Source organism: Leptodactylus fuscus, chromosome 1 (assembly GCF_031893055.1).
Source record: "Leptodactylus fuscus isolate aLepFus1 chromosome 1, aLepFus1.hap2, whole genome shotgun sequence".
Lineage (NCBI taxonomy): Eukaryota > Metazoa > Chordata > Amphibia > Anura > Leptodactylidae > Leptodactylus > Leptodactylus fuscus.
Window position 1 is genome coordinate 47,748,437 of NC_134265.1, and position 63,331 is coordinate 47,811,767.

At 42.7% G+C, this 63,331-nt stretch overlaps 2 protein-coding genes across 2 annotated transcripts; one reads left to right on the forward strand and one right to left on the reverse strand.

Moving 5' to 3' along the window:
• Positions 1–4,603: 4,603 nt before the first annotated feature.
• CENPK (centromere protein K) lies at positions 4,604–37,102 on the reverse strand. The gene is made up of 11 exons (XM_075269936.1): positions 36,945–37,102; positions 35,606–35,632; positions 34,166–34,294; positions 25,786–25,842; positions 22,788–22,860; positions 19,206–19,252; positions 14,515–14,597; positions 12,085–12,183; positions 9,582–9,717; positions 8,106–8,159; positions 4,604–4,820 (listed from the first exon to the last, which is right to left on the reverse strand). Exons 1-11 carry the CDS (start codon positions 36,945–36,947, stop codon positions 4,662–4,664), a joined length of 867 nt encoding a protein of 288 aa, XP_075126037.1. The 5' UTR covers positions 36,948–37,102; the 3' UTR covers positions 4,604–4,661.
• A 7-nt stretch (positions 37,103–37,109) lies between these two features.
• Positions 37,110–55,480, forward strand: PPWD1 (peptidylprolyl isomerase domain and WD repeat containing 1). The gene is made up of 11 exons (XM_075269818.1): positions 37,110–37,333; positions 39,002–39,104; positions 41,570–41,670; positions 43,012–43,132; positions 44,321–44,768; positions 49,277–49,467; positions 50,010–50,199; positions 51,110–51,291; positions 51,459–51,540; positions 52,907–53,089; positions 53,989–55,480. Exons 1-11 carry the CDS (start codon positions 37,120–37,122, stop codon positions 54,130–54,132), a joined length of 1,959 nt encoding a protein of 652 aa, XP_075125919.1. The 5' UTR covers positions 37,110–37,119; the 3' UTR covers positions 54,133–55,480.
• Positions 55,481–63,331: the final 7,851 nt, after the last annotated feature.

Consider the following 63,331-nt stretch of genomic DNA (forward strand, 5'->3'; position numbering starts at 1 on the left):
TCAGAGCTATAAAGACCCTATAATCATGTCCTTGGAGCCTTAGTCCATAGTGGATTCTGCTTCTAAGATCTTCGCTGACAGCACCATAGGAGTGAACAGGAAATCCTTGGCATGTTTTACTAGTGAAAATACAATGGGTAGGGGAAGATATCGTTATCGGAGATCCTTCCTCCCAACCGCGGTCAGGCTGTATAATCAATATCAGGCCAAGTGAAGATCACTCTGCACAGAGAACTAAATGACCCTGAAGTCTTTCTTTTTCTTCTTAGTTGCTATGACTCCTAGTATCTTTTTCTATCTGCTATGAGCTTGTATGTCTTCTTTCTTGTAATATATTATTGTATTGTCCATGCTACTGTAACACACTGAATTTCCCCTTGGCGGGACTATTAAAGGATTATCTTATCTTATCAAGGTGCTTTCTTTAGGGAGGAACTGTTATCAATTGAGGTAACCTTGACCATATTGGTTCAGTTGTTGTACAAGTTCCTTTAACACATGAAAACAATATCTCTCAAGCAGAATGAGTTTTGAGATATTTAGGTTTTTGTTGAATATGGTTGAGGTCATACTTACTCCATCTTGAGATGGTAATGTTTTTTTTCCCCTTGTTCTCACTTTGGAATTAAAGAAATCATTTCTAGTCTTGTCGTAAGGATTCTGAAATCTTTAAGCCTTTAGAAGAGCAACATTCAGGGTCTGAAAAATTTTCTTGATCATGGCAGAATAAGAGCAAGATGATTTCTTAAGATCCGTAAAATCTGTAATGCTTGTGGAAGAAATAAGAGATCAGGTTTATCTTGTCATCCAGAACTGTCGTATATGGTTCTCCGATAAACCCTGGAGTTCAGGTATTTGGCCACTAAGAAGAACCTTTCTCAAGATTGTATCTGGATACCAGATTCCGAGAGCAAAATAGACCCCTTAAGACATTATTAGAACTCCAAGGAGGGAAATAATTGGAAATTTTATGATTTAGATGAGAAGGTGTTTTCATAAAAATATCTAATCCAATGATGATCTGTCAGATGAAAAAAAAAAACTACTGAAATCTGTACTTAAAATAAAGTGTGCCTGGTCTCAGGCTTTTTCCAACTCCAGACTTAAGAAAAAATTAAATCTTTGAAATGTCAAGTTCCAGAGGATCTGTAGAAGAATCTCCACACCAGGAAACAAAAGCTTTCCAATACTTGCAAAAAATAGCAAAGGTCACATTTTTCCTGCAGTTTTGACTTTTTGGTGTTATGTTGGGTTTTTAGACACAGGTTTCTTAAAAGTTAGTGCTATACTTTCATTAGCAAAGCTTTCAGAATCAGTTGTCTACTATTCCATCTTCTGTAGAATTTAGGAAGAGAGAAAGAAAAGAAATACAGAAATTTTGCTGCAAATAGAACATTCAAAGGCTTGTATTGTGGAGTTTGAAAAGAAGTTAAAAATAAAAAAATTTGCGACCTTCTAATTTTGTTGACTTGCAAACTTGTGTGGCTCACCAATGGAGAACAAGGAACTAGAAGACTAATTCTATCCATCCACAGATCTGTGCTTAGTTCTCAAAAATGTTTGGAACAACCTCCCTGCCGAGTTGCTTCGAAAACGGCCTGCAAGTACCGGGAAGCATTAATGGAAGGCAAAGGTCACACCAAATATTGATGGGATTTAGATTTCTAGATGTGTTAATAGTTTATTTTTTTAATTAACAAAATTAAGGGAATGAACAAAAGAAATCCAATTTTCATCAATATTTGGCGAGATCTTTACCCTTTGGACAGTTTTTGGAGGAACTTGGCAGGGAGGTTGTTCCCGCCATCTTTGAGAACTAAGCACAGATCTTCTGTGGATGTAGGCTTTTATTCCAATCCGTCTATCTCTTCATGTAATCTCAGACAGACTATTATTATTATTTATCTATTTATATAGCACCATTAATTCCATGGTGCTATACATTTGGGGGTTACATACAATACACAGAATATACAGGTAGATATAATACTAACAGTGACCGACTGGCACAGTGGGGTAGAGAGCCCTGCCCGCGAGGGCTTACAATCTATGAGGGAAGGGGGATAGAAACAGAAAGAGAGGGGGGAGACTGTACAGATGGCAGTGCGGTGATAGTGTTATTGGAGGTTGTAGGCCTTCCTGAATAGGTGAGTCTTCAGGGCCTTCTTGAAGCCTGTGATTGTGGGGGTCAGTCTTATGTGTCGTGGTAAGGAGTTCCAGAGTATGGGGGATGCACGGCAGAAATCTTGGAGGTGGTTATATGAGGAGCGGATGAGAGCAGAGCAGAGTAGGAGGCCATTGGAGGATCTGAGGTTACGTGTGGGCAGGTAGCGGGAGATGAGGTCAGAGATATATGGAGGGGACAGGTTGTGAATGGCTTTGTATGTTAGCGTTAGTAGCTTGAACTCAATTCGCTGGGCTATAGGTAGCCAGTGGAGGGACTGGCAGAGGGGAGCAGCCGATGAAGATTGGAGGGAGAGGTGAATTAAACAAGCAGCACAGTTTAAGGTGGATTGGAGGGGGCGAGGGTGTTTGCTGGGAGTCCATGGAGACGGGTGTTGCAGTAGTCTAAGCGGGAGATTATGAGGGCCTGGACGAGCATCTTAGTGGTTTCAGGGGTGAGGAAGGAGCAGATTCGATGGATGTTCTTGAGTTGGAGGCGGCAGGAAGTGTTGAGGGTTTGAACGTGTGACTTGAAGGATAGGTTGGAGTCCAGGGTTACCCCAAGGCATCAGGCCCGTGGGACAGGGGTAATTGTGGTTCCATTAACTTTGATAGATGGGTCAGGTGGAGGGGCCATGCGGGGTGGGGTGAAGATGATGAACTCCATTTTCTCCATGTTGAGTTTGAGAAAGTGGGAGGAGAGGAAGGAGGCTACAGCTGCTAAACAATCTGGAACTCTGGCCAGCAGGGAGGTAATGTCTGGTCCAGAGATGTATATTTGGGTGTCATCGGCACAGCAATGGTATTGAAAACCATGAGATTCTATGAGTTGGCCCAGGCCAAGGGTGTAGATGGAGAACAGGAGGGGTCCTAGGACTTGGGGGACTCCTACAGAGAGCGCGGGTGTGGTGAGGAGGTGGTGTGCGAGTGGGAGACGCTGAATGTGCGGTCGGTGAGGTATGAGGAGATCCAGGAAAGGGCCAGGTCTGAGATACCAAGGGATGACAGAGTTTATAACAAGAGGAACTGGTCGACTGTGTCAAAGGCAGAGGAGAGGTCAAGGAGGAGGAGGACAGAGTAATGGCGCTTGGCTTTGGCGGTTATAAGATCATTAGTGACTTATGTTAGGGCAGTTTCAGTGCAGTGACGGGGTCTGAAGCCTGACTGTAGTCTGTCAAAGAGCAGGTTGGACGAGTTAAAGAGATCAGGACTCTGTAGGGACCGTATTATCACGTCCAGGACTCCTCCTTCAAAGGGCAAAGGTCACACAAATCACTGTTTTCATTAAGATTTTATTCATTTTGTTAATTTACAAAAATATACTATCAAAAGTTCTACTTTTAAACATTTATTTCAAAGTTAGTTTTCTATTTATCAAAGGTTAAAGGGATGGTCTAGGATAACCTTTTTCTTTTTTTTGTAAGAGGCTGAGGAAAAAAAAGAAACAAATAAAATCGCCATAATTGCCTGTCCCCGATACTCTGGTATCTTCCAGAGTGGTCCAGTCCTGATGCTCCCGTGTTTTGTGCTGGCAAAGGTCCCCGCCGGACATGCCTCAGGAGAGGACGTGCCTCAGGAAAGGACACGGGATGTCACAAGTAATAACGTCACTTGTCCTTACCTTAGGGTGGCTGTGTCAGAACTGATGAGCGTTCTCCTGATATATGTGAAAAATCAGTCACATCTCCACCCTGAAGAGTGAGAGCGCTATAGAAGCTGCTTTGGTATTGTATAGTTAGCTGGGTAACATCACGATCCATCACTTCAGGAAGGTGTTAAAGAGGTTGTCAAGGCAAAAATGTATTTTTAAAATAGGCAGGGGGAGATGGATAAAAAAAAAAAAGTCTCACAGGCTATGACATCACATGTCCTTTGCTTAGGTCACTGAATGGCCTCGGTGGTCATGAAGACAACAATGGACCAACAGGATTGGACTGCGTTGGGTAGCACCGGAGCACCAAGGAAAGGAGAGTATGATTTTTTTTTTTCACCTTCCTGGACAACCCCTTTAAGGAAATACTGTAAGTGGCACTCCATTGGAGAGGTTCTTTTCCTGTCATGGACACAGGGATCCTGCAGCTATCACTATATTTTGGGGGGTTCCTCTTACCATTACGGTTCTGGTGGTCCTTTGGCAGGTGCTTTATATGGTCATTTTGTATATTTTTGGCATCTTAGCACCCAAAAGAATTTTCCAATTAAGGTACCACAACTTTAGTCACATTGACATGATCTTTTGCCCTGGTATAGCTCTTTAGATACAAAAACAGGTAGTGCAGAAATCCTCATATCACGATTTGGTCGTTGCTATACCTGTCTGTATATTGTGATATATAAACCAAAATTTAAAGGGCTCACATTTATTTTACATTAAAATGTCACAAATACAGGTTAAAATTTCTCGATAAAAATAACTGAAATCTGAAAAACGTTTGGTGTTAAAATAGTTAAAGGAAGTCGCTTGTGCTATAAAAATAAAGTCTGTAAAATATTAAAGTTCATTGGTGAAAAGCCTCCAGGCGTATTCGCTTTGCATCGGCTGGATGCCGCAATGCGATTCCATAACGGAGCAATAACTCGATGTAAGGCGGCCAGTACTCGTCCTTTACTATGATGTAGGGGTCATTGGGGGTGTTCATGAGCTGGTTGATCAAGGTCTAAAAAGTAAAAAGGGGGAAAACAATTATTCAGATATTTTACATTAAAGAGGTTGTCCAGGAAATACACAAATCACTGAGGAGGCCAGAGAAGAATCACCAGTCCCTGGCGCTCTGGCTCTGACGCATGCCATGCCTTCCCTGCAGGTAGTCCTGCGCGGCGCGAGACTGCTGAGGCCGATCAGTAGAATCAGCAGCCACAGGAAAAGACCTGGAGACATTGGTGAGTGACGTCACTGGGTCCTTTCCAGCTACCATTGAGGCCAACAAATGGCATCAGCAGTCACATACAGCATAGGGCATCCTGGACAACCCCTTTAAAGAGGACCTTTCATCAGATTGGGCACAGGCAGTTCCATATACTGCTGGAAAGCCGACAGTGCGCTGAATTCAGCGCACTATTGGCTTTCCCGATCTGTGCCCCGGGTAAAGCGCTATCGGTACCAGTACCGTAGCGCTTTACAGTCAGAAGGGGGTTTCTGACAGTCAGTCAGGAATGTCCTTCTCCACAGCAGCGCCTATCGCTGTCCATAGACGAGTATTATCAGGAGGGGAGGGGGGCGTTACTTTCCGCTCACACAGTACAGCGCTATAGGCGCTGCTGTGGAGAAGGACGTTCCTGACAGACTGTCAGGAACGCCCTTCTGACTGTAAAGCGCTACGGTACTGGGACTGATAGCACTTTACCTGGGGCACAGATGAACTCAGCGCACTGTCAGCTTTCCAGCAGTATATGGAACTGCCTGTGCCCAATCTCATGAAAGGTCCTCTTTAAGCATAAGCCCATTTTCAGAGCAAGTCTATAGACCTGAAGGGAAGGAGGATCTGTATGTGGCCATACATAGACATTAAATGTAGGTCAGCTGGACCTGCCACGTTCAGTCAGGATCGGTCAACAGATTGTGATCTTGTACATGGATTTCAATGCAGAAAATCCACACGGTAAACCATTGGCAATAAAGTCAATCAAAAATTCTATTTCTCATACACTTGATGCTTTTTTTGTCAGTGTGGAAATTGACCAATAATGTGAATTTTAAAATCCACAGCATGAAATTAATTTACCTTTTCAGTACAAGTTTTTTTTAAATATGGCTTCAATATCCACATGTATATGTGTGCATACCTGCACCGAAATCTATGCCAGTGGGTATGTATTTTCGATGCAGATCTCACTCTAGGTTTTCTGCATGTAAATCCTGATCATGTGCATGAACCCTTAACTGTATGATAAAATCTTCTCTTTGTAATCTCTACATTGTCTCAGGTCTGACAAACTACTTGGAGGATATACATCAGGTAAATGGGCCTAATCGGCAGGGACTCCTGAGCGGCGGAATCTGCAGCAAGATCGAGCAAGATGCTGACATATTCCACAATGGAAGGAAGATTCCTATGTGTGAACGTACCCAAATAGTCTATGGTCAGGCATGCAGAGCTAACGGTGACTGTGAATTTTGCCCTTCCCATAGGGAACATGTTTACCAGCAATGAATTGGTTCTGAATTACTGCCTCATAAAATAGCTTTCCCTTGGCGGATGAGAGATTACACATTATTTAAGATCTTTTGTTAATAGACTTGTCAGTCGTATCTCAGTCAGGTCACGGTGACCCACTAGTTAGTATCCATGAAGAAGCAGCCAATGATTCTACACAATACACTAAGACCAAACGGAAATTTTATGGGACTATTATAGGTCATGTGGGCGAGAATGGATAACTGATGGAAACCCTACTACTATAATCTTGTATAGTGTATACTTACTATGCTGTATTTAAAAGACACTATTATGCTAGGTTCACACTAGCGTTCACCTGTCCGCCTTCTGCATGCCAGAAGTCGGAAAGCTCAGACCGCGTCCGGCCGTGAGCGGCGGTGAGCGTTTTATGCTCTCCGCCGCGAAACCGGATTTTTTAATCCGGACACAGAGTACTGCATGTCTGACTCTGTGTCCGGATTATAAAACCCGGTTTTGCAGCGGAGAGCATAAAACGCTCACCGCCGCTCACGGCCGGACAGCTTTCTCACCCATTCAAATGAATGGGTGAGAAAGCCTCCTGCAGGTTTCCGTATCCTGCCTCTGTTTTAGGCAGGAAACGGAAACCTGAACTACGGAGAGGAGAACGCTGATGTGAACGAGCCCTTACATGGAAACCATCAGTAATCTGCCCTATGGGTCTCTACAGCACTTGTAGGACCTGTCACTTCTCCTGACATGTTTTATCTGCTCTGCTCATAATAATGGGATTTTTTGTACGCACCGTAAAATCCTTTTCTCGTTGTGTTCACTTGGAGAACTAGCACCATGGGTATAGACTTGGCCACTAGGAGGCAGTATAAATAGGGCCTAAGGCATCAGTTTACACTACAAAATGGCCTGTTCTTATGAATGTCCTATGTTTTGTACCCTACAATGGATCAGACCCATCAGTCCCAAAACTACAGCCTTCATATCCTTCAATAGACTGACCGCAGCTCAGCTCCCATTCACTTTAAAGAGATTTTATCAAGTTATGCATTTATCCCGTATTGATAGGATAAGGAATAACTTCATGATCAGACCCCATTATTCCTGCAATGGCTCTTTGGGACTGATCAGGACAGGAGTACTGGAGGCCCATTCTCTGGATTGATGGTAGTTTGACAGCTGAGACTCCCACCGATCAGGAATTTATCCCTTAACCTATAAATAGGGATAAGGGCGGGTTCACACCTGCGCCCGCTTTCCGTTTCCTGTCCGAGAAACTGGACAGGAGACGCAAACCGGCAGGCAGTTTTCAAACCTGTTCATTTGAATGGGTTTGCAAAGTGTCCGCCCATGAGCGTCTTGTGTACGGTTGAAAAAAAAAGTTTTGCCGCAGAGATCACAAAACGCTCACAGGCGGACACTGACCGCCTGTCGGCAGAAGATGGAAACCTCAAAACGGAGATTGGGCGCTGGTGTAAACCCACCTTAATTTCATAACTTGCTCCAACCCCTTAAATGGGAGCTGAACAGCAATAGCATACACAGTCACTACTAGCACACAGGGCCTGTCACTTCCAGCTTCATACACCGTGCTTGAACACTTGTGCTAAGGATAGACCTTCAATATCTGTTTTGGAGAACCCCTTAAAGAGGGTAATAAATTAATAAATAAATCAATTAATAAATTCCATGGAAATAACCCCAGTGCACAGCTTATCAGGAATGGCATATGTGATCCCAGTCTTGATGAATTCCCCTTTATGTCTGACTGTAGAAAGTAGAAGTAAGTTTTAGTAATACAATATTTGAATTTACCTCTAAAATAATATGTAGACGTATCCATTGGACAGGAGGCTCTTCAGAGACACCCTAAAAATATTTTAAAAGAGACATGGCATTAAATGTCATAATTTACATATTCCTACTAGGAAGGTAATATTTAGCATAGGTTCTTTTGGTGAATTCACTCTTGTATGTCAGGGAGTGGCATGAAAAGCAATATCCAAACATCAGTACATATCTCCCAACCGTCCCAAATTCAGCAGGACAGACCCGGATTCCCGGTCCTATCCCGCTGCGACAGTTGGCTAGAGGTATGTCCCAGCTTTATCTCATCCTCATCTTCTCCGGATGCAGATGAGTTGCATACAGTGATAATGCGGGGAGCAGTTTGCTCTCTGCTTCACCATTCTTCCAGTTTCTTCTCTGGGAGCTGTAGGCGCCATGTGATGACATCACTCATACTGAGCCTGCAGCTCCCTGAAGGCTGCAGACCAGAGACAGCTGATAAAACAGCAGGGGAGTGAGGAGAGGTGAGTATTAGTGTCCTTTTATTTTTGTTTGTTAGGAGAGGGACATAACACTGTCAGGGGGTAACAGGAGGGGGATTTTAAATTGTGGGGGCAGCTGCAGGTAGACATTACACTGGAGGCAACAGGAGGGGAAAATTATTCTGTGGGAGAGAATGGAGGAAGAAATGATACTGATCATCCCATAGGGTGACTTTAGGAGCATTATACGGTGTGGGGGCACAAACAGAAATTAATGGGAATGGGCAAAGTCAAATAGCGGGTAGGGCTAAATGGCGCACATTCTGTCCCTCTTTCTATCCTTTGAAAGTTGGGAGGTATGTCACTGTCACATTATTGTCATTTTCACATCCATCGAGAGGGCAATTTTAGTAACAGATTAGGCAAGGCTGTGGAGTTGGAGATGATAAAAAAGTTACACTATACAATTATTAATAGTGTATAATTAGATACATAGTTCATTACATATTTAATTTCAATGGAGTTCAATCACTGGCTTTTTAATGAATTAGAAGACCTTTGCTGTCAGCCAATTATGAAGGAGTTGGAGTCAGAGCAGTGGAAAAATAGAGGAGTCGAAGTTGGTGGTTTGGCCTATCGACTCCACAGCCCTGAGATCATGGATACCCAGCTCCTGCAATTTTACAATGTAAAAGCTGTTCCATCAGAAAACCCCTTTCAAAATGGAACCACAACTGAATGATCAGCTGGTCACCCTTAGTCCCACTCTCAGGAAAAATAGTGAATTTTGAGAGAAGACCCCTGCCAGCCATTTCCCATTCAATTGCCTCTAGAGGAGAAATGTAGTATTACATGGCTGACCAGATAATACATGGCCAGAACAGGACATGCTCCTAATGTCCTAATAAGAGGCCCTTCCTTATGGTGCATGGAAAGGGGGTCCTAAGTGTAAGCAGGCAACGTGATGTCTACAGGCTAACTATAGAGGTCAATGCAGAGGCCTAGAGTGTTCCAGAAATACCTTTTTCTTCTTGGCACTCCTTTCATGCTCCTCAGGAAGAGGAAAGTGGTCCTCTAAGAACTCTCCAAACGCCGATAACAGTTCTTGTCTATAGGCTTTCAATTTCTTCAGTTTATTTTTCAGGTCTTGAAATGCACTTTGAGGAAGACAATAAATAACATTGAGAGAATTAGTAATTTTCGTTATTAATATGTAAAAAGAGGATCTCGCAAAGTGAGCAAAGTCTACATTACCGTCATTTCGTGGAGGTCGAGAAGGCTTACACAACTTACACCCACTTCTATGGTTTTATAAACATTACACTGTATTTAAAGGGACCCTAAAGCTAAACGACAGCTTCTCGCCTTTCACTGTGTAGTTAGTTATCAGCCATATGTGACTAATCTGAGATAAAGAGACAGCAGTCAGATGCTTAGGTTTTCTTCTTACTGATGGCAGTGTCTCCAGGAGCAGGGCGGGTTTCCAGCAGATCCCCTGTGCCTCCAGTGGGGGTACTACAGGGATATTGTATTGTGTATTGCATTATGATATATAGTAGCATTAGAGTAAGGACATTATACTGAGGATGGGGCACTATAGTGTGTGGACTGAACTAATGAGTCATTATATTGTGTGGGGGCCACTATACCGTGCATGGGTAGTATGGAGACATTATACTGCGTGTGGTGCACCAATAGGGCATTATACCATGTGAAGTCATCTAAGATCCCATTATACCATATAGGAACACAACAGGGCATTATACTGTGTGGTGGCAGCAAGGAGGCTTCATCATAGTATTTTACATAGAGAAAGTCATTATTATGGAACAAACAGTGTGTCTAATGGGAAAGGGCAGCTCTGGGTGGGTTTAGAGGCCTACCTTAGCATATGTATATATTGGACAAGTTGAGCTCGGACCTTCATCAGATGGCAGACCCGAGTCAGTGGATCTTTGCTAAAAGTAGTTGCGTACCCCTGCAATAGGTCAATGTTTGCTTTTCTAAGAAACTTAGTCTGAGATTAAAGCAAAGCCAAACCAAAAGTAAGAGAGATCAATCTGCAGACAGCTGTCCTGAGGTCATTGCTTCCCATCAGTTTGAAGCAGGGCAATGGCTTGAGTGGGTGAGAAGTCACATGAGTCAAAAGAGGTACTAGGCCTCCTTAGGGAGATTGCATTTGCTGGCCACCTTTTAGTATGTAGAGTCTTACAAACCATACATGCTCTACTGGGAATTCTGGGAGAAGAAAATGCAATATATTGCAATGGCTTACTACAAATGGACGTGGCTTAAGATTGTTCAAGGTGAACCAAAATGTTGGCCTACTTTTTAGCATAAAGTAACCCAATCAATAGGCAATATACACTGAGACAAAGATTTATTGCCAGATTTATGATACAGCATGACCCACTATGATAAATCTGGCGCATTTTTAGACTGTTTAGTCTAAGATTACATTGCCTATTAGTCAAGATTAGTAACTGCGCCCTATTGTGTAAGAGGAGAAGTGGAGGACGTCATCCGCTGATGTGTAGGATCCTCAAGTCAGCTGTAGCTGTCACGTTGTTGAGATTTCCAATTTCACATAAAAGTCGGTGTGTCAAAGAGTTTGCACTTTGAAGTGAAGGGAGCTGATTCAGTACAAAAAATGGTGAGAGATAGCTGTGATTCTGGATCTATTTTCATGTTGTGGCAAATATCCGTATGTGGCTAGTAGGTATAGTAAATATAAGACCGAAGGGGGAAATTATCAATCCAGAAAACTAAGCATCGAGGGACGATATCGTGGTGCACATTTGGCGCAAGGTCCTTTCCTGCACTAAACAAGTACCACAGACCCGCCACATTGTGCAAATGCAGGCAGAGTGCCTTGTTCCAATATATTCATGATGCAAATCTATGCAAGTTCCCAACTGTAAAAAACAAAAAAACTTTGCAAGTCTTCAGTAGGTGATACCTTTTTTAATGGCTAACTCATAATGATGACAGAAAATGACGTTTCGAAGCTTCCTCTGAGCTCCTTCTTCAGATATAACTAAAAACACCTTCTAGAGGCTGCATATTTATAACTGGACACAGGGGTAGGGGTCCAGTTATAAATATGCAGCCTCTAGAAGGTGTTTTTAGTTATATCTGAAGAAGAAGCTCAGAGGAAGCTTCGAAACATCATATTCTGTCATCATTATGAGTTAGCCATTAAAAAAGGTATCACCTACTGAAGACTTGCAAAGTTTTTTTGTTTTTTATATTTTATAACCACTGGCTAACACGGTACCAAAACAAACAGTTCCCAACTGGTGTAGATTTCCAATCTAGCCCTAGCACATACAGGTGATTTATGACAAGGCTGAAGCCACTTCAAAAATCACAAATTTCCAGTCAGGCCCATTTGTACAATGCAAAAATTTTAATAAATCTGCCCCATACTGTACATACATGTACATAATAATGCTGAATAGAAAAGATGAAGAAGAGCAAAAAACCTATAAATTGGCCAAGATTAAGATATCGTCAGCAAATACCTTTTCTCAGAAATATTTTCACTCTGATCTTTGACTTCCTGTAGCTTTACTTTCAGCGTTTCCAATACTTCCTCCTGTTCCTCCAACCAGCGTTGCTCTCTAAGAAAAATTAAAGGAAAGTTTATCTCATATTAATACCATTTCTTGTGTTTCCATTTCTATTGTAATAAATCTCTGCATTCTCCATGAAATAACAATTCTGCAGCATCATGGTTGAATACACTGCACTGCGCTGCCCACCTGCTATTCATTTTGGAAATATATGACTACTAGAGATGAGCGAACACTGTTCGGATCAGCCGATCCGAACAGCACGCTCCCATTGAAATGAATGGAAGCACCTGTGACGCTGACTTTGCCGGCGGCCGGCCACTTAACCCCCCGCGTGTCGGCCGCTTCCATTCATTTCTATGGGAGCGTGCTGTTCAGAACGGCTGTTCCGAACAGTGTTCACTCATCTCTAATGACTACATTTGTCTTGTCAATAGGCCGTGTCCCTAGTAGTGATGATTAGACAATGTCATAATGTGTTGTTACATATTCATGGGTAATGACAACACTTAATAAATTGCCAGGAGGTACAACAAAGGAATGGCAAAATGCAGAGTTCTAACAAAAGATACTTAGGGCAATAGTAAGAAGTTTTACTTAACCAGTGTCCGGATACCTTCACTAACTTATTTAAAATGGGGTTTTCTGGGCTTATGAGATTAATAACCCATCCTTTGGACAGGCCATCACAGATCAGTGGAGGTCCACAACTCAGGCCCCAAGTGGATCATCTGTCCGAAGCCACATTGGTGCTCCATGAGCACTATTTCTGCTCAATGGACCATGTGACGTCATGTTCATCGGCCACATAGTCTGATTGCAGCGCAGACCCATTCAAGTTGCTTGCCCATTAGTCACATTGAGAATGACACTAAATGAAGTGGCAGGCATATGTGTACGGCTCCCTCGATACTATAACCACATCTTGGGTCAGTGATCATTTTGACCACGGAGGTTGGTAAGTACAAAAACATTTTAAAGCAAGACCCCTCGATGGCAAGGTACCTACCCCAGGTACATTGAGGTGAAGTCAAGTCAACACAAAGAAGCTGCAGCCCCAAAAGAGTGGACTGAGCTCTCCAGAGCCCTATCAAATGTGGATTACTTGAAAAGTAAAAAGGAAATATACCCAACTTATTTTCTTTCACTGGGTGAAAGTTGGTCAGTCACCTTATTAATATCATTAGGAATGATCTATGATGCAACATAGTATACATGGGCGCAGACTAAAGCCCCCATACACATAACACGAGACTCCATGCTGCTACAGTGACACACTGAATTGTCTACCTACAATCTACCTTGCATCCATACATTGTGGACATATATCCTCAGAAAATATCTGTAGCAGATTTCACTGCAAAATGAGCGTGTTTTACATGTGGAATAGGTTGCAGGTTTGCTGAGTACATTAACAATATACAGTATGTAAAGGGGTTTTGCCACCTTAGCAACTGTGTACATGGGATAAGTTGCATATGAGTGGTGGTCTGACTGCTGGGGTCCCCACAATTATGAGACTGGTGGTGTTTTTATATCAGGTCTGAATGGAGCAGTGGTTGGACAAGTGCACCGCTGCTTCATTCATTTCTATGGGACTGCTAGATAAAGCCAAAGTACAGCGTTCGGCTACCTCTGCCAGTCCCATTGAAATGAATGACCACCACTCCATTCAAAATGACGAGCAAAAACGCCCCTATTCTCGTGACTGGAGAGAGGGTTCAGCGGTCAGATCTGCACTGATTCGTAACTTATTTTCTATCTTGGGTTGTTGCTAAGATGGCAAAACCCCTTTAAATCCAGACCACAGGTCAGTTTCTGTCCAGATTCTATGCAGATGTTTCTGATATTGTGTGGATGAGATTTTGCTAAACCTCAGATACTACTGATAAAACTGAAGATTTTCCACCCAGTGCAAAATTTCCATTCTCAGTATCTGTCCTTTCCATTTCAGAACATTGATGCTGGTAAAACCATGTGAGCAATGTAACGTTCAGTGGATCTGACACTGAAATACACTGGAGAAAGCTTGTACAGTCTGACAGGACACACCATAGAACTTCTGTAATTAAATCCTGTCCACACATGGAGAATTGCACTTCTGATGTAAGTGACGTCTAGTCCTGGCTCATATACAAGTCTGTCTGTGCCAAGAGGAGCATCCATACGCTCCATGTTCAAAGTATGTTAACCATATGTCCACAGCATTTCACAGAAGTGAGAATTTATCATCCTAGGAGGCTACTGGAATCCACAGAGATCACGGCTGCTCTCCGGAGAACCTCCCCGCCTGAGGGGCCTGTAACACATTTTAGACTTCTACGGGGAAAACCAAAGAATTCTCATTTTCTCAGAATTACTACAATACAGAACTCTTACTTTTCCAAGTCGCTCTTCAGCTTCTTGTTTTCAGCCCGAACTGTAGAAAGCATCAATTCAAGGTCTCGGTCGACAATTTGCAACTATGAAGAGAAAAATGGTATACAATAGCTTAGTATATAACATGCAAGGATATATACAACATATAGTATATAACATGCAAGGATATATATATATATAGTATATAACATGCAAGGATATATATATATACACACATGGACAAAATTGTTGGTATTCCTCGTTTAATGAAAGAACCCACAATGGTCACAGAAATAACTTGAATCTGACAAAACTAATAATACATAAAAATTCTATGAAGATGAACAAACGAAAGTCAGACATTGCTTTTCACTTCAATGGAATTTCTTTGAAAAATAAAACTCATGACACAGAACTGGACAGAAATGACGGTTTCCTTAACTTAATATTTTGTTGCACAACCTTTTGAGGCAATCGCTGCGATCAAACGATTCCTGTAACTGTCAATGAGACTTCTGCACCTCCCAGCAGGTATTTTGGCCCCTTCCTCATGAGCAAACTGCTCCAGGTGTCTTGGGTTTGAAGGCGGCCTTCTCCAGATGGCATGTGTCAGCTCCTTCCAAAGATGCTCAATAGGATTTAGGTCAGGGCTCATAGAAGGCCACTTCAGAATAGTCCAATGTTTTCCTCTTAGCCATTCTTGGGTGTTTTTAGCTGTGTGTTTTGGGTCATTTTCCTGTTGCAAGACCCATGACCTGCGACTGAGGCCAAGCTTTCTGACACTGGGCAGCACATTTCTCTCTAGATTTCCTTAATAGTCTTGAGATTTCATTGTACCCTGCACAGATTCAAGACACCCTGTGCCAGATGCAGCAAAGCAGCCCCAGAACATAACAGAGCCTCCTCCATGTGTCACAGCAGGGACAGTGTTCTTTTCAAGATAGGCTTCATTTTTCCATCTGTGAACTTAGAGCTGATGTACCTTGAAAAAAACTTTGATTTCTGTCTCATCTGTCCATAGGACATTCTCCCAGAAGCTTTGTGGCTTGTCAATATGTAGTTTGCTTATTATTACTTTTGTCATATTCAAGTTATTTCTGTGACCATTGTGGGTTTTTCTTTCAGTAAACGAGGGGTACCAACAATTTTGGCCACGTGTGTCTGCCTATCTATCTATCTACCCACATACAGATCTAGCAGAGTTAACTCAACCTGGTTATCTCACTGCAGTGTGATATCTTATCACCGAAGAGAACAAAATCCAATGAAAAGTCATTGAGCAATATTTTTCCAATAACTTTACATTGTCTTTTATTGTATTCTGTAAGACATGACGCTACAGCTGTTCAACCAATACCAGAAGTTCGGGTTAACTCTTCTACATCTGTATAACATGCTAACATAATGCTATTGAAGTCAGGCTGGGGTTCTGTGCATGCTAGCTTAAAAATCTAAAGTTTTGTGTCTACAGCTCCCATGGTCTATCAGTCTGCGAGTGGAGAATGGGTTTGTCCTTAAATGGCGACATAATTGTTAATGGTATTTGGTCAAGGTAAGGAAAAGGAAGTGACATATACCTTTAGCTTGTAAAGTTGAACTCTGATCCTCCTGCCTCTACTCCTGCAAGTGCTATGGAGGCAGGCCTTCACATTGAAGTGCTCCGAGCACTGTACATTGAGCTGCTCCACAACCCCTCCTTTCACCATTGAGCGGCGCTATGCAACTCTCTCCAGAGCAATTCAACATGAGGGCCCATCTCTGTTTTGCTTGTGAGGGGATCAAAGTCCTTTTTTTAACAGCTTTTACTAAAAGCAAGGTCATATGCAGGGATGTAGCTATAATGGGGTGCAGGTAACAACTGCTATAGGCCCTATATCCTAAGGGGGCCAAAAGGACAACATAAGCCGACACCAGTATTATAGATAGCAAATGGTAAGTGGGATCCCCATGACATATTTTGCATCGGGGCCTAAGTCATGCCTGTAGCCAATTATATGTGCCTGTACCTAGAACATATAAAACATATCAAATATGTTTTGCCCTTCAAATGAAGCCTCTGACCTCATATCTTCCATTTTAGTGCACAACCAGGCATCGTGGGGTTAATACAGCATCTTGTGCCCAGACCTTGCCAACATTTGGCAATGGAAGATAATGATAAAGCAGTTATACAACAGATCTCATAAAAAGTCTCCCGTCAACTATAGGAAAAGTTGGTGTGGATGGAAATTGAACAGAACATATTGGAAAAACTCAAAGTAAATTGTCCGTTTGTTTAATTAAATATAATCAGCTTTTCCTCTGCAGTCTGAGCACGGTATAAATCCACCATGGAGATGGCGACATCTGTCAGCAGTACATAAACCAAAAGGAAACGTGTCTAATTATCCATACAATAGGAATTCTGGATGACGTCAGGAGCCACCTAGTTATTGCTCTATTTCGGGATACAGCTTTTAAGTTTGATGTGGTGAGACCCATTAAGGATGTCAGAAGTCTTCTAGGTAATGACTCATGACACTGGACCAACTCCAGAGACCGGTCAAACCAAGGTCTAACCAGCCTCGAGCAATCCCAGCCCAGATGTATTAGGGGGGCGAATCATCGCTGCCGAGAAATCTTATTCCATCTCCAGCGCCACCTACAGTTCACAATCCCATTAAGAAACAAATTTAATTAAAAAAATTATTTTCAGTGGGATCTGCTGACAACGTAATGTGGACGAGCAGCGGAGACCCCTTCAGTTATAAACTACTAGGGAAGAAGGCAGTTCTATAGGCCAATCCACTCCTCCATAGGAATTGAGGATATGTCGGGGTGCTACTTATACCCCCGAAATTTAATTGTGAACTTAATGGTACTTTATTTACACCGCCATATTTTAAAGGAGTTGTGCTGGAGTAGAAAACATGGCTTCCTTCTTTTTCTCTGAAGTGATGTCATATCTGTTGGTCACATGGCCCTGCTGCAGTTCAGTCTCATTCATTTTAATGGGACTGAGATGTAACATTGCCATGTGACCAATGCAAATGTGGTCACTTCCCGAGAAGAAGAAATCGGCCAGGTTTCCTAGTCCTATACAACCCCTATAACAGACAAAGGCCGGCGCAGGTTCAGGTATATCGACACCTTCTTCAGGCACAGCGTTCAATCTCTGTAGTAGACGCAGCTCAAACTGAAGAACGGTGATGACATGGCTAAAATGTTAAAGTATTGTGATGGAAATAAAGTACCATTAATATAATCCTTGCATTGCTGCCTCTGCTGCCTACTGTATATGCAAGGACCCAGGACAAGTGTCTAGGGTCCTGGCAGTAACACCCCCTACCAATCTGATATTGACATCCAAAGATACATTATCAATCATTTATCTAAAAAAAAAACCTTTAACGGGTTGGGAGAAGGGAAAAAAAATCCTGTTTTATTCTTTTCTTTAGAAAGAGCGCCACCACTCACCATGTTGTCAGTCTTGTATTGCAGTCTAGCCCAATTCACGTTGTAATACTAAACAACCCCTTTAGTTTTGCACCTGTGCACTATTAACCCATTAAGACCTACATGGATTCTTGGATTTTTATTCTGAGGGCCTATCCATAAGATAGGTCATCAATATCAGATCAGCAAGGGTCCTACTCCTGGCACCCGAACAGAAACCTAAGTGGCACTCAGGTTCTCAATATGGCCGTCACAGTACACTATGTAGTGGCTATACACCATACTTCAGCATACTGCTACCCCGTCCCATTCAGATGAATGCATTGAAGATGAATGCATAGCACCAGGCACAACTACAGCAAAATGTAAGATGCAGTACCTGCTACTAAGGAGGTCACAGTGCTCCAAGTTCTACTTCCTTCTCAGACAGCTGATCAACAGGGATGGGAGGACATATTTTTTTAGATCTCTGCATTGTGCTATGCCTCTGTAACTCTTCCTGGAAATGAATATTACCAATACAACATACACATACAATACAAATACACTCAAAGAATGGCGACTTTGTCAGGACACGCTCTGTTGCCCATGGGAATAGTAACGCTGTATTCATACATTTCCAAGCACAACAACAGAGGAACAGCACAATGTAACGTTGTAAGATAAGATATTCCAGCATTGTTATTTCATAGCATATCTATCTGATTGTGTCTTTCCATATAGTTTTGGGCACCACCCCATCTGTCCTCACTTAGTAGGATGGCGATGCTTCTGTTTTACACATAATACCCAGGGCCGGAGCTTCTGAATCGGACTTTACCAGCTGCAACGCCTGCAAGTAACTCTAGGTAATAGTGAATAAAAGCTGAATGTGAATATACGGCATGATATCATGGCCTGTGACGGGTGGCGGGCTTCATCAGGTTGTTTCCAGTGATAATAAAAGCAAACTGTATTTTTATGAACTGTGACATGAGCTCATGAAAATACGGCATTAATGTGTCGTGTTGCATTGTTACAGCAGAGCCGGCTACAACATTGACGTCAGCCAGCACAGTATGTTTCTGGGTAATTTACAGCTGGACCGCTACGTGGAGGCGGCAGGGGGGGTGCGGGGAGGGGGCTGCATCAGGCTCTACTTATAGGAATGATCCTGTGGAAAAGAAAACCTAATCAATAAGTATTTTAGCAGCAAAAAAAAAAATGGTTCATATCCTTCCTAATGCGAGGCTGCCAATAAAAGAGGCGGCTTATGGGAAATCCAATGAGATGGTTACCTCTTCTTTTCCAGCGGCTAGCAGAATATCCTGGTTGTTGGAGATTACTAAGAGACATAAAACAAATAGCAGTGAATGTTTGGGATGTCATGGCAACATATTGACAGAAGACGACTTCTCAATTTCCTCGCTGTCTGTGAAATCAGGAGCGGCGAGCGGAGCCAAGAATGACAGCACCGGCCGCAGCGTTGGACGTGACAAAGCCATTAAGGATCTCAATCGCCGAGGCTTCTCCCCTGCTAGGTACATGCCATTTTCCAAACCACTGCTTCGTGATGACCCCGGAAAAACTGCTTAATGTGATTTGCACTTGCAATCGCTTAGATGGTGGAAGTTGATGTAATCCATGCCTCAATAAAAACCATTACTGTCTCCAAATATTTATGAGGTCATCAGAAGCAATGGAAACGTTACAAGCAAGTGACCTGCAGAGGATAAAAACACACATGGAACTTAAAGAGGAGCTGTCACCTCTCCGGACATGTCTGTTTTAGTAGATACTTCTATTCCCCATGAAATTATAATTCTGGAGCATCTTTATTTAAAGGGGTTATCCGGTATCCTCAAGATAGGCCATCAGTATTAGATCTGCGGAGGTCCAAGGCCCAGGACCCTTGCAGATCAATGATACCAAGACAGCGCAGGAGAGCAGCGCTGCTCACATGCCATACAAACTGTAGCAGTGCATGTAGGAAGTGCAGCGTTGTCCCACTAAAGTCAGTTTGTATGGCGGGTGAGCAGTGCAGCGGTACAGGCGATTTGTAGGGGTCTTGGATATTGGACCCCCAAGTATCTAATATTGATGACTATGGATAGGCCATCAATCTTAGGAACCAGATAACCCGTTAAAAACTCTGCTGCTGTGACATTCCTCTGCTGTTCCTCTTGGAAATGTATAAATAAAGTGACAAGTGGGTTTTTTCATTTTCCTTACCAATAAAACACTGTCAGCACTGACCGGACAGTGTTAAGGGACACTACTCCAACTGGTAACAGTCAATTGTCAATGTATTCATGCATTTCCAGGAGGTATAACAGAGGGGCAATATAAATTTGCAAAGAAAAAATAAAAAATAAAAAATTCTCCAGAGTTCACAATAGCATTGGGGTATCTGTTATTCTGGTTCTGCAACGGTCTTTTGACAGGCAACGGTGTGTTCTGAGGGACCCATTAACTATAATTTGGTCAATGGAGTCCGAGACTTGTGCTTCTTTGACCATGTTTTCTGTGGAGCATCTGCCGGAGACTCCTATGTAGATGTGAATGTAAAGTAATTGAGAATGGAAGTATTAAACAGGCATGTCAGAGACTGACAGATCTTCTTTAAGACTAGAGTAGAAAGCCGCTTTAGGCCGAGGCCACACATTGCAGCATTGCTACAGAATTTGCTGCACTTTTGGGACAAAACCAATAGTGGCTTCAAAAAGAATGAGAAATATAAAGGATATACCTCTACCTCTTCCTTCTGCTATATTTACAGTCGGCTTTGGCTGAAAAAACTTCAGCAAAGTCTGCACAAAAAACACAGTTTTTCTGCAACATGTGACCTCGGCCTACGGTGCATTTTTGTAGATTTTCTGCAGACTTCTCTCTTTACATGGGACTACGGCAGCTTCAAATATTCCTTCTTTTTCTGCAAGTCTGCAGCATGAAACATGTAACATTCCCACTCTGTGCCCCCCAGACTTAGGGTAGTATCACATTACAGTTATTACAGTCTGTTGCTCTCCTCCATCATAAGATGAGCGCAATGCACTTTAATAGTGATGGAATGACTGATGCAAAGGGGGACCCTCCATCTGCCGCCTGCTCCTATTCAATCGAATATAAAAACATGGCGGAAGCTTTTTTCCCTCATTATGTTTGTTTACATTTCTTAGTCTGGGTCATTCTGCTGCTTATTTAAAGGGATTGTCCAAATAAATAAATAAGCATGAGAATGCCTTAAAAAATAAATAAAAAAATGAATAAATAAAGCCACTCTCACAAATTAAAAAACAAAAAACAAGAAGCTATATTTGCCTTATCAATCTCCTACCATTTCAGTTCTGACCACTCCCAGGTCCTCTGCCAGTATCTCTACTTCCCGGGCCCTAAAATATTTCACATTTCCTTTGTTTAGTAGTCATGGGCAGGGGAATCGGGAAGTGTCAGTCCAGGAGTATTGGCGAGTATGATTCCTTTGAAAATTTTAAAGAGAACTTTTCACTACCTCCAGTTCTTAGCGTCTGTTATAGGGTGCTGATTCACTGATTCTTACACAGTATTTTTTCCCACCATTCCCGAGCGATCAATGCTGTTAGTTTTGGTGCCTGATATGCTAGTTAAGCTCTGTACTGTCAGGAGGGCAGAGTCAGGCAGGAGCAGACAAGGGGTGTGATTCTGAGCTCTGACACTGGCTGCCAATGATTGGAGCTCTGAATCACATGCCCCGTGCCTGACACCATCCCTTCTGATAGTAAAGAGCTTACATAGCACATCAGGCACCAAAACTACCTGCGCTTGTTGCTTGGGAATGGTGAGGACTAGAGAAAAAAAATTAATCTGTGCTGGAATTAATGGAGGCGGTGAAAGGTACTCTTTAAGCCATACCGGCCCTTTTTAAAATTTCTTGACAGGTCAGACAACGCTTTAAGGTTAAGGCCTTTCCAGTCAATTAATGCTGACCAGAAAAGTAGAAAAAAAAAAAGTAAAAAAAAGTAAAAAAAAAAAATTCAATCTCAGGGGCGTTTACATCACATCTGTTTAATGGATGAAAAAAACAAATGTTTAAAGAAACAGATCAGTTTCTATCCTTGTCAGACCCAATTCCTTCTATACAATGTCTGACCAACAACAGACACATGACTAGACTATGCATATGAACGGCCATCAGTTTTCAGCACCCATTACAAATGTGAGAGTCCAGCATATTCCTGACTAAGCTAGCGGACATTATATGATGTAAGGCAGGATGACACTAATGACAGGTGCATCACCAAATACTGATGCTAGTGTCACTGTAGCACCCCAGCGCAGATACAGCGCCAATATAGTGTCACCTACCCCGTACAGCTCTCACAGTAGTCACTAATATCTCCACTGTAGCTCTAGTAGTCACTGTATCCAGATAGTGCCCTGATGCTGTTTGGAAAAAATTGGCACCATACATAATACATGGATGATATAAAGCCCCAACAACTGGTACAATTTTATAGGTTAGTCCCATGGCTACCCTATACCAAGGATGTATGATTGGTGGGGTCTGACCAGTGATACCCCCACTGATCATGGGAACGAGTGCGAATGCAGCGGTAGGCCTGGCACGCATGTTGTCGCCCCATCTAATTCTATTGTCTTCAGCAGATAAATAACACTGCAGCGAGAACGCACCACCTGTCACTTTATTTATATGGAGTACAATGGACCCCTGTTATTGTGATCAGTGTTCAGACCACCATTACGATAGACTGCAATTATTGAAATTTTCCTGATTTCTGGAAATTAGCATCAAAATTGATATACTATTGCTAGCCAGAACATAAAGGCTTACAGATTCTATGCATTCCCACTATACTTTTTTTCTGTAGTGAAACACTTACTTTCAGGTGAGGTTTCTTGCCATTGCTCATGCTCGGCTGTGAGGGCCTTTACTTTCATCATGAGTAGAAACAGCTAGAAAGAAACAAGGACAAGTAATGAACAGATCACCTAGCAATAGACAGTAATGCTAAACTAACATGCAAAGCATATAGCATATGAAGCATTATAGCATTTACTTACAAAGTATGGCGCCACCTGGTGTTTAGAATAAATAGCAACGTGTATGTCCACCAAATGACTATTGTCTCCCATAAACTAATGTCGCTGGAAACAAGGATTGAGTATTGAGAACAACATGCACAATCCTTTGTTCTTCTTTTCCCAAATATAATAAGCCATGTAAACCCAGACATCAGCTACCTTGTACGCATGACCGGCTTAAATGGGTTGCACTATTTAAGGTACTTTTTCCTCAATCCACGGGACAGGGAAGAAGTGTGTGATCGCTGGAGGCCTGATCACCGGCCCCTCTGCAATCAGGAGAAAGTGGGACCAAAAGTCACCCTAAAGCCTCCTTTTGCATGGAGCTCCAGTATGCTTACTTAACCGCTGCTCCATTCACTTCTATCCAGGTGATAAGCCAGTGAGAGGTACACTGCCTACCAATAAGTATTTGGACACCTGCGGTAGAATAGAAAAACAATATTTATTCCTATCCAATAGTTGGTAGAACCCAGCAGATGCTTCCTTACAGATGGTATTGAGCGGCACAATACTCCGGGATGCCTGGTGACACTCCTGGTGTATGTGAGCCATTGGTTGGGTGCGGTTTCTCTGGCCAGCACTCGTCGGTCTCTATCTCCCAGTTTCGGGGGTCTGCCGACTTGGGGCACATTCCAACAATCACCGTCCACATTCCAATTTGTAATCACATAGGCCACTGTTGATTTTGGGTAATTCAGTTCGCTTGCTATGTCCCTCAGGAATCAACCATTGCTATGGTACCCCACAATTACGCAATTCTCGAAATCGGACAACTCTGCACTTCGTCGCCTCTTGCATGCGACTAATGCCAATGCCGTTTCCTATTTAATGGCGGAAGGCGTGGCGTACATCACGACCGCAGTTATCTTCATTTACATGGGTGTCCAAATACTTATTGGTAGATAGTGTATAAGGCAAAGAATACAGAAAGTAACAGAAGTAGATTTCACAAAATTGAGCCAAAATCCATTAATATAATATATTAAAATACATTAAATCCCTGGTATCCACAGTTTCACTTAATCCTTGTTAGCGGCAGGGGTTATGCAAAGCTTTATACTGAAGGAGTTTTAAGTGTTATTAATGGGTTAATAAGTGCACCCAAACACCTTTAGCAGTGTTTTTCAGTGATTTCTGGGTTGCTCTGGTAGCTCCTGGTATCCTCTGCATTTGTTTACATGGGTAGTCTCCTGCTCTATATCCTAAAACTACCATGATGCATTGCTCTTCACTCAGATTCTCCTCTCACCCCTTCCACCTCTCACTCCCTCCCTGTTTCTCTAGCTAGCCCATGGACTACTGGCCCTATGTAAATAACTAACTTAGCCCACCCCATCATACTTACCTTTATTCCTGTCCTGGAGATCACTTTCTTCTGTGCCATCAGCTCCTTCTTCTCTTGTGCTGGCGCCTGAACACTCTGGCTCTACTGCGCTGGCGTGCGACGTTGAGTGCTTCTCCTCTTCACGTCTGCTGGCGCCTGAGCAATAGAGCCGGAGTGCCAGCATTGCGTAGGAGCCATCAGAACTGACACTTCATACCCAGAAGATTAGAACACGAAGATAGATAAGTATAATGGCAGGGGGGTAGTATTGGTGATGTTCCATTTCCGGAAATGGAACGTCACTGGAAAACCAGAAAATGTGCCTGGGGAGGTCACACGACTGCCCTGGCGAACTGAGCAAATGTACATTTTTTTTTTATTAAGTAAGTTAGGCGGGGAGGGTGTTCGGTTTAGTATTAAAGTATCACTTTATCCTAGACAACCCCTTTAGTGACCTAGGACTGTTCTCTGCCGAGTGTACAGAGTAAAAAGCAGGTGGCTTTGTACACTGTGCAGTAACCGGGCCTGTAACAGCACTGAGTCATCCGCTTCTGGCTCTGTACACTGTGCAGAATAGTATTTGATGTTAGCTCTGGTTTGCGGTATCAGTGGCTAGGCTTGGAACCTATTCCATGCAGATACCGGGGTCTTACAGTACTTATTAATGTCACAAATACTGACAGAAAATCTAAAGTTGTTTGAACGTTCAGGTTCCCTTTAAGAGGTGTATACCAGTCAGAAGGATGTATTAACTATTCACTGGATAGGTGATAATTGCTGCATTGGTGGTGGTCCAACCGCTGGGACCTGTACAGACCACCAGCACAAGGGACCCTACGTTTACTGTTAAAGGGGGTTTTCAGAACATAATTGAAGATCAACCCTTAGGATAAAGCATCAATTAAAAATCAGTGGGAGTCACTTACCTGGACCCCCGGCTGATCAGCTGTTTGTAGAGGCTTAAGCATTCTCATGAGCACTGCTACCTTTTTGGTACCTATAAAGCACAGTGCCATACATTTGTACAGTTACTGTGCTTGGAATTGCAGCTCAGCCCATTCGCTTGAATGGGACTGAGCTATAATCAGGTCATAAGGCAAATGAACATAATGTCACATGATCTATGAAGCGCAAAGCTAGGTCACCAATTAAGAAGTCCCGGAAAACCCCTTTAATACTTAGTGGGGACACAAAGTGGGTATTATCACTGAATGTAGGCACAAAGGAAGACATTAGTATTGTGGGGAAAGGGGGCAAAAGGGAAATTATTGCTGTGTAGGGTGTACAAAATGGGCCACTGTTACTGTGTGGTTTGCTATTACCATGTAGAAGGCATTCAGAAGAGACATTTGGGGTAGTTGTTGTGTGGGGAGATTGTGTGTGAATATGAGCTATGTCTGGAAGAAATCTTCAAGGTGGTCTGGGGTGGATAGAGAAGAAAATCAAAAGAAGTCTGTCTTATGCCTCACCTGCACATCAGAATCGGGCAAGACCTCAGGTTCCATCACCATGATCTGGTTTTGGCACTGTGTAAAAACATAAATACAATCACAGGTTAACAGCTTGGCAGACGTTACGTCAGTGCTGCAACTGCAACAAACAAAAAAGTTTAAGAGGTTGTCCAGGAGTAGGTTACAGGGCTGTGAAGATGGTAGGCCAAACCACCAAATCCAACTTCTCTAAGATCCTCTGATTCATTAAAAAGCCAGTGATTATAGACATCTTTATTCAGTACAATAATTAATATAATTATAATTAAGGGGTTGTCCAGTTAAATATTGAGAGACAAATGTTATTTGCTTATTTTCAGTGAATAAAAATCAGTCTATGCTCATGTGATATACAGTCTATGGTCATGTGATATACAGTCTATGGTCATGTAATATACAGTCTATGGTCATGTGATATACAGTCTATGCTCATGTGATATACAGTCCATGGTCATGTGATATACAGTCTATGCTCATGTGATATACAGTCTATGCTCATGTGATATACAGTCTATGGTCATGTAATATACAGTCTATGCTCATGTGATATACAGTATATGCTCATGTGATATACAGTCCATGCTCATGTGATAAACAGTCTATGCTCATGAGATATACAGTCTATGCTCATGTGATATACAGTCCATGCTCATGTAATATACAGTCTATGCTCATGTGATATACAGTCTATGGTCATGTAATATACAGTCTATGCTCATGTGATATACAGTCTATGCTCATGTGATATACAGTCCATGCTCATGTGATATACAGTCCATGCTCATGTATTATACAGTCTATGCTCATGTGATATACAGTCTATGGTCATGTAATATACAGTCTATGCTCATGTGATATACAGTCTATGCTCATGTAATATAAAGTCCATGGTCATGTGATACACAGTCCATTATTACGTGATATACAGTCCATGGTCATGTGATACAGTTTATACTCATGTGATATACAGTCCATGATCATGTGATGGACACACAGGTGCACAGCTCGTTATAGACACAGCACAGTAATCAGACATCTAACTGGTTACGAGCTGTGTACCTGTGTGTCCATCACATGATCATGGACTGTATATCACATGACCATATGGACTTTATATCACATGAGTATAAACTGTATCACATGACCATGGACTGTATATCACGTAATAATGGACTGTATATCACATGACCATGGACTTTATATTACATGAGCATAGACTGTACATCACATGACCATGGACTGATTTTTATCCACTGAGAGTAATCAGAATGAATGACAACAAGCAGAGATCTAGAAAACCGTGAGGAATTGATACTGAAAATGTACTGGAAACTGGTAGAACTTTTCATTGTACAGACGATAACATTTGTCTTTTCAATATTTTTCTGAAAATGCACAAATCCTTTAATTAGAGAGTTACTTGTGTGGTCATATTATATAGATACTTGTGTGTGTGTGTGTGTGTATATATATATATATATATATATATATATATATATATATATATATATATATATATATATATATAACTAGGCCACCACTGAATGCAACAGCAGCCTGTATGAGATGGCCACTGAGCATCTATCGGGGTTGGGTGACCTCAGTTTTCAATAGAGGTGACAGAGCCGGGACCTGCCTACAACAGACATTGGTGGCATTTCTTGTGAATAGGTCGTACATATCTAAGATGTGAATACCTAGTTTAGAATTTTTTTTCTAAGACAAGTTCACAAAGGTAGAATGTATAAAAGCCAACTAGGATAAGACTTCTCAGATTTGGTTGAGAATCCCACTGATTTTATTACATTACATCATTTTTATAGTACTTGGCTCACAATTATTTCATTCTACAAAAAAAAATATTCCAGAAAGGAAATTGGACAGCAATGTACTGGCCATATATTCTATACGAGAGCCAAAGCCCCTAACCTATTGCAGGCAGCCGTCCAGAGTGATGACAAGTTTACGGTCTTATCAAGGCAGGTGTTTTTCTTCTACCAGTATCTTATATGAAGGTTTTCATTAGATGTCAGAAGAAAAGGTGTAAGAGATTATTGAGAGGTGAAAGATACAATGGAGTGAATAGGGACAACATTCACCAGGGAGAATATCATCATTACAATGGTGGCGTTGGTCAGGTCAACAATCTCACACATACTGTTCCTAGCAGAGATTTAGGAACAGGTAAGGGGTCTCTAGACCATTGTTCACCAGGAGCATTGTATAGCTACCTGCAATAAGGCTGAAGCCCCACATTACATAAACACAGCTTTTTTTTTGCAGATTTTGCTGCCATTTTTAAGCCAAAGTCAGGAGTGGATTAAACAGAAAGTATATGTGTATATTTCCCATTCCTTTTCAAACCACTCCTGACTTTGGCTCATAAAACTGCAGCAAAATCTGCAACAAAAAACGCTGCAATTCCACAACGTGGGGCCTTAGCCTAAGGACGTTCCACTTTATTAAGCAGGCCACATGTTTCAAGCAAAATGGGAAAGAAAAAGGATCTCTCTGCTGCCGAAAAGTGTCAAATAGTGCAATGCCTTGGACAAGGTATGAAAATATGATCATTGCACTATGAAGAGATTTATGGCTGATTTAGAGCACAGATGGGTTCGTGCAGATAAAGACGTAATGAGTAGAGATGAGCGAGTACTGTTCGGATCAGCCGATCCGAACAGCACGCTCCATAGAAATGAATGGATGCATCTGGTACTTCCGCTTTGACGGCAGCCGGCCGCTTAACCCCCCGCGTGCCGGCTACGTCCATTCATTTCTATGCGAGCGTGCGGTTCGGATTGGCTGATCCGAACAGTACTCACTCATCTCTAGTAATGAGGAAGGTTTATGCCAATGTCATCGGATTAAGAGCAGCTGCTAAAATATCATACAAAGCAGCAAACAGGTATTTAAAGATGCTAGTGCCTCTGGAGTCCCATGAACCTCAAGGTGTAGGATCCTCCAGGCTTGCAGTTGTGCATAAACCTACTATTCAGCCACCTCTAGACAATACTTGCAAGCAAAAACATACATGATAAAATAATGTTGAAACAGTCTTGTTTACCGATGAGTGCCATGCAACCCTGAATGGTACAGATGGATGGGCTGCAACGTCAGCAAAAAGGGGGCAGAGTCAGGTTTTTGGCCTGAATCATGGGTAGACAGCTGAGAGGCCCTTAAGGGTCGCTGAAAGTGTGAAAATAATCACTGCAAAGTACCTCAAGGCGTAGGATCCTTGCCGTTGAAGGCTTGCAGTTGTGCATAAACCTACTATTCGGCCACCCCTAAACATGTGTCACAAGCAGAAACAGTTCCAGTGAAACTAGACATACATGAAGACAAATTTTGAAACAGTCTTCTCTAATGATGAATGTCATGTAACCCTGTGTGGTCCAGATGGATGGAGTAGTGAATGGTCACCATGTCCCAACAAGGCTGTGATGTCTACAAGACAGCGTTGTAAGGAGAGAGCTGGTGGGCCCCTTTATGGTCCCTGAAGGTGTGAAAATGACCTCTACAAAGTATATAGCGTTTCTGACTGACCATTTTCTTCCATGGTACAAAAAGAAGAACCATGCTTCAGTAGCAAAATCATCTTCATACATGACAATGCAGCATCTGATGCAGCAAAGAATACCCGAGTCACTGGCTGCAAAAGGAGAGAGTCGGGTGTGGTAACTATTCTCCCCTGACCGCAAACCTATTGGGAACCTTTCTAGTATCCTCAAGCACAATATCTATGATGGTGAGAGACAGTCCACATCAAAACAGCAGATCTGGGAGGATACTCTGACACCCTGCAAAGAAATTCAAGCAGAAACTATCCAAAACTCGCAAGTTCAATGATGCAAACTTGTGAAGGTGATATTAAAGGAGGGTTCCTATGTTAATATGCAAAATGGCCTGTTAGGATTTTTTTTATTATTATTATTATTTAAACAGCTTTTGATTTCAGTAAATGTGAAATTTTAATGCTGCAAATTCAACAAACGTCAACAACCATTTTCAGTTCTTCACAACCTAAATAATAATGTACAGAATAATTTTAAAGGGGCTCTATCATTAGGAAAAGTCATTTTTAACTAATCACATCCTTGCATAGGCTTTAGAAAGTCTATTCCACACCTACCTTTAGTATGTAAATTGCCTCAGTTTTTTCTGAATAAGGCAGTATTTATTCATATGCTAATTAGACTGGTGCACAATACATCGTGCACCCCTTTTGCTATTGTTTCCTATGCACAGGCTGCTGCTGATGACTCAGCTTCCTGTTTGCACACACACACATAGGAGATAATAGCAGGGACAAGTGCTGCTGGGAACTTCCTGTGCTGGCTGAAAGCTCATTAGCATACGAATAAAAACGAACTTATTCAGAAACCACTGAGGCAACCTACAGAATAAAGGTAGGTGTGGAATAGCCTTTCTAAAGCCTATGCAAGGATGTGTTTGGTTAAAAATGACTATTCCCAGTGACAGAGCCCCTTTAAACTTGTATGTGTTAGTTTCTTGTAATATATTACTGTATTATCCATGCTGCTGTACCACACTGAATTTCCCAATGGTTGAACTATTAAAGGTTTATCTTTTCTTATCTTATGATCATATAAATCAGTCCCAGTGAGTAGAGGACCATGTCACTGTACACATCACTCAGCCTCCCCCATTTCTCCTGCATTAGCCTGCAGAGTGCAGTGTGGTACTATAGAGAATACTGAGCAATTTGTATAGTCACATGGTTCTTTACTCGCTGCCAAGATATGGAGTTACAGCTAATGAGCCACTCATGGCACGTGTACCTATAAGCCATACAAATTTTTATTCCTTTTTTTCTTATTTGACACCATTCAGTTTATAATACATATATATATATATATATATATATATATATATATATATATATATATATACAGCCTCTGCCAACGACTTCGTCTGCGTGCTGTTGGCATCGATGATCCGCCTATATTCAGCAAATTGCTGCTGTCAATGGTTTGCCTGCTCCGGCGTTTCAGCAGCTCTTAAGTTGTCCTGCTGCTGAACTTGTTTCTCACGTCGTGCCTGTGATTGTTCCGGCATCTCAGCAGCTCGCTGGGACACCATATAATGAGCTTGTTGTTGGCGTTGATAATCCGCCTACTCCGGCGTTTCGGCAGCTGTCAAGCTGACCTGCCGCTAAACTCATTCCTCATGCTGTGCCCGTGATTGTTTTGGCATCTCAGCAGCTCGCTGGCACGCCATATAATGAGCGTGTTGTTGGCGCCGATGATCTCCATCAGCCCCGCTTGAGGAGAACTCTGCTGACTTCTGGCTACCTTCATAGCGCTCGTTGTTTTAGAATTTTGCAACAAATTAGATTTTCTTTTTCCCGGCATGTTTAAAAGTAGCAAACTTCAAAATTGGATTAAAGATGTTTTCCCATTTTTCACAAAGTACATTACTTTTTTTTTTATAATTAAATTAATGCACAGGGGTTTTTTTTATTGCTTTTTAATACCTAAATCTAATATTATTCAGCTTTCATTACAAATAACTTACTATTTAATTTCAGTAAAGTATGTGTAACTCCTGTACATAGGTGGTTGCGCTGATGCTTATGACACTGCTCCTGGCTGTGTCAGTACTCTCTGCTTTCCCCTCCCTTCTCTCAAACCTACGGATAGAGGTAACACGAAAGAGAAGGTTGTACATGGTATAATAGTGTGTGAAGAGTATCCATATTTTCATGTATGGAAGATCATACAGGTGGTTGTGTATGAGAATGTACATGGGAAGGGCTCTTCATACAAGGCAGTCTGCAGGTACCAAGATCACATGCTTTGTTATCAGACCGATTATAACAGGCCAACAGGGGATGGATGGAAAACTTTTTGCATCAGTATGTGTCAGTATAAGGGGGAAAAGCTCACTCTTGAGATGTAAAAAAAATGAAGCAATCCAGAAATGGAGCTGTGATACATGAGATATAATAAAAGCCCAGCAGCATCCTGGACACACAGACCACACATCCAGGATTTCTCACTTTTGGCTTCTAGATTTGTTTTTGTGTCACTGGAGAAGACAAGTACCTGGAAGGACTAACGTATGGAGAAGGTTTTGTATTCTCAACTATATGGGAGACTTCAAGAGGTGCTGGGGTTCTCTTAAAGGGATCCTATCATTAAAACTCAATTTTTCTCACTAACACGTTGGAATAGCCTTAAGAAAGGCTATTCTTCTCCTACCTTTAGAAGTTTTCTCCGCGCCGCCGTTAGGTATAAATCCCGGTTTACGTTGGTATGAAAATGAGTTCTCTCACAGCACTGGGGGCAGGCCCCAATGCTTAAACTGCACAATACTGTGTAAGTGGCCATTTTCTTGTGGTCGGCGGGCATGCACACTCGGCTTTGCCCTAGGCTCAAGACCTAGAAGTTTGAAGCCAGCGTTGGAGGAAGACGCGTGAAGTGGACCTTTCTTGAAGTAGATAGAGGCGGCGCTCGAGAGTTCTTTCGCAGTATTGGGGACGCCCCCAGTGCTGTTTGAGCACTGTGGCCCACCCCCAATGCTGCGCGAAAACTCATTTGTATACAGACGAAAACTGGGATTTCTACCAAACGGCGGTGCGGAGAAGACATCTAAAGGTAGGAGAAGAATAGCCTTTCTTAAGGCTATTCCTACGTGTTAGTGAGAAAAAATTGAGTTTGAATGATAGGATCCCTTTATTTATATTAAAGAGATTGTCTCAAAATACCGTATTACATCAATCTATAAAAAAATACACTATATATCTACTCATAAATTCATAAATCTAAGTGTAGCTCAGCTTCTCTCCACTAGTATATAAACCTATCACAAAGTTCAGCCTCTCTCCACTAGTATATAAGCCAATATATCACAAAGTTCAGCTTCTCTCCACTAGTATATAAGCCATTATATCACAGAGCTCAGCTTCTCTCTACTAATATATAACCCAATATATCACAGAGCTCAGCTTCTCTCCACTAGTAAATAACCCTATATATCACAGAGCTCAGCTTCTCTCCCTCTACTATATAAACCTATATATCACAGAGCTCAGCTTCTCTCCCCATCCTATAACCCTATATATCACAGAGCTCAGCTTCTCTCCTCTATCATATAACCCTATATATCACAGAGCTCAGCTTCTCTCCTCTATCATATAACCCTATATATCACAAAGCTCAGCTTTTCTCCTCTATCATATAACATATATATCACAGAGCTCAGCTTCTCTCCTCTATCATATAACCCTATATATCACAGAGCTCAGCTTCTCTCCTCTGTCATATAACCCTATATATCACAGAGCTCAGCTTCTCTCCTCTATCATACAACCCTAAATATCAGAGCTCAGCTTCTCCCCTCTATCATATAACCCTATATATCACAGAGCTCAGCTTCTCTCCTCTATTATATAACCCTATATATCACAGAGCTCAGCTTCTCCCCTCTATCATATAACCCTATATATCACAGAGCTCAGCTTCTCTCCTCTATCATATAACCCTATATATCACAAAGCTCAGCTTCTCTCCTCTATCCTATAACCCTATATATCACAGAGCTCAGCTTCTCTCTCTATCATATAACCCTATATATCACAGAGCTCAGCTTCTCTCCTCTATCATATACCCCTATATATCACAGAGCTCAGCTTCTCTCCTCTATCATATAACCCTATATATCACTGAGCTCAGCTTCTCTCGTCTATCATGTAACCCTATATATCACACAGCTCAGCTTCTCTCTCTCTATCATATAACCCTATATATCACAGAGCTCAGCTTCTCTCCCACTATCATATAATCCTATATATCACAGAGCTCAACTACTCTCATTCTGTTATATAAACCTATATAACCTCAGCTTCTCACCCTCTACCCTATACACCTACATAACACTGAGCTCAACTTTTCTCCTTGTACCCTATACAGCTATATATCAGAGTATAAGCTTCTCTCACTCTATCATATCCTGCTATCAGATATTCACCTGATGGGTTCACTTTAATTTTTTAGAGACCAATTTATGTAATTATATTTTAATAATTACTTTTTTTCATTTTGGTGATTACATGTTAGATGGGTGTTCCCATATCAGCCACTGACTGTGTTTGTCTTTTGTCCATAAAGGAAATAAGCCCTTATTGAGAAAATACGCATGTCTGGCCAAGCCCAGTGGGCATTTGTAAGGGAGAAATAGCTGTCAGCTACAGGAGAATTCAGATAACAGCTGCCTAAGATGTGCGGATATCTTGAGGTACAAGATTTTCTTGTATCATCTCATTTTTACAGTACTGCTCCAAGCAGGATATTTAACACTGATCAAAGAACATCATACAAATAGTTACATATTTACATACCTGCCCAATTTGTGCCCAGATTTCTTCACAACGTTGTACTAATTCCTCACTGCCTTTCATGGAAGATGTAAGTAAGTCTGGAGGAAGATCCTGCTGGTATGAAGACATGTGTCTTGCAAGATGTTCAGTCTAAAAATTAAAAAGACAATATATGTAAAATTATTATCAAATCATGCAATGAAGGCAGTAATATACATAGGACAAGAGATCCTGACTTCATGTGCTAGTCCTGTGACTGAGGAGCTCACTGACATAAGTAAACACTGGAGGTGTAAATTTTTACATGTAGGGTTTTGCTGTCCGCTTGAAAAATCGGACATCTTTGTGAACGGACACTTAAGGACAGACACCGACTGTAAAAGAACGCAACCGATGTCCCATTAAATCAATGCAAAATGTAACGGACACAGCTAGTGTCCGATGCTAATGTCAGCACAAGATTTTGCGCAGACATTAGCATCGGGCACTAGCTGTCAGACACTGACAGTAGTGTGAACGCCCCCGAACTCCTATGGATGCCCTAGTTATACTGGAGATCTGTAAAAATAATAATAATACAAAAAAAAATGTAAATGACTCTTGTCCACGCCAATGCCCCCAGTTACCCGAGCCATCCTGCTCACCCAAGACCTCACATATTACCGTATTTTTCTGACTATAAGACGCACTTTTTTTCCCCAAAATTTGGGGAAGTTGCAGGCCGGCTCCTGCGCGGCGATATCGCAAGAGCCAACCTGTTCGGGTGACAGCCGGGAGCCTAATGAGGCTCCCAGGCCTGTCACTGCTGTATTAGTATTGCGGCTGGTCTCTATGACCAGCCGTAATAGTAATATACAGAATGTCCCATAGACGGCAATACAGTTGTATTGCCGTCTATGGGACTTGCAATCAAGGGACCGCAGGCTCAAGCCCCCGGGGGGGAATAAAATAGTAAAAAAAAAAAAAAAAGCTTTAAAAATATATAATAAAAATATGAAATAAATAAAAGTTCTAAATCACCTCCTGTCCCCAGAATATATATATATAGAAGTAGAAAATCATATATAATAAACCACCGGGTTTTTTTTCAATACAAGGTGATCTAAGCAATAGATAGTCCCCAAAATGGTATAACTAAAAAATACTTCTGGCCCCGCAAAAAAAAACACTCTATACATCCCCGTACAGCTGCAGGGTCACCTGTCAATGTGGCCTTGCAGCTGTTGCAAAACTACAACTCCCATATATTAAATATTTTACCATTTTTTGCTTCCAAATTTTTTTTCCCCTATTTTCCTCCTCTAAAACCTAGGTGTGTCTTATAGTCCGAAAAATACGGTAAGTATCAAAATGACGTGCACTAAATATTGTTTACCTTGAATTAATCTAAAAAGAAGAAAATAAGATTATCTAAGCAGATTTGATAAATTACTTGTATTAATAAGATGGATTTGTACCTACCTCTTTCAGAAGTTCATCCAGGTTGTCCTGAAAAAAAAAAAAAAGAAATCAATGCATCAAAAGTAGCTCTATCATTTTGTGTCTACAGCTTGCACACAGACTTGGATGTCTCTATGGTAAAAGATTACAAACTCTGCATAGTCTGACAATACTGTTTAGTCATTTAGATTGTTCCCATTAGTGCCAAGAATAAATGTCAAGCCCGGCTGTTGCCATAAGCATGCTGCTGTGCGGTACAGACGAATCTGAACAACGAAGAGGTTGCAGCACATGTACAAGTGTCATGGCCCCTTGAGAGAACTGATCAGCGGATTTTCAGAGTGCAGCAGGGTGCCTGGAAGTCTGTGATGTCACCTTCCCTGCTGCTGCCTGCGATGTCAACAGCTCTGCTTTACTCCCACTGCTTTTACATAAATGTAGAATGAAGTCAGTCATCAAAATGGTTCTTGGAGTGTCAGCAGGGGAGGCTGAGGAATGAGATCTCTGCCCCCCCAGGGTGGAAATACGGGTTATCAATTGAAGATGGAAGTGACTACTGCTTCACAGGCCACGTGACGTCACATTCGTCAGTCACATGGGCTAACTGTGGCTCAGTCGTATTCAAGTGAACGAGCTGAGCCCTGATACCAAGGCCAGCCACTGCATAAATGTATGGCACTGTGCTTGGTACATGCTGAAAAGACTGGAGCCTCTTTAAATTGCTGATCAGCCAGGGGTCTAGGTATGGACCTATGACTTATCCTAAAGGAGGTGTCAATGGTAAAATGTTTTTGGCATCATGTGACCGCTGACGCCAATCAGCAGCCGCAATGACCTAAGGAAAGCAACCTGGGCATCACCAGCATATGTTTCCCGTGACGTCCCGTTTCCATTTCTTAGGCTGCTGATTGGCCTCAGCAGTCACGTGCGGTAAGGACTTCCTCCAGAACAAGACCCTGAGAAAAGTAGGATCGGACCACGGTCATTTTTTTAAAAAATTTCACCTTCCTTGGCCTTCTTTCCAAACAAGGTTTATCCTGGACAAGCCCTTAAGGATTGGTCATCAATTATTTAACCAGGGAAACCTTAACAAAGTCTGCGCAAAAAAAAAAAACCCTATTATGATAAAGTAACCTGCTGCATGTACATGGACAAAAGGCTAAATCTGCAGGACCACCAATTGATGCAGCAGGGTCATAGTATATTCTCCATTGGCAATGCATTGGGTGAGATCGGCTGCGAAACGTATTGATACTGCAATGAAAAGCTGGAGCTGTGTGGACAGACGCTACAAATCCTAAATCTAAAAAACAAACAAAAAAAAATACCCCCCACCACATTGTAGACCCACAAATGTTACCATGGTAACAGCCGGTTCCCTCAACCCTGCAGATGTCACACCAGCAGCTGGACGGCCCGTAAACACAAACGCGAATCAGGCGCGTCTGCTAGCTATTGGCAGGGCGAGTATAGTGACGTCATCAGGGAGAGCGGCAGCGGGCCGTGTCGCAGGCTAGTGACATTCTACGGCAAGCATGGCGGATAGGAAGCGGCGAGCCAGGAGCAGCAGCAGCAGCAGCAGCAGCAGCTCTAGTAGCAGCAGTAATAGCAGCAGCTCCAGCAGTGAGGATGAGAAGAGGGCGAAGAAGGACGAGTCGGAGAAGCAGCAGCGGGAGGAGGAGGAAGAGGATGATGGCGGCTGGGTCGGCCCCCTGCCAGCTGAGGCAACTCAGACCAAGAAGCGTAGAGGTACCTGCGGTACCTGTTCTATTACAATAGTTACACGTGTCTGCTGCTCACACATACATTCTTATATATTCATACATATTCTTATGTATGTATATATACACATATATATACATACACTCCAGTGCGTCCCCAGAGAACACGAGCACCAACCAAGCAATCCCTCAGAAGAGTGCCCCCTTATGTCAGTGGCAGCCATAGAGTAATATACAGGTTGGGGTGCTTGCACACTTTAGGGAGCTTTCACATTTTAGGGGGCCTTCACCCTTGCGCCCCTGTTCGTCCTCCATGTTTCTATCCTAATCACCAGATAAACTGGATAGGGATTGGCTTGCCGGTGGTAAGTTTTAATACCCATTCATTTGAATGGATTTTTAAAGCAAACTGCTGATGTCAGTATGCAGCCTCTCTGCCTGGAAACCATTGTTTGTTTTGCACGGCACAAAGTCAGACATGCAAGACTTTGTATCCATCCCAGAAAAATGGTTTCCAGGCAGAGAGGCTGTATACTGACACCGCCGGTTTGCTTTAAAAACCCATGAGTTTTTAAACTGACCACAAGTATGCCGTCCTCTATGCAGTTTCTCTGGGGATTAAGACTGAAACCCCTGGACGGACATGGTCACTAGTGTGAACGCTGCATGATCTGTCATGGTCTGTCATTAAACAATACAACAGAATTGTCTATATAGGGCTCACAATGTACATTATTACCTCCTCCCCCTCTAACAGTATGTCTTTGTAGTATGGGAGGAAACCCATGCAAACACAGGGAGAATATACAAACTCCTTGCAGATGTTGTTCCTGGTGAGATTCGAACCCATGACTCCAGCGCTGCAAGGCTACAGTGCTAACCACTGAGCCACCGTGTTGCCCAGACCCCATGGTTTGTAATGGTGTCCATTGCGTATTCATTGACTTCAAAGTCACTTTCACTAGCTGAAGATGATGTGTTTGCAGGACTTTTCTTTTTGGTTTTTATTTTAGACTCCACACCAGACGCTATAAGCATAGATGTGACTGCTCACTTATTAAGATGGTGGTGCCTCATCTACACTAAGTTGTCTCTTCATAAGTGTCTCTGGCATTATATGCAGGGCTGAGGAGTAAGGAAAAGGTTAATGACTCGGACTCCAAAATAAAATGAATTACTGTATGTTTATTTTAAACTATTTTAATATTGTATAGTTCACTTGATGCCTAGCTGGTAACATATTTATTCTCATAGTAGTTTAGTTAGTACTTTTATTGGGATTTAGAGGAGTTTTACTGCTTTGGATTGACCATGGCTGTCAGCCATCTATAAAGGAATCTGTTCTTTGGCCTTCCGACATCACAGCCCTGATTATATGTTACACTATATTATTGACTACAAGAAATTTTGTTCAGACATATAACACTTAAAGCGTACCTGAATTTTCATAGAAAGTTGAAATATGTGCAGGGTCTTGCTGGGCAGTCTGTTCTATGACTGTACATGTTGTGACTGTTTCATGCTGAGGACTGAAGCTGCTCCCTGTACTTCTGGTTCACTTACAGTGCTGTGATGTTGTACTTGGTACCTTCTGTTTCTGGATGTGCGGACATTTATAGATTGATGTTTATGTGTTTTTACTGTCTACATGTAACGCACTTCATGGTTGTTAAATGTCTTCCTTCTTCTTCCTAAGTTCTTGAATTTGAGAGAGTTTATCTGGACAACCTTCCCAGTGCTTCAATGTACGAGCGCAGTTATATGCACAGAGATGTCATAACCCACATCGTATGCACCAAGTAAGTATGTCTGTTTTTACATCTAATACACTTTTTACCAGTCAGCAAATGTCTACAATCACATTTTGGCACAGCTTGTGAAGGTTTTTTTCATCTTTATATGGTTATTAGGCCTCATTCACACTTACACATTGTGTATTATTAACTACGGTAATATAGGAATTAGTCCAAAACATAGAAGTGATGCAGATCTTTGTTTTATTATTTTTCTGGGATAGGTCATCAATGTCAGTTGGGTGGGTTCCATCTCCCAGCACCCCCAATGATCAGCTGTTCTCAGGTGCTACTCTATTCCTGTATGGTTACTGTAGTCCATTCTGTTTTTAGTGCCAGTGACGGCTAGGAACAGCTAATCGGTGAATGTGCTGGACATGACCTATACTAATGTCTATAAACTAGTGTATCAAATATCCAAAGAAAGTACCACATGTAGAATTATAATAAAATATAATGATTTTTATTAACATCCACTAAAAATCTACAAAAAGACATGTAACATGCAGAAAAATTGAATTCACAATACATACGGGGGAATAAATCAATGTACTAGTATACCAAAACAATGTAGGCGTAAGGGAGCGTTCACACTACCGTCGGTGTCCGACAGCTAATGTCCGATGCTAATGTCCGCGCAAAATCTTGTGCGGACATTAGCATCAGACACTAGCTGTGTCCGTGACATTTTGCATTGATTTCATTGGACATCAGGTGCATTCCTTTACAGTCCGTGGGTGTCCTTAACTGTCCGTTTCCAAAGGTTTCTGACTTTTCAAGCGGACAGCAAAAACCTACATGCAAAATGTAACAGACACAGCTAGTGTCCGATTCTAATGTCCGTGCAAGATTTTGCGTGGACATTAGCATCAGACACTAGCTGTCAAACACAGACGGTACTGTGAACGCTCCCTTAGTGACCAAGTTAATACCATATTAAAGGGATCCTATCAGTCAGACACAATTTTTTCTAAGTACCACGTTGGAAAGCCTTAAGAAGGGCTATTCTTCTCCTACCTTCCGTCATCTTCTCTGTGCTGCCCTTCGCCTACAATCCCTGTTCTTGACGGTATGCAAATTAGCTCTCTCGCAGGGAGACAGACAGCACTAGGAGTGTCAAGTCCTGCGAGAGAGCTCTCTCCAGCGCCGCTTCCATCTTCTTCAACAGTGTCCTCTTCATCCTTTTCTTCCGGCGGTGACTTGTAACTTCTAGGCCTTGGGCACAGCAGACTGCGCATGCCCACAGGCCACAAGAAAATGGTCGCTTGTACAGTATTGTAAGCGGCCATTTTCTCGTGGCCTGTGGGCATGAGCAGTCTGCTCTGCCCGATGCCTAGAAGTTACAAGCCACTGCCGGAAGTGTGCGACTGGATGCCTGTGCACTGCATCGGCATCCAGTTGCAGCTACCCGTATTTTGCACCGGAACCTGAGGCGGCCTCCACCTCGGTTTCTGGTCCAGAAAGCCTCATGTGAACTTACCCTCAGGATGAGGCGTTGTGGAAAAGCTGCCTTTTTTTGTTTTTTTGCAGACATTGCTGGTTTTTGAGCCAAAGCTTCAAAACAAATGGAAATTATAAAGGGAGTACTTCAATGTCTACATTTTGTTAAATCCACTTTTATCTTTTTCTCAAATTGCTTCAAACTCTGCAACAAAAATGTAGCTTTTCCACAGTGTGTGGCCTCAACCTTAGGCCTCATGCACACAACTGCACATTCAGTTTTTCACGACTAACACACTCACCCATTAGTTTCTATGGCCCTGTACACACGACTGTATATTGTCATGGTTCGTTGTATGTGGGCTGGGAGAAAAATTCAGAACAGATTCCTGTCAACTTTGCGTCCCATGCTCACTGGCCTCAATGAATGGGATTGTCTAAAATGTGCCGTTCAGTTACGGCCTGGCAACACTCACATGGCTGTGTGCATGTCACCTTAAGGGGTTTTCTGGTCACCTTCTGTTACTGAGGAATAGGTCCTCAGTAACAGATCAGGGATTGAAGGAGTGGCTAATATCTGGAGGTTGCCCAGAACAGCCTGATCAGTGCAGGGTCCAGGTATCCGAACCCACCAATCTGATACTGATGACCTATCCTAAGGATAACTCATGAAACAGAGAGGCCCTTACACACTTTTAACCTCACAGAAGCTAGGCTAGTCATTTGCTGACTGTGGGCCTGACATCCCTAGCCTCTGACAGTCAGCCATTATTCTTGTGGAAAGCTGCCTTTCACCATGCATTCCCCTGCATATGTAGTACTACATGGCCGACTGTCCAATGAATGGCCAACCTTGAAATGTATAAGCAGGCTGGTTTTTTTTGTGACTACCTAGTCAACACATGACTTGCTATCTTTCTAAGCAGATAAATTATTTTAGGTAATAATGAGTAGAATATCTGAAAGGAATAGGAAATATACTGACAAGTCGTCACAGAAGCACTGCTGGAATACTGTTTGTCTTACCCTAGGACAGACTTCATCATAACTGCTAGCCACGATGGCCATGTCAAGTTCTGGAAGAAGGTGGAGGAAGGAATCGAATTTGTGAAACATTTCCGCAGCCATTTAGGTAAGCACATTATATTGTACTTCATTATGAAAGTGGTTTTGATGGAGGGCTATGTTATAGCAGTCTAATTAATAATAAAAATAATTAATAAAGGACGTAATTGTATGTCCTCACAGGGTTAGGAAAGGTTCACATCTGTGCCCGTGCGTACGTTAAGCAATCCTGCTGGGTTTCCATCTTCTGCCCCGAGAAACCGGACAGGTGACGGAAACCCGGCAGTCAGTTTTCAAACCCAAGTGAATGGGTCTGAAAAGTGTCCGCCCGTGAGCGTTTTGTGCCTCTCTGCAGCGAAACCTTTTTTTTTTCTTTTTTCTTTTTTTTTTACCGGACACAGTCCTGCATTCACTTGAATGGGTTTTGAAAACTGACTGCCGGGTTTCCGTCCCCTGTCCGGTTTCTCGGGGCAGAAGACGGAAACCCAGCAGAATTGCTTAAAGCACACACGGGCGCAGATGTGAACCCGCTCTTAGCAGCCACATGAGCTTGTGCAAGATCAGGGAGCAGCCTGTTAATGACAGCTGGACTCAGAGGGATGCTATGTATAAAGCTATGGAAACTGGCTTGGTGCAACTTCCTCCTGGCGCCAGCAGTCATGTGCCAGGAACCTGCATGAATTTCTGAGTCCCAGAGGATCTAGATCAGCTCTGCTGTGTTTTTCCTGTAACTTGGGCTGAATGGATCATTCTCAGTTACAGGGAAAATTGATAAATAAAAGTAATGATAAAATGCCCTCCTAAGGTCTTGTATGGGCCCCAGTCCTGAAGTATTAGGCTGACGCCCCATGTTGTGGAAATGCAGCTTCTTTTTTTACAGATTTTGCTGCATTTTTTTTGAGTCAAACCTAGGTGTAGCTACAAAAGGAATGGGAAATATGTAGAAAGTTCTAATACTTCTATCTTTCGCTCAAGAAACTGCAGCAAAATCTGCAACGACAAAAAAAAAGCTGCATTTCCACAACGTGAGGCCTCAGCGTAAAAGGGGTTTTCTGGCATTTACTAACCAATACATGATTTGATCACCCCTGAATGGGGCAGGAGATTGGTGCTGAATCAGATGCATAGGGAGGTTGGGACAAACTGACTGCAGAGTTATGGGAACTGCTGTAACTATTGTAACTATAATTACAGCCTCATTTTTGTGTCTCTCCCCCCAACTTATAACATCATATAGCTCTGAACTTCTGTCCATAACACGACGATAGGAAATACCTGTGAAAGCTCCAGTATATTCGTTTACTTGTAGATTAGTGGAATTAGATGTAGTATAGTAGGCAGAGGCTAAGCTCCAGTTATCAAGGCAGGACTGGTGTATTTATGTCTATTCTGTGTATCTCTGACGCAGGAGTCATAGAGAGCATCGCGGTCAGCTCTGAGGGGTCACTTCTTTGCACTGTTGGAGAGGACCAAGCTATGAAAGTCTTTGATGTCGTCAACTTTGACATGATCAACATGCTGAAGCTTGGGTATGTATCTACCTGCCATCCTATTTTATTTGTATTAGATATCACTGGGTTCACTTGACAGTGCCTGGTCATTGCCTTTGTGTCAGTTTGTGACTAGCTATTTATGCAGTTCTAGACATAGCAGCTTTATATACTTTTTATATGCCGTACTCTTCCCATGTCATCAGTCAAGTGCTGTGTCCATGGTGGCATCCTCAGTCATACCCTATATAGCTTAGTGCAGTAGAGACCCTGCTGTGTAAGAGTCTGCTTCTTATGCCATCACATTATTCATTTTCTGTCTTTTTGCTAATGGAGCATGAGCAAACCAACAACCAGCAAAGCCGCAGCAGTACAACTCAGCTTCATTGGGAATGTGTGTACTTGCCTTTTGATAAATAGCTCAGATATTTCCATAAGGCCTGCGAGTGTCGTCTGTGTGCATTCTGTAATGTACTTGCCTCTCTGGGGGCTTCCAATTTGTTCTGTTCCGATGGCTCAGAGCAGATCGTATCCTTCTCTATGTTTAGTGGCATCTACTGTGGGACGCCCCCTCAGAGGAGCATCAGCCGGCACACTTGTTTGTGTGCATTAGGCTTAAATCTATATGACTTGAGTACAGAGAGGCAAACACATGCCTGACTTACCCTTCGTTCACATCTGGGTTGGTGTTTTGTCAGGGGAGTCCACATGGGGAATACCGAACGCAATTGCAAGTGGTGTGCCAGTAAAAGCACACAGACCTCATAGACAAATCGTGTGGACAGGAAAGTAAGTTGTGAACTACTTTCCTGCCCGCATGATCCGTGCAGAGATCTGGCGGCGAGCACACGGACCTCATTATAATCTATGGGGTCTGTGTGCTTACTCTGGCACCTCGCTTGCAGTTGCATTTGGTATTCTGTTTGGTGTGGGGGGGGTCCTCATGCGGATTTCCCCGGATGGAATACCAACACAGATGTACCAGGCCTTACACTCCATTCAGTCTCTATTAGGACACTTCACCACTGTAGTGGGTATTTCCCACTAACTTCAGTCCAGTGTTCTGTAATTCTACAAGGAGAGAGCTTTTGGTGTCTGCTGTAAGGGAGCAGTAATGACTAGCCACGACTTAGAGGTGTATGGTATAAGTATAGAAATATGCCAAGGACTGAAACGTGTTATCCTCCAGTTTTTCTCTTTGTCACCGTGATGTTTTCTCTATTTCAGCTATCATCCTGGTCAGTCAGAATGGATCTATTGCCCTGGTGATGCAATCTCCGCAGTGGCCTGTTCCGAGAAGAGCACAGGGAAGATCTTTGTGTATGACGGCCGTGGAGATAATAAACCAATGCACGTGTTTGACAAGCTGCACTGCTCTCCTTTAACTGCCATTCGGCTGAACACCGTGTACAAAGTGGTGGTGTCATCTGACAAGAGCGGGATGATTGAGTACTGGACCGGGCCTCCCCGCGGATACAAATTCCCAGATAATGTGAATTGGGAATTCAAAACAGACACAGACCTTTATGAGTTTGCCAAGTGTAAAACCTGTCTCACAGGGGTCAATTTTTCCTCGGATGGTAAAAAGATGGCAACAATTGGAGCCGATAGGAAAGTCAGGATCTTCCGCTTTTTAACTGGGAAACTGATGAGAGTGTTTGATGAGTCACTAAGTGTAAGTAACATGTTCCTGGCACTCGTAAAGCCTGTGTGATTCCACTTACAGCAGAAATACAGAACTTTATTAGCATCTTTATTAGAAAACCAGTTGTGACTTTCACATTGCAGGTTGAAAAAGTAGAGGTGTGTCTAAGAGCCAAATGTTGATGACCTGTCAATATTAATAGGCCATCAATGTTTGATAGATAGGAGTCCAACTCTTGCAAAAGAACTATTTGAAGAGGTCATGGCACGTGAGTGAATGCTTCTTTTCTTGGGCTGGTGACATCTTCATTTGTCACTTGGCTAAGCTGCAGCTTAGTTCCTTTTAAATGAATGAAACTGATCTGCAATACCAAGCACAGCCTCTATACAATGTGTGACGTGGTGCGTGGTAGGCCGCAGCCTCTTCAAAGAGTTTATCATAGGGATTCTGGGAGTCCGACCTGGTTAGTATTACAGTTCTTGGTAACCCCTTTAATCTATTGACCTCCCACAGATCCTTTCCTCACTGAGTCACCAGATTTCCCCAGTGATACAATTAAAGGGCAGAGTCCTCTTTGACAATAATGTCATCAACACAGAGATCTAAGGCTTAAACGGGTTTCTTAGACCACCAAAAATTTTGGCAAAAATGGTGTTTTCAAATATTAAAGGGATTTATTAAAATGACATTTTTTTCTCTAACATGTAGGAATAGCCTTTCATGGATTTGGGCACAGGCAGTTCTATATGCCTCTAGAAAGCCGACAGTGCGCTGAATTCAGTGCACTGTCGGCTTTCCCGATCTGTGCCCCGGGTAAAGAGCTATCGGTGCTGGTACCGTAGCTCTTTACAGTCAGAAGGGTGTTTCTGACAGTCTGTCAGGTATGTCCTTCTCCACAGCAGCGCCTATCGCGCTGTACAGTGTGAGGGGGAGGAACGCCCCCTCCCTCTGCTCACCGTGCTTGTCCATAGACGAGTATTATCAGGAGGGGAGGGGGCTTCCTCCCCGCTCACACTGTACAGCGCAATAGGCGCTGCTGTGGAGAAGGACATTCCTGACAGACTGTCAGGAACGCCCTTCTGACTGTAAAGTGCTACGGTACCGGGGCCGAAAGCTCTTCACCCGGGGCACAGATTGTGAAAGCCGACAGTGCGCTGAATTCACCGTATTGTCTGCTTTCCAGCAGTATATAGAACTGCCTGTGCCCCAAACCATGAAAGGTCCTCCATGAACCATGAAAGGCTATTCTTCTCCTACCTTTAGATGTCTTCTCCACGCCGCCATTCGGTAGAAATCCCGGGTTTTCTTCTGTATGCAAATGAGTTCTCTCGCAGCACTGGGGGTGTCCCCACTGCTGCGAGAGAAATCTCCAGTGACGCCTCTATCTTCACCTGGAACAGCCTCTCCCTACATCTTCTACTGGCACTGGCACTGGCTTCAAACTTCTGGGCATGCTCAGTTGGCCATTTTCTTGTGGCCGTTTACCCCAGCTTACTGTGTAAGCAGCCACAAGAAAATGGCCGCTTACACAGGAAGATTGCTGTGGGCATGCGCAGTCGGCTTTACCCGAGGCCTAGAAGTTTGAAGCCAGCGCCAGAAGAAGACGCAGAGAGAGGGCGTTCGATAGAGACGTCACTGGAGAGTTCCCTCGTTGCATTGGAGACCCCCCCAGTGCTGTTTGAGCACTGGGACCGCCCTCAGTGCTGTGATAGAACTCATTTGCATACAGATGAAAACCGGGATTTCTACTGAATGGCGGCGCAGAGAAGACAGCTAAAGGTAGGAGAAGAATAGCCTTTCTTAAGGCCACGTGTTATCAAGAAAAAAAATGTCATTTTAATGATTGAATCCTTTTAAAAGAAACGTTGCCCACTTTGGTGCTCCTTGCTAGTCTTTGCTTCTAGCGCTGCATTGATGATTTCCCCAATTATCCCAAGTAGGGGATATTATTAGACCCCTGAGCACCTGATCCAGGACAACACACTTTAGAATAAATCCCCCAAAACAGTCTTGTAAAATGGTGTATTGAAGTGAAGGGGCTAAAGCAACGAGACTTTATTAGTTGTGATGTCAAGACATTTTATTTCTTTATGTGCACTAGTTCTCATACACGAACCTTCTTTTTTTTTTTTTTGGTAATGTAGTCTTCTAAGTCTGGCCCATGGATAGGATAACAAGGCTGGGACTTATTAGATGTTGAATAAATGTGCCTATAAATCTGTTCCCCTCTGCTAGTAGTGGTCACACTGCCCCGAACTTACTGTTCCTCAGCTGTGGGGACATGTTCATGCTAAAGGATCCCACATGATGCGGTTTGCACAACAATCTGTCAGGCACAAATCTCCATGACTTTATACCAAGTAAGGAAGCCTCAGCATTCAGTAATAGGAATAGTTTCAATTTTATTTGTATACAAAGCTGAACACTGTAGAAGGAGCAGGAGGTCAATGGAGCGGCCGCCCTTTCATGTTCCAAGTCCGCGTCTGCTTGACAGCTGTTCACTTGTGAGAATTTGTGGTGTAGAGACGACTGCTCTGATTTCTACCAGATGGATGGTAGTTTCTGGGGTGGATGTCGTTTTCTTTTGTAACTCATTCAATCTGTTCTTTCTTATGAAGTTTACTCAGTCCTGTTAGTACGGTGAGGACTGGACAAACGTCAGGAACCCAGTAGCCAATGTGTCTGGAATTGGCCTCTAACACATACGGTGCGGGTCCAAGGCTGGTCATACACATACTTTGCATGTTCGTTCTCTAAAATCAGCCATGCTGGGTATATTTTTTTTAAATGTAGATTTAAAAAAAAGAGGGATCACAATGTACATTTTTCTTCCTAGCAGTATGTCTTTGTAGAATAGGAGGAAATCCATGCAAACACAGGGAGAACAGACAAACTCCTTGCAGATATTGTTCCTGGCGGGATCTGAACCCAGGACTCCAGTGCTGCAAGGCTGCAGTGCTAACCACTGAGCCACTGTGTTGCCTCATGCTGGTTATTTTCATCCAACAGTCATCTGAAAATATCAGTGCTAGACATGATTGGCCAATAAGCAGCCATCTTATGCAGACTCATCTGTGCCAGGTGTCTTTCCGGCATAGTCATTCAGAAGTCCTGGATGAAGCAGTAATGCAAGTCTGATTGTTTTTATCCAGAAATATTAGCGACCACATGACAAGACTCCATTATAGTCTAGGGCAGTGTTTCTCAAACTTTTCAAACCAAGTACCCCTCATGAAAAAGTTGTAACAGAATACCCCCAATAGATATTGTAGTGTTTGTCATGTGAGGGATTTTGCTCCGATCTCAGGTAGGACTCAACCGGCATGCCAAGAAAATCGTTTTACTTGTGGGGTCCCCTGTGGCAGATACACGCTAAAAGTTCTGAGGTTCTTTTAACTTCCATCCAGCTATTCACTCCTCAGATAATAGATCAGAAGCTATTTGTCTATTCAGCACTCATTACTCAACAATGTTGAGGAGACCCAACCCCATAACCCTAAGCGTGTGCCATATGGTACCTGCCTCTGCTGGGCACCCACTATTACTTTGTATTTAAAGATGGCGGGGGTTTGCATGGCACTAGCACCCCATGAATCTTAGAATTGGAGCAGTCACTATATCTGCCACTTGCAGAGCAGTAGTTCCCAGCCATGTTGTGTACTCTTTGAGACTCAATACTCCCTTGGGTACACACACCACAGGTTGCAACCACTGTTTCCCTTAAGAACTTTTTTTTTGTCATAAGACAGACAATTTTTCTATTCTTCTGGACTGATGATGGGGCCATTTATGTGAATGATCCTATCATAGATGGGCTGGCCATCCTAATGTGCATTATCGGCCTTGGATATAGGGAAGGCAAACTTAGGGTAAGTGCACACTGGGTATTTTGGTCAGGATTTTGTGGCTGTATCCGCCTCAAAATCCTGACCAAAAAGATGGCTCGCATTGAAATCAATGGGAGCCGGTCAGTTCTTTTTTCCGGGAAATGTTTGTTCCAGCTCCCGGAAAAAGAAGCGAGATGCTCATTCTTCAGGCCGGGTCGCCTTACGACATCCGCCTGAAGACACTTCCTCCCAACTAGGCCCATTTTTGCTGAGTTTGTCCCTTTAGAGAAGATTGTCTCCTGGCCTAATAAGGTACATATATATGTATGGTCCCTGGCTGGATGGTGGTGGCCCTTACAAATGGCTGCCTTCTTTGAATTGTCCATGTATCACATGGTCACCCATTTTAATGCATGCCACGTGACCTTTCATTTGTCCTTTATCGGTGGCAGATTCACCTAGGATATCAGATATATTTAGGAGTTAAAAAGTGTTATCCAATTTGGGTGACACAATTTAGTTAGGAGGGTCTCCTGACAGTAAGGTGATCGCAGAATGTCTCAATGTAATCTGTTACCTACATGTTAATGGAGCTCCTGGACCATTATATGTGGTAACCAGATTCCCTCCTCACAAATGGCCTCTTGTAAAGCCTTTTTATTGTATGATTCTGCGGCACACGATCCTATACTTTGGTGTCTGTCTTCACAGATGTTCACGGAGCTACAACAGATGAGGCAGCAGCTTCCAGACATGGAGTTTGGTAGACGCATGGCCGTGGAGCGGGAGCTGGAGAAGGTGGATGCCCTTAAACTGATAAACATTATATTCGATGAGACCGGCCACTTTGTGTTATACGGGACAATGCTTGGCATCAAGGTTATTAATGTGGAAACAAATCGGTGAGTTTCCTTGACAAATATGTCACTTTTATTTCCTCTTGATGGATGAGGGTCTTAATACTGTGTATCTTATGGTTACCCAGATAGGATGGAAATACCACATAATGTCTGTACGTTGTTAGGCTGTATTCACACTGAGTAACGCCAGCGTGTATCACAGCCGTACACGCCGGCACGGCTTCTATGGGGAGCGCTCGCATGCCGGCTCCCATAGAGATGAATGGGAAGTGTACGGCAGCCCTGCTGTAACGCCGGTGTGTACGGCTGTGATACACGCTGGCGTTACTCCGTGTGAATACAGCCTTAAAGGTGTAGTGTAGGTAGATTCTTCTGCCTGATCTGACATTGAGTATGGACCATTAAATACAATGGACAGGTTTGTTTTAGTAAATGGTTTTTGTTCACGTGGGAAAAAATATAGGAACAACACAGAGACCGCAGTGATAGGTGATGTCCCGGGAGAGGAGACAGGTGGGACCTACAGCTCAGTGGGACCTCATATTAGGAATATTATCTTATGTAGTCTATATATATTCTGATAGGTGTGTCCGTATCCTTGGCAAGCAGGAAAACATCCGGGCGATGCAGCTGGCTTTGTTCCAAGGTGTACCCAAAAAGCACCGTGCTGCCACCACAGTGGAGATGAAGGCATCAGATAACCCTGTCCTCTTGAGCGCCCAGCCTGACCCCACCATCGTGTGCACGTCCTTCAAGAAGAATCGTTTTTACATGGTTGGTATAATCTACCCTTGTATGCAACCCTATAAATACATCTGACTTGTTTCCCTAGATCAGACAAGTATTAAATCTTAAAGAGTTTGTTCCCCGACTGAAACTTCTCAGCTATCCAAAGGAGAGGAGAGAAGTGTCTAATCGAAGGGGAAACAGCTGATCACGATCACAGGGGTCCCATATAGAGATGAGCGAACAGTGAAATATTCGATTCGAATAGCCCCTCAATATTCGACTATTCGAACGAATATCGAATCCCATTATAGTCTAGGGGGAAAATAAAGCTTCGTTTAAGGGGAAACCACAGTTCGACTAAGGAGAGTCACCAAGTCCACTATGACACCTCAGCAAATGATGCCAACACCCTGGAATGCAACTGGGACAGCAGGGTAAGCATGTCTGGGGGCATCTAACATGCCCAAGTCCCAGGATTACGCCACAAATAATGCGGGAGATGACTTTTTTTTCCATAGGAATGCATTGACCAACGTTGAGTGGCCGAATGCTACACAGTGTACAGCATTTGGCCAATCAACGCTGGTTCTGCCGGATGCTCGTCTGGGAGGAGGCTGAGTCTAAGATCGGTCCACAGTATTCTCCATGTGGTCCGATCTCAGGTGTAGCAGAGTTGAGCGCGCAGCTCTGCTACATCTCAGTTTTGCAAATGCAAACCTGCATTGATGAATCTACAAAGCAGAGGATGATTTCACATTGAAAGCAGTCAGATGTCTCCTGTAAGGAGAAGACCGCTGCCTTTGCTTGATTTCCTAGTTCACCAGATCCCACCAGTTAGTAGTCATTAGAAGAATTACCTGTACAGCTCTTTCTGGAGTCCAGATGTGGTGAGACAGGAGGTCATAAATTACTGACTTGTCAATGATGTCAAAATCTTGAAATATTCTAATTCTAGTTTACCAAACGTGAACCCGAAGACACTAAGAGTGCAGACTCCGACAGAGACATTTTCAACGAGAAACCATCTAAAGAAGAAGTGATGGCAGCTACACAGGCTGAAGGACCGAAACGCGTTTCTGACAGCGCCATTATCCACACCAGTATGGGTGATATTCACGTGAAGCTATTTCCTGTTGAGTAAGTGTCACATATCTGTGCTTCTTCCCCAAAGCCCCCTTATTGTTAATAAGTTATAAAATAGGCAACTGAGCCAAGATACCATAATAACCTGTAACGGTTTATTTTACGTATGATATACTGTATACATTGTGTACCGAGTTAAGTATGTGATCCCTTTACCACAGATGTCCTAAGACGGTGGAGAACTTCTGTGTGCACAGCCGTAATGGGTATTACAACAGTCATGTATTTCACCGGATCATAAAGGTAAGGAGTGCAATGTTCATCCTTATTCAGCCTTTGCTGCAGCCAGTGTAGTTTAATGCACCTCTGTACTGGGAAGGAAATGTGTAAACTTTAGAGCAACTTCATTCATTTTGGTTCCCTTTTCTGAAATCCTGCGCTGAAATCCACTTTCTGTTTCATATCATATATCACACTGCAGAAGTGCGGATTAAGTCTGCTCCATAGGTACATATACAATGCCCCCCCTACACCCCACATGCTTTAATGTGCAGTTCAATTGCATTGCTCACTCCTAGAAGGCCCCCAATTTCCCAAATATTTTCAGTAGACCCTCCCTTTTCACAAACACGCCACTGCCGACTTTTCTTCAATAGGCAGTCACGGCGCAGCATTATATTCTGCTAACATTGATGGGCTTCCATATGTTGAACTGACATATGGGGACCTACAGAGGGAGAAGCTGAGATGTTGTTATACTGTGATCATCTATAATATAATGTATAAAGTTTAACCCTTTTCTTGCCAAGCACGTAGCTATACGTGCTCCCAAGGTGGCACTTCAGTAGCCGAGGACGTAGCTACTACGGCCTCCCTACTAATGCCGATATCTCTGGACTGCATGAACATATCTTGATGCTTTAAAATGCATTTTAAAGACGAGAATCTCATCTTTAAAATGATACCAGGGACTTGATGATTTTTCTTACAGTTTTTAGAGCGATTCATTGTTGAAACCGCTATTTGGCATTGAGATCCAACTGCAGATCTCAATTCCTGACAGCGTTTCAACAGTGAATCGCTCCAAAACTGTAAGTTTAATCATCAAGTTCTTGGTATCATTTTAAAGACGAGATTCTCCTCTTTAAAATGCATTTTAAAGCATCAAGATATGTTGATGTAGTCCAAAGATATAGTGCTCTAAAGTGCCCCACCCCCCTCCTGTCTAAGCAAGCAATTTGCGAACTGTAACAGGCAAAGGAGGGGGCAGGAGCAGCCCAGCAGCTGCATAGAGACAGAGAAACAATCTGAATGTATATAACTTGTATGTGACACCAGGAGGGGGGTGGCAGGGACTCTTCTGTCCCTATTAACCCTTCTCCTGCCAATCAGAGAGCATACTATACATTTGTCTCTGATTGTCACATACAGCTATAATGTAATTCCCCCCTGAGCTTTACTAGTGGGGTATTCTTATGTTATACCCCCTGAACATAACCAGGAAGTTTATTGGCGCTGTGACCCAGACATTTACCATTGTCCAGGTCGCAGGGCCAAAAAATTTATATGACTGGACTGTGTCGCTTATGACTGTTAACTCTAGTCTTGTCTGAGGAAAATTCACTTATACAGTATGGGGTCTTTGTAATAACCATCTTCTCTATTTTAGGGATTCATGATTCAAACTGGAGACCCAACAGGCACTGGCATGGGTGGAGAAAGTATCTGGGGTGGAGAATTTGAGGATGAATTCCATGCCACGCTACGACATGACCGTCCCTACACACTCAGTATGGCCAATGCTGGCGCCAATACCAACGGCTCTCAGTTCTTCATAACCGTAGTGCCGACGGTAAGAATACTTTACTATTTAGTATGTGTTTCTGCATCAGCTGCCGCCATGCCATGCAGAGGACCCCTGGTGATGGAGACTCACCGGCCTGTTTCTCAATGGCCTAAGTGTGAGTTGCAAGATAACACAGGTAGGCCAGGGCCATACTTCTAGTTTGCAGTGACCAACCCTTTGCAAATGCATTAACAAAAAGGGGTTAAACCCGCAGCAAAAACTATGCTATTTATGCCTTGGGCAACCATGCTGTGAATATCTCACAGCAGACTGACACACGTGGCCATAGCCTCTGGGTGCAGTAACAAAGAAACACTTGTAGTTTTGCATGCACTATGATGTGGAAACTCTTTTATAAAGGGTGATCATTGACAGGTTAATGCGGCTAAGCTTCCATCCAAGTGGGCTCTATAGGAAAGCTTGGCATATAAATCACTATACACAAACAGTGAGCTATCAACCAGGTTTCTGATGCAGGATTTTCTGCAGTAAAACTGTGTTATGTTCTGTATTGTAAGATTTCATGAAGTCCTTTCTAGTTCCAATGAAAGCCACATATTGTGAGCGTCACAGACCCCTGCGTACGTCTGGCCTTCATCTGGACTAAATGATTTCATTAATGAAGTCACTGGCCGCTGTCAGGATTACGTTGCTTTAGTACTATTAACTAGAAAGGCCTCACAGTAGGTCTTTTTCTCTTAATCATTCTCATCTTCCCAGAAACATCAGTCACATATGTGTGTAATTCTTCCCTGCATGTCTGCAAATTGTGTGCAAGCGTCAGCCGTCCATCCGTCATATGGTTCATGTGTCCTCAGCCTCCTCCCAGTATTGTATGTAATGTGTTGTGCCTGTGACAGAGACAAGTCCTCCCATGTCATCATCTCTTGTCTTTTCTCTTTCAGCCTTGGCTAGACAACAAACATACAGTATTTGGGCGGGTGACCAAAGGAATGGAAGTCGTCCAGAGGATCTCCAACAGCAAGGTTAACCCTAAGACAGACAAGCCCTATGAAGATATTACCATCATTAGCATCACTGTTAAATAGCATTGTGTGATATATATCTGTGTTTTATACCACTTGTACAAACTTTTTTCTTGTTATATCTTATTAAGAAAATATAAATGTGATTTGATTGTACTAAATACTGTCAGTATGTCCTCTGCGATATTACCGAATAACATATGTAAGGTACAGTGTATTCTAACATTAGGTTCACATTAGTGTTCGGCATTGGAACAACAGATAGACAGACCGCTACTGCAGCCATCACATACGGAGCCTGACGGACAACATTGGCGTGGCTGCTTTTATTTATTTTATAAACCTGACATTGCCAGACGATAAAGTTGGATTTGTAGGACTTTTTTGTCCGGCAATTTTAGATGCACACTGTGTCTCCCCACAGACATGTGAACATAACCTTAGCCTGAGGCCCCAAACAAGGGAATCCCAAAAATTTTTATTAAAGTTTATTTTATTTTTTTAATTCAATTGAACAAGTGAACCCCATATATTACATTACAAACGGAGGAAACTTTCAAGTGTTTCTTTCTGTTAATGTTGATGATTATGGCTTACAGCCAAAGAAAACCCAAAAGTCATTATCTCAGAAAATTAGAATATTATATAAGACCAGCTGTAAAAAAGTTATTTTACACAAAAATGTTGGCAAAGTGAAAAGTCTGCCCAGTAAATGCCCTCAATACTTGGTGGGGGCTCCTTTTACATGAATGATGGCATCAGTGCGGCAATGTGACATGGAGTAGGGATCAGCCTGTGGCACTGCCGAGGTGTTATAGAAGCCAAGGTTGTATGATGGGAGCCTTCAGCTCGTCTGCGTTGTGAGGAACAGTCCAGTTCTTTTTCTCCTTGGCCCAGGTAAGATGCCTCTGGCGTTGTCTATTAGTCATGAGTGACATGACACATAGACTGCGACACTTGTAGCCCATGTCCTCGATACGTCTATGTGTGGTGGCTCTTGAAGCCCTGACTCCAGCACCAGTCCACTCCTTGTGAATCTCCCACAAATTTTTGAATGGCCTTTTCTTAACAATCCTATTAAGGCTGCGGTTATCCCAGTTGCTTGTGCACCTTATTCTACCACACTTTTTCCTTCCACTCAATTTTCCATGAATATGCTTTGATACAGCACTGTGTGAACAGCCAGCTTCTTTAGCAATGAGCTTTTGTGGCTTACCCTCCTTGTGGAGCGTGTCAATGTCTGCCTTCTGGACATCTGTCAATGCAAAAGTCTTCCCCATGTTTGTGTCACCTACTGAACCAGACTAAGGGACCTTTTTAAACGCTTAGGAAGTATTTGCAGCTATTTTGAGTTATTTATTCCAATCTTCTGAGATAATGACTTTGGCTTTTCCTTGGCTGTAAGTCATAATCATTAACATAAAGAAACACTTGAAGTTCACTCTGTTTGTAATGACTCAATATAATACATTATATGGGGTTCACTTTTTTAATTACTAAAAAATATATATATATTTTGATTTATTGAGATCTTATACTTCTACAGTACCTTCTGCTTATTACACTACTGGCTTTGGCTCAAAAACCCACTGCAAAATCTGCAATAAAAAAAATAAAGCTGTGTTTCTGCAACATGGGGCCTTAGTCTTAAAAGGTGTTTTGCATAACACATTGATGCATGCAGCTCATAGCCTAGAACTAAGCAACTACATGGAGGCCTTTACAAAGGAACAGGAGTCACTGGTGACACTGCACAAGAACCCCCACAGTGTACAGTATATTTACCTGCTCCAACTGGTGTTCAAGTCATAGCATGTCACTCAATGCTTCAGGTTTTCCCAGATTTGCTGTGCAGTTTTCTAAGGAATTTCACTATAAAAAACATTTTTTATTTTTTTTTGCTACTATGATAGAATTCAGACTAACCCAGCTGACTTTTTGTAACAGAAAATCAGAAGCATATATTCGTTCTGTCTGCAAATAACATGGTTGGATGGTATTCCTGTTGTTCTTCACCCAAAAGATTTTATATACTGACTAGAGATGAGCAAGTACTATTTGAAACGGCCGTTTTGATTAGCACGCACCCATAGGAATGAATGGAAGCGGCCGGCACGCAGACTTTGTCAGCGGCCGGCCGCTTAACCCCCTGCGTGCCGGCTGCGTCCATTCATTCCTATGGGTGCGTGTTAATTGAAACGGCCGCTTCAAATAGTACTCGCTCATCTCTAATACTGACCATCCTTTGAATGTCATTAAAGAGACTATGGCACCAAGTTGATCCTCCTCCTCTCCTGCTAGCAGATAAAGGAACCCATTGAAGTCAATGGGAGGCTTTTTTTTTCAGCGCTGAAATTCCACACCAGTTTCCTCGTGTGAACGGACCCTAAGTGCAGAAGGCTGGGCTGTCCTGCACTTGTGGGTGAAGGAGACCATCAGGGGATTAGCTTGTGACCCTATAGGCCGCTCAGAGCCCGTTTGCCAGTCTGCATTTTCGATTATTATAAGAATTGTGATTGGCATTTCTATGTTAAAAGGGATCAAGATGTGAAGAGATCAGTGGTGAACCTGGCGGGGGTCATAACATGAATGGCAAAGAATATGTGAGGTTGAAGTTTTATGCGTAAGACACTTAGGGTCATCCGAATTATTGTTTTCCCCTGATATCGATGTTGAGAGAGAGGTTTTTTTGTCAATATGCCAATTAGCACTTTGGAGCAACAAGGGTGTTGGAGCTGACCTCTATGGAGCAACGGCAACGCCCTCATTTTCATACTGACAAAACAATATTTTGGCAATGGCAGCAACAATTCACAATTTTTTCCCCCCCATGAGTTAGCCTAATAAAGTCCAAGCTCAATGAAATAAGTCCGAACCACACAAAGCTGAGACAATCCATTTATTTCAGGTCGTAGAGAGAAGCAGGAAATGGTTAGAAGTTTACAAAGAAAGCAGAAATATAAAGAAAAAAACCAGGAAATAGTGTCTCTAATCAGACAACATGCTGCCCCAAACTGTATAAACCCACAGGTACCAGGACAGCATGGCTTCACAAACATGCAACCTTATAGTAAGGCATTCACACTGTACAAGAACAAATGTCACCCCCTAGTCAAACGCTTCACCAAGGCAATATCAAATCCCCCCCACACAAGAAAGAAAAGCGACGGCTACCAAGTTACACTGTAACTTTATCAAGACCATGTATTGTGGATGATACATGGATTCTTATTCATCGTCTGTACCCAATGCATGAAAACATGGCGGCTGATGCTATATCAAACTGAAGGGCGCTGCTACCTTAATGCCTATGTCCACCATTATAGGTGACGTTGAGTTACTTTGTACATACATTGTATTACTTATTTTGTGTTGATTCTGATGCCCAGGGCTGCATTCACAATTCTCCGACCTCCAGAGCTAAAATCTCAGAATTCACTCAGTAATGAAAAAATGTCTTCTAAGGTTCTAGCCGAATGGCCAGGCGAAACGGCCTGAAGAATGAGCATGTCGCTTCCTTTTCCAAGAGCCGTTTCTTTCTGAAGCCGTTTTCCTGAGCGGCACCCATTGATTTCAATGGGATCTGTCTTTTTGGTCAGGATTTTGAGGCGAATACGGCCTCAAAACACCTGGCCAAAATACTCTGTGTGAACTTATCCTTACAGAAGGGAGAAATGTAAGCGCTTCCTTGATATTTCACATTACGTTTAAAGCCACTCTTGGCTTTGGCTCAAAAACTGCAGAAAAAACATTCTTTAGGGATTCATCTAACGACAGAACTATGAATGCAGCTCTGGAGTATAATACGGATTAAGTCAGAGTTAGTACAAAATAAGTAATATAGTAACAAAGTTGCCTATAAGTTATCTAACGTAAATGGATGTATGTTTGTAAACTGAATTGCACATATCTGAGGTAAGCCACAGCTCACACCATATAGAGCACACGTACTCGCAGTCGAAGCATGCATGTGGATGTGACAGAGCTAGAGGAATAGCCTTGGAGTGTACAGACACCTTAAAGTGACATACAAAGGTGAACACACCCTTAAATTCCAAACCTTCCTGTGGTATCCTCTGTAGTATTGGGATGGGGAAACTGTTCGCTGTATTGAAGCTGCCATAAGCAATGCCTGTGTCTATCCAATGTCATACTTAGATCTTCCAGTGTCACCTTAGTGAAGTTTTCAGGTAGGCCCGTGTGTCACAAGATGTAGTCGTACCAGAGACACCCCAATCACGGATCCTTACCGTATCTATACGATATACTGACAGCAACATTGGGCCATGGTGCCAAGAGTATAACTGACAATGCTATATATATTATATATGTGACTGCTATAAGGCTAAGCTCCTACGGGACAGGTTCGCTGCTTATCAGGGAAAACCAACAATGCATGCCTCCAAATTCTGTAGTGGCATTAAAATCTAATAGGGGGGATGGTCTTTTTTAGCATAACTCCTTTAGTAATTGCTGCGAGTATCCCACTGCATTGCTGTGACCTGAAAACCTGCAGCAGGTAATCCACTACTAGTATATACTATGGGAACCCAGCCTTGGCCTCCATGACACCATGTAAGGCTGCGCTTGCATCAAGTTTACATCTGCCTTTTAGTCCTCAATGCATGTACATGGATCAGTTATATAGATGATATGCATCACAGTATAAAAGTGTCGCTATACAATCATGGACGCCCAGTTATTGATATATGAAAGAAAACTAAACACATTCCCGGAGATGTCAGAAGTCACTCGGTATCATCCTGGCAGGTGATAAAGCCAAAAGACACCAACGCTGCTAATCTTGGTTTACAGTAATACAGCTACTTTCTACTAGACTATATACAAGCATACACACATTTATTGGTAGCGTCCACATTGCACATGGTTGGGATGGGTAAAGAGAAGTTCACATGCTTTATGTGACCTGCTATCTATACAGCAGGGTAAAATACAGACTAAAACATGGATCCCAGTCACAGAGACTTGTCCAGAATCACAGTCTCTAGTCAAAAAGAAATTGCTCAGCCAATCATTATACAAATTACTAAGTATCTAGAAACCCCAAATTGTCTCCAGTCCTTCAAAGTAGTCACCAAACTGGTACTCAAAGTCTTTACCAGATCCCTATGTGGCCGTACAGCTTTGCTGGGTCTCAAGCAGTCAAGGCATACTGTCCTGTGTATTCTGACACTGACACCCAGCTAGTATCATTCATGGGTCCCACAAATTAGGATCGGACTCACTACTTGATGGGCCTCAGCAACTGTCCCACCTGGCATGAAGTCATCAGAATGCGCAGGGCAGTATGCCTGGAAACTCCTTTAAAGGGGGTTGTACCAAATTACAAAGCAGTGCAGGGGCAACACGGTGGCTCAGTGGTTAGCACTGCAGCCTTGCAACGCTGGAGTCCTGGGTTCGAACAACATCTGCAAGGAGTTTGTATGTTCTCCCCATGTTTGCATGGTTTTCCTCCCATACTCCAAAAACATACAGATAGGGAAAAAAATGTACATTGTGAGCCTTATATGGGGCTCGTAATCTACATTAATAAAAAAATTACAAAGCAGCGCCACTCTTACCCATGGGCTGTGTCAAACATTGCAGCTCTGCTGCACTATTTTAGAGGCAAGGCAGCCATGTTTTTCTAATAGGATAGGAATTCTTTTAACACACAGGTAATAATTTACACTGACATATCCAAATGATATCAGGTTTTGGAATAACAAAGCCAATTGTGCATATTTTGGCCATGTTGAGCCCAGGTATAAATTACTACTGTATGCTTGGCTCGGGTGATATGTGACTGGCTAGTACAAGTTGCGGCTCAATTGTGTCTTCTTTACCCACTTCAGTGTTTTCCACTATTGTCCACCTACCCCCTTGGCTCTACCTAAATAATAGAAAGCCATTGGCAGTGACAAACTGCTCTCGGTATGAAGAACGTGTGCAAATACATGCATGTGTATGGGAGTCCAAAGTAATAACTGGCAGCCATCCAAGGTCTTGCTAGAATCCCGTCCACAAATCGCAAAAAAATACCCACAGTGGAAATGCTGCGATTTCCAAAACCATTGCGTCAATTATACCTACGGTAGGTATAACTGAAGTAGAAAGTCCACAGAGGAAACCTCTGCGGATGTTCTGTGAAAACACGATGAATTTCCACTATGGCCTATGTGGGGCCTTAGCCTATAAGGGTAAGTTCACACGGGGTTTTTTGGACTGGAACCTGAGGCGGAGGCCGCCTCTGATTCTGGTCCAAAATACGGGTAGCCGCGACTGCATGCCGGTGCAATGCACCTGCATCCAGTCGCGCACTTTGCTCCGGATTAGGCCCAATAAATGGGCCTAGTTGGGAAAAGGGAGTGTTCTCAGGCCGAATCGTGAGACAAAACGGCCTAAAGAATGAGCATGTCCAGCTGACCGGCTCCCATTGATTTCATTAGAAGCCGTCTTTTTGGCCAGGATTTTAAGGTGGATACGACCTAAAAATCCTGTCCAAAAAACTCTGGGTGAACTTACCCATAAGGGTTTTCTGGGATGTTAATATTGATGAACTATTCTAAGGAGAGGTAATCAATATCAAATAGGTGAAGGTCTCACTCCTGGTACCCCCAACACAAGCTAAAGAGGACCCCAGCTCTCTGGCAGGCATAATGCAGGGCGCTGTACCTGAGATCTAATGAAGAAGCCATGACGCTTGTCTGGACATCTTGGAAACTTCATTCACATGACCAATAAGGGGTACCGGGTGTCAGATCCCTATAGATCTGATATTGATGAGGATAGGTCAATATCTAAGTATTGGAAATCCCCCTGAAAATGAAGCATTGGCTAAGGAGGGATTAAAAAAAACAGTAACTAGACCAATCACCAGCATTGTGCGGGGGAAAAAATCATTGCAGCCAAAGACAAAGCCAGACAAGCAATCGGCGAGGCCCTGGGGCTATTAGCTGGCGAAATCCACTATTTTACCTAGAATGTCAACTTTTCACTAAACAAAAAAGAAACTACAATTTCACACAGTACAGTTTAGTTCTGGACGTGCAAAAACAGAAATAAGACATTGGACAATTCCATAACTATGTCATCTACGTACTGCTCTAAAGGCATCGTATGGCGCCCCAGGCATGGAATAGTTAAATATTAAATTAAATCATGTTAATATCAAGGCGTCATCTATTCATCGTCAAGGCAGCCATATAGGGGACGAACACTCTACCAGGATCACTAGATTATGACACTCGCTTGTGTAATGTAACAAATCCCGGCAAAACCGACGTCCCTTTACTTTGTGTGGGTGACATGTTGAGGCTGGGGCTCGGATTACGTAGGCGACCATTGCGAATGAAATAAATTAATACTGTGCCTGTAGTGTAAACATTAGACTGTAATATATATAGGATGAGCTACGCATGTCAGATTATAATCTTCACAGCCTGACGCTACCACCGCGTGAAGCTAAACTTATTAGATGTATTGATATAGAGCTTATCTGTACTGTCACTAGAGCCATATGCAGGAGAACATCATCATCATCATCATCATCATCATCATCATCACCTTTCTGGCCAGCAGATGCTAAAAGTGTTTTCTGGGCACCCAAAATACTGTTTAGGGCATAGAAGGGGGTAAAATCAGAAAACAAAACTTTACGGTCACCTGTTCTTTGGTCCTGCCTCCAGCTGTCTCAGGTTCCTCTGCATCAATGACGTATCCGACTACTGCACGTGACTGCTGAGGCCAGTGATTGGCTGCAGTGGTCGCGTGATGTCATTGCATTGCACCAGAACCAGAGATGGCCGGCGCTGGGATGGCAGACGAAGAAGAGGGGATAACATATTTAAGCCATTTTTGGTGCTCCAGAAAACCCCTTAAAACAAGGACAATGTTCACCCATGAACACAAGATGCCTTGCTGATAATGTCTATATAAATCTATATAGCTATCAGAGCCCCACTGTTCTCACACAAACTTCTATACTCCCTAGATAGAGCAAAATGATTCAACTGTGTCTGCTTGTAGCCACCACTAGGGGGAGATCACGAGTGGACTGAATACTGCTTATGTACTAAGCGCTGTAATTAACAGGTCTTCCCAGAAGCACAACTTATCCCGTATTCATAGGGTCAGTGATAGGTGATAGATCATTGGGGAGTTATCACCGCTGGGACCCCACGATTATGAGAATGGGAGTCCCACGTCTCCTATGGAGTGGATGTGTTGCTGCTAGGGTCAGTGGAATTGATAGAGTACTAAACTCACATCAGCTCTGAGGCAGCACCCTGTATGTATGGATGTCACTCCTTTCAGATAGAGGACAGAGGACCCCCATTCTTTGTGACGGGGAGGGTCCCAGCAGTCAGACACTTAACCACCTAGTACATGGAAAGGTAGTAAGCTGTGATTCTGGAAACACATTTTAATATAATCAACAATAGGTAATGAGCGCCATCAAGTGGTGGCTGCAGAAAGCGAAGGAGTTATGAAATCTGTATCAGAAAAAGTGCTTGGACTGCTATAAAAGTATATTCAGAAATCGGCACAGAGTATTGGGCCTAAAAACAAGGCAGTGTCCAAAGGTGGCCATTAACTCTATAGGAGGGCAAAAAAATTGGACGCTTTCTTCCTCGAATAGCGCCACACCTGTCCACAGGTTGGTTGTGGTATTGCAACTTGGCCCGAATGCTTTCATTTAAGCAAAGTGTTAATACTAGATACAACCCTTGAAAAGGTGTGGGGCTATTTCTAGAAAACAAAAAAGCTGCCATGTTGTACAGGCCCTTTAAGCTTTTGTATAATGAAAATGATGCAACTTTCTAATGGACTTTTTGTTTCAGTTACTCATCCATTTCTGACATTCAAAGGAAAAAACACTATACAGGAGTAATACGGCATAGGTGACTGTTTGCTACGGTGTATCAGTATCGGCAATGGGGCATATTAATGAAGACTGGCGTTACTCACCAGTCTTCACGGCCCCGGAGCCAGCGCAGTAGATCATTGCCTGACCCATTTGTACGCAAAGAATTGCGACTTTTTATGCCTTGTGTACCAAAAAACTGCCATCCAAAGCATAATAAATAAATCTGCCCCAAAGTTCTTGGATTGCTTTCACCTACATGAATATGTTGCAACAACCTTAGACCTGCAGCGAGAGATGTGTATTACTGATGTATATAAAATGGCCTGAACCGATACAATGTAGCAAATTATCATCTATCCATTAAGTCTGTAAGTATTCAGCCTTGAGATGTGT

Coding starts and splice junctions, on each gene's coding strand:
- CENPK (XM_075269936.1), bottom strand. Junction 34,295..35,605: donor TGGATGAACTTCTGAAAGAG/GTAGGTACAAAT, acceptor TTTAATTTTTAG/ACTGAACATCTTGCAAGACA. Junction 12,184..14,514: donor CTGAAGAGCGACTTGGAAAA/GTAAGAGTTCTG, acceptor AATTTTTCTTAG/AGAGCAACGCTGGTTGGAGG.
- PPWD1 (XM_075269818.1), top strand. CDS start 37,120: ATGGCGGATAGGAAGCGGCGAGCCAGGAGCAGCAGCAGCAGCAGCAGC. Junction 50,200..51,109: donor AGAAGAATCGTTTTTACATG/GTTGGTATAATC, acceptor TTCTAATTCTAG/TTTACCAAACGTGAACCCGA. Junction 51,541..52,906: donor TATTTCACCGGATCATAAAG/GTAAGGAGTGCA, acceptor TCTCTATTTTAG/GGATTCATGATTCAAACTGG.